The sequence below is a fragment of the Alnus glutinosa genome, chromosome 10 (genome assembly GCF_958979055.1).
Source record: "Alnus glutinosa chromosome 10, dhAlnGlut1.1, whole genome shotgun sequence".
NCBI classification, from domain to species: Eukaryota; Viridiplantae; Streptophyta; class Magnoliopsida; order Fagales; family Betulaceae; genus Alnus; species Alnus glutinosa.
In genome coordinates, this window is record NC_084895.1 from 314,164 (window position 1) to 385,857 (window position 71,694).

The 71,694-nt window shown below is 37.1% G+C and overlaps 5 protein-coding genes across 10 annotated transcripts; 2 read left to right on the forward strand and 3 right to left on the reverse strand.

Moving 5' to 3' along the window:
* The first annotated feature begins 5,749 nt into the window (after positions 1–5,749).
* Positions 5,750–26,794, forward strand: LOC133879342 (protein FAR-RED ELONGATED HYPOCOTYL 3-like). Of its 3 annotated transcripts, XM_062317865.1 has the most exons (5): positions 5,750–5,934; positions 20,200–20,247; positions 20,340–20,373; positions 21,013–21,494; positions 26,333–26,794. In XM_062317865.1, the coding sequence occupies exons 3-5, from the start codon at positions 20,370–20,372 to the stop codon at positions 26,534–26,536; spliced, it is 690 nt and encodes a 229-aa protein (XP_062173849.1). In that variant the 5' UTR covers positions 5,750–5,934; positions 20,200–20,247; positions 20,340–20,369; the 3' UTR covers positions 26,537–26,794. The 3 variants fall into 3 exon arrangements, with proteins under 3 accessions (XP_062173849.1, XP_062173851.1, XP_062173850.1); XM_062317867.1 differs by lacking the exons at positions 20,200–20,247; positions 20,340–20,373 and adding an exon at positions 6,316–6,458; XM_062317866.1 differs by lacking the exons at positions 20,200–20,247; positions 20,340–20,373.
* Positions 26,795–29,123: 2,329 nt separating this feature from the next.
* On the forward strand, positions 29,124–34,504 carry LOC133879441 (protein FAR1-RELATED SEQUENCE 5-like). Its single transcript, XM_062318012.1, has 3 exons — positions 29,124–29,370; positions 32,623–33,225; positions 34,108–34,504. Exons 2-3 carry the CDS (start codon positions 32,671–32,673, stop codon positions 34,321–34,323), a joined length of 771 nt encoding a protein of 256 aa, XP_062173996.1. The 5' UTR covers positions 29,124–29,370; positions 32,623–32,670; the 3' UTR covers positions 34,324–34,504.
* A 2,244-nt stretch (positions 34,505–36,748) lies between these two features.
* LOC133880677 (uncharacterized CRM domain-containing protein At3g25440, chloroplastic) lies at positions 36,749–42,291 on the reverse strand. 4 transcript variants are annotated; one of them, XM_062319663.1, is made up of 6 exons: positions 42,081–42,204; positions 41,706–41,886; positions 40,734–41,033; positions 39,453–39,860; positions 37,831–38,381; positions 36,749–37,689 (listed from the first exon to the last, which is right to left on the reverse strand). In XM_062319663.1, exons 2-6 carry the CDS (start codon positions 41,814–41,816, stop codon positions 37,686–37,688), a joined length of 1,374 nt encoding a protein of 457 aa, XP_062175647.1. In that variant the 5' UTR covers positions 41,817–41,886; positions 42,081–42,204; the 3' UTR covers positions 36,749–37,685. The 4 variants fall into 4 exon arrangements, with proteins under 4 accessions (XP_062175647.1, XP_062175645.1, XP_062175648.1 ...); XM_062319661.1 differs by lacking the exon at positions 41,706–41,886 and having other exon boundaries at positions 40,734–41,055; positions 42,081–42,289; XM_062319664.1 differs by lacking the exon at positions 41,706–41,886 and having other exon boundaries at positions 40,734–41,093; positions 42,081–42,205.
* A 2,669-nt stretch (positions 42,292–44,960) lies between these two features.
* Positions 44,961–47,457, reverse strand: LOC133879792 (subtilisin-like protease 3). The gene is made up of 2 exons (XM_062318568.1): positions 47,094–47,457; positions 44,961–45,613 (listed from the first exon to the last, which is right to left on the reverse strand). Exons 1-2 carry the CDS (start codon positions 47,455–47,457, stop codon positions 44,961–44,963), a joined length of 1,017 nt encoding a protein of 338 aa, XP_062174552.1.
* A 10,995-nt stretch (positions 47,458–58,452) lies between these two features.
* On the reverse strand, positions 58,453–60,930 carry LOC133880669 (subtilisin-like protease 4). Its single transcript, XM_062319653.1, has 2 exons — positions 59,871–60,930; positions 58,453–59,594 (listed from the first exon to the last, which is right to left on the reverse strand). Exons 1-2 carry the CDS (start codon positions 60,886–60,888, stop codon positions 58,453–58,455), a joined length of 2,160 nt encoding a protein of 719 aa, XP_062175637.1. The 5' UTR covers positions 60,889–60,930.
* Between the last annotated feature and the right edge of the window lie 10,764 nt (positions 60,931–71,694).

Below are 71,694 nucleotides of genomic sequence, written 5' to 3' on the forward strand. Positions count from 1 at the left end.
TTGGGGGAGGGGCAATCATGAAGTCTGCAAAATTTTAGGGCTCCGATTTTCACAATAAGGGTGGAGGGAAAATCGGTTGGACATAAACCAGTTGAAAAATTAAAAATTTAAATTCCCCCGTAAATTCATTTGGGTGATGTGGCATCAAAAGTCTGACATGGCACTGATATGTAGTATGATGTGGGCTTAGGGACAGGTGTCGCGTTCTTAAGGGTGTTAAGTGGCGCTGATGTGGCAAACCGTTAGTTTTTTGACGAAAAATTGGACGAACTTTAACACACTAGCGAGAAAGAGAGGAAACATACAAAGTTATGATAACAAAGTAAATTGGTTTAACTTTAAGCTCGACTTCAAGAGAGCTCAATCCTCCTATTAATGAGTTTTGAACTAACTAAATGATGATGTTGTATTCATAATGGATTGAATTATACATAATTCAAAAGGCAAGGAAAAAATACATTTTACCCTCTCAAAATTTCACCACTTTTCACTTTTGCCTCTAATATTTAAAAATTGGCAATGTACCTCAATCAAGTTTTTGAAATTGTCAATGTTGTCCATCCATTACTTAAGTTCGTCTTCTTTGATGAAAATCAACCCCCATGCGAGTATGTAGATTTTTAGGGACAAATGTTCCAAATTACCCTTAAAAATAGTTAAAATAAAATTTAAAAAACATTAAAACAGGAAAGAAAAAAAAAAAAACATTAGGGATGCCCTACCCACCCTCATTCATCCACCCCCGTGGGCTAAATGGGGGTGGCCGAAACCACCCCTAACTTTCTTTCTTTCTTTTTTTGGATTTTTTTTTTTTTAAGAAAAAAGGGTAGCCGAATTGTGGAGGATTTTTCTTAGAAAAATTGGATGGGTATTAAGAAATATTTTAGGTTTGTTTTGAGAATAAATTATGGGTATTGTTGTTTTAGTTTATGACGTGGCAATATTGATTGAGCTCATCTTGAGTAAATGTATCATTGCTATGTCTGTTGGGTTGAAATCCTTTCATAAGCTTGTACATATTTGTTTAAATAATAGTTTTAGATACATTGTGCGTCTGAGTAGGATTTCTTTTTGTTAAAACGTGTCATTTGAGTTATCCTCAGTATGAAGTGTTTTATAGAGATGCCACTGATGATTGACTTAAGCATGTAGTTAAATTTATCACTTACATGAAATGGATCATGCTTTATAGAATTATAATCTTTCTACTACCTTCTCTAATCCTCTAGTAAAGGTAAATTTCCTTTAAACAATACTTATTTATGAAGACCCTCTAAACACATTCTTAATGATCCAATCTAGGTAGAAGGTAGCTAAATCTACTCATAAACATCCAGGTAAGAGAACACAATGTTAAGAACCGTACCCCATCAAATTTTTTATTAAGCTTTTCTAAAGAAAAGTAGGGAATTTTCTAAACTCCTCTATTTTTTTAATGTTCTTAAAATTACTCACCCTTTTATATTTCGATCATGATAATTCTCTAATTATAATGATTGGAATCTTATGTAATCATACGTAGTTTATATTTATTATATGTGCACCATGAAATCTCATGTGATCATACATAGTTATATGTGCACCATATGAATAAAGTTTTACCCTACGACACCATAATGTTACAATCTGGATCATATAGTTATATGGGTAGCATGGCTACCACACCGAAGGACGAATACGTGAAGGTGTGGGCTTTCAGCCGGGAGGCCTTCACCTAGGGAAGTTTTCAACCCAGTAGCTTTCCCCTGTGACGATAGGATGAGCATATAGGTCCTTTTGGACGAGCCAAGCAAGCGTCGCTCATGGTTAAAAGCGGAATTGGGTTAAGGGTGATAAAATGTATACGCTATGTGAATAATAATTGCATTCTTCCATATTTGATCTCATAATTTATTTATTTGTAAGGTTTGAGTTCTAATCAATTTTTATATTGCCATATGTTATGTTGTGTTACTTACTGAGTTGTCGAACTCACCCATTTCTCCTATAAACTTTTCAAATGGCTAAATTCTTTTAGTGGGTGGCGGAGACCTCCTTATAGCGATAGATTATAGACTGAGGGCATGACATGTGTATTCTTTGAATTGGGCTTGAGAAACCCAATATAAGTATTACCTATTTTATGACAGCGATAAATGAACCATACTATTGCATCATATGACATGGTACACTGTCTTTTGCTAGATAACGGCTATGAGCTTACTATTATATGGTTGTTTTTATGATTAAAAGTTTATAATGTGTTATGATGGGCTTTGGATCCAATAATTGTTTTGTGACCGGCACACCATACTTGAATAGGGGTCACGATTACGGCTTTGCTAGTAGTGTGGGCCATCCAAGGTCGGACTCAGTCAGGTTGCTAGTGTATGATAGTATGCGTACATATCAGGGGTATCAATGTTGTCTTACAGGTCCCTCGAGACAATACCAACCTTGCAAGGAAGGGGTTAATAACCTGGGTAGACTATGAAGGATTGAATTATGACATATGTATAATTATAACATGATTTTTCCTGCATTAAAATGCAAGTATTGTCTCCAGAATCATTCCATAGTGACTATTCAAAACTAAATTATTTTTAAGTGTAATAACGAGGGCAACACACATGATCTTTGTGGAAATCCACTTTTACGATTCCGTCAATAAAATTAGTGCTTAAGGCTTGTTACATATCCAGTTTTGTAATGATTTATTTACTAAGGGTGCATTTGAGATTGCGATATTGTAGACAAAAAATGCGATTTTAACCCAAATCGTAGAAAATGATTCGTTTGAGAATTGCATTTTTAAAAAATTGCTATTTGAAAATGCAGAAAATTCGTCTTTTCAAATTGCAGGTAAGGGGGTGTTTTTTTAAAAATAGAGAATTTTACAGGCTAACTCGTGATTTTAAAAGCCAAACTGCGTTTTTAAAAATCATTTTTTCAAATTGTTATGTTTAAATCGCACTTTTTGAAACCACAAATCCAGACGGAACCCAAGTCTTAGACTTACATAGCATTTTTCTATCCCTCGTCAAATACCTCGGTGCTTGCACTTTAGCAAGTTGCCTGTATTTAAAACAAAAAATTCGCTAGAATGAAGACCCCAAGCGAATGACTCGTAATTGCATGTTTGCTTTAGTTAGATTAATATTAGACAACTCTTGGTCTACGATTGATGATACTAATGTTTAAGTTAGATCACAATTAGTTTCTCAAACTCATATTTTTCGCTTTCCACTTTATTTTACTTCGATAAGATGTTAAGGGTAGTTTCACTATACAATTACCAGTTAATTGTTCTAGAGGGACCGCCGGTAACTCTTAAAGTTAAGTAAAACCATTACCTAATTTTGGGGGCGTTAAATATTCCATTGTTGCATTCCTCGATTTTTTGGTATTCTTCAAAAACCATTCCAAGAGAGACAGATAAAATGTTGTGGCCCCCAAGTCATAATCATAGGTTTGAAGTGAGGAACTGCTATAACATACTACATCCTGGTGAGTCTTCCCTGTTTCCTTGGAAGAGTTTGAAAGGTGAAGGCTCCTGCTCGTATTGCTTTCTTTACTTAGACAACATCTTTCTTTAAAATACTTGTGATTGATAACCTCAGGAGGCGAGTTCTTACACTTGTTAATTAGTGTTGTCTTTGTAAGAAGAGCAAAGAGACCGTAAACCACATCCTCATCCATTGTGAGTTTACTAGCGAGATATTCATTTGGTCCGTACCTTATTTGGAGTCTTGTGGGTAATGCCTATCAATGTTGCGGAGCTACTTCATTGTTGGAAGACGCAAGGGAGGGTACAACCCAAATATGCCATATAGAAAGTCACCCCTACTTTACTACTGTGGAGCATTTGGAGAGAAATAAATTAACGTCTTTTTTAGGATCGTAAGTCTAATGTGCTTCAACTAGAATACTCTTTCTTGAGTGCCCTTTTAGATTGGGTTGTAACTTTGTTCCTAATTTCACTTTCTCTTTCTCTATTCTTGTAGATCTTGTTAACTTTTTATATTTTTGACCCGGGTGGTTGTTTTTCTTGTATACTTTTCATGTACGTGAGATTTAATAATTTCTAATAAATCATCATTCATCAAAATCTAAAATGGAATGAGTAAGACTACTGCTATATATATCATTTTTATCCCACAACTATCTCACAATGCTGATGTAGTAGTTTAAACCAATCCTTGAAATTATTTTTTGAACATTAAATGATTTAAGGGTTGGTTCGGATTGCCATGTTAGCATTGTAGGATAGTTGTGACAAAAATGTGGGTTATATCATTACTTAATGAATAATGCTAGAAAACACTTTATTTCTTTTTCTCATTACTATTTTACCCTACTGATGTGGCAGTGCCAATTATCTATCATTTTTTATTTTTATTTTTTTAACAATGGTTGCTTGGCACTACCATATTTGCAAGGTGAGATAGTGATGGGATAAAATGTTGTCGACCTATTGCATTACCCTAAATGAGAGGTTGTATGCGTCCATTTGTTCGAATAGATATTTGGGTAGTTTGAGTCCAAACAACTAAGGCTATTTGGCGTATTTGTCCGAGCAGGTAGAACCAGCCCTGTATACAAATATTGATTTAAAAGTTAATTTTTACTGACACGTCATGGACTCTTTTATAAAGAGCCCTTGTACAAAAACTCTACTTAAAAAAAAAAAAAAAAAACAAACGACAGCTTCTAATCAAAGAAGCATTAAAATACATAGAGTCACCCAAGAAACTTTTCTTAGTTTCTAGAGAGAGAAAGTTCTTTTTTTGGTTTGATGTTCGCCGGGGAGGGAGGTTCCACGCCTCCCTCCCCCGGTGGTGGTGCCTCCTAGCCCTTTTAGGGCTATGGAGTGTTTTTTGTTCCTCCATGGTGTGTACTAGTGAAGGTAGATTTCTCAATGCCATTAGGGCTGTGGAATTTTGTTCCCTCGGTAGATCCGGGGGTGGCTGTCCTTCTCAGAGTCTTTACAAGGCTCTAGAGTTTTGTGTTGGTTTTTTTGTTGGTTTTTTTTTTTCTTCTCGTTTCGTTGACAGGAGGTTCATCTTGAGACGTCTGGTGGGCAGATGTTGTTATCATTCGTGTCGCCAGTGGAGCGTTTTGGTTGGACTTCATCTGTTTCTCTATTTTTTTGACGTTAGATCTACGCTTTTCCATCGGCTTCTGAGAGACACGTGCCACTTAGATGGGTCCACCGGTGTCTTCTGGTCTTGCTGTAGCTTGCATCGGCCGTGTGGGTTACCGGTGACCGGCGCGTGGCTGTCTTGCGCCAGGGAGCTATTCTCTTTGAGCAGCGCGTGATGGTCATGCTCCGCCTCTTTTTGCTGTGCAAAGGTGGCGCCCGGAGACAAGGTGGCTGATCTGCTGTTTGGTATATTCGGGAGAGGCGCGTGCCGTACACGTGCCGAACTCCGGCGATGACAGTGGCCCTTTTGCCGACTTGGGTTGATTTTTCTGTTAGATGTGTTTGTGTCTTCATTTGTTTCTATGTATAGTTTGTCTATATATGACTCAAGTTTTTATTGGAATTTTTTATTGTAAGGGGTCTTAATTGTAATTCTAGTAAGATTTGGGATTTTGCCTAGGTAGCTGTTTTTTAAGTCAGATCCTTCTGGCTTAAGAGTATGGGGAGTCTGTTCCTCGTTTCTCAAAGATGTAAGCATTTGGGCTTTTTAGAACCAACGATAGCATATGCTATTAGTTTTAAAAAAAAAAAAAAAAAAGAAAAAGAAAAAAGAAGCATTAACGGACCCGGCTCTTAGGGTCCGAGTGCTCGCACCAAACTGCTTGGCACATTTCCCTCAGAACCGAAACCCCGAAAATTCTCACTATTTCTTCATTTTGACCCTTGCATTGACAGCGCTCGCTCAGTCCATGAAAGCCAAAGTTCGTCTCTCAGACTCCGTGACATCGCACACAGATTTCCGTTCCACTTCAGTAAGTTTCTTCCTTCTTAATCTTTCACGCGTCGATCAATCCTTCATTTCCAAATTATGTTGCTTATTTTGATTCTCTGCAATTTGAAGCTCTTAATCTTGATTTTCGTGTTGCTGATAAAATGTATGGCTTGATTGGTTGGAATTTTTCAAATATTTGGAAAATTAATGTGTTATAAAGAATATGATTCGTTATTTTCTCGAATGTCCCGGTTGTCTTGTTTAATTCTAGTAATATGTGCTGAAAAGACTAAGGAAAGATTATTATGCTCTCTCTAGTTCAATTTTCTTTTTGTATTTCTTTGCACCTTGAATCAATTTGTTTCTCAGGAGTTTTTTCCCCCTCTTGATAAGTAATAACAAGACTTTTATTTTTTTGTAGAAATTACACAAGAGAATTTAATTGATTAGTAAAATCAAAAAGACGATCACAATTAACACTGCCGAAAGAACGCTGCCAGTCAAACAATGGCCTAAGTAAGATGTACTGAAGGAGAGCTTCCACTAAGCTATATGGAGTTAAGAGTATGATTATTTCTCACTTGCCAAATCGTCCACATAATACAAATAGGAAATAACCCTTAGACTCCACCACTCTGATGACCAGCACGCAAACTTCTCCGTCACTGTCATGAGCATCATGTGCAGCACCCAAATTGGACAACCTAATGTACTTCTTTCAATATCAAGTGGTTTTTTGTGTGCCTTTTGCCTAAGTAGGCACATTGTAGGTCCTATAAGTGAATGTATCCTAAGCTACACAATGAAGCTTTCTATTGCTCCTGGCGGCGCTTGTAGGCGCACCCGCTGGTTTGTGGTGTTAGAGTTTCGTGTTGCTTTAGGCGTTTGAGTTTAGTGAGTTGTGAAGAGTTAGTTCTCATGGTGGTTTTTGAGTTGGTTTTGTGCAGAGTCCAAAGTTTTTGAGCTCTTGGTTGCAGAAGGGGCTTCAGGCTTGCATTTTGTCGACGGAAGCCGTGGGATAGTTAGAGTGGTGTTTTTGGGTAAGTTGAATGTGGTTTGGTTGTTGTCGGTGGTGGAGAAGCTGGTTAAGGGTGAAGTGATGACAAAATTCTCTAAATCGCTGAGGAATGGGAAGATTCATCATTATCCTAGAGAGGTGTAAGGGACGAGGCTGGAGAAGTTGTGCTTCCAAGCTTAGGAAGCTGGTGGGCTTTTTGGACATGCCTTACGGCAAGGGCGGTGGTCCTCTTCCTTGTCGGCCCGTTGGAGGGTTGATGTCATACAATGTGGGTGGTGCTTCGTTGATGTCCATGGGAAGTCAACCGGTGCTTTGAGTGGGCCGAGTTTGGCCTAGGGCCTATTGGCTTAGGACCTAGGCAAGATCCAGAGAAGTCGGCCATGCCCTATTCTATACCCAGCCAATGTGTTTTTAGCCTTCCCAAGAACCCCTCACTCGAGCCAATTTCTAAACCAAGCCCACATGTTTTTAGGCTTTCCTTAAACCCCTCAGCCGAGCCCATATCGAGCCCATCTACCGCTTGTTGCTCTGGCCCGCATGTTTTGAGCCTGCCTCCAATCTCCAAGATTGACCCAACTTTGAAAGGTAAGTGAGTTTTAGGTCCTGTTCATTGGGCCAAATCTTCCTTTAAACTAGGAGTGTAGAAGCGGACGGTTATTAATTGCTAATAACTGTTAACCACCTAGGGTGGTGCGTTTATTGATTTTAGGTAGGCGGAGGTGGTTAATAACCACTAATCACCTATCCTTATATATATATATAAGAATAAAAAATACATGTTAGATATTATATACTGCGTGTGTATCCTTAATGCAAAGATTTTTTTTGTTTTGGTAAGTTTCATAGCAAATACTTGAAGCCTTCTATTTATTTAGAAAATGCTCAAAACCATCTAAAAAATAGGCCCTAAAAAAAGGCTCAAAGAAGGTCCAAAAAACCAAAAAACCCATACCTAAAACGTGGTTATGCGGTGCGGTTATGAGTTTCAATAACCGCTAACCAGCGGTTATTTTAAAACCACTAACTGCCTAGGTTGCGGTTACGAAAATATGAGAACCGCTTAAGGTAGTTGCAGATAGAGGCAATAACCTCTGACTGCAACTGCTTGTACCCTTACTTTAAACCCAAAACTAATTTATCAGGCTTGAGTTGCCCACAACCCGGTGGTCCATTGGGGGTTGCCCAGGCCGGGCTGTTATGGAGTTTTGCAAACGGTTGTCGCCGTGTGGGGAGGGAAGATTGGCAAGGCACAATGATCCTTCTGGCAAGAACAAAGTTGGTGGTCCTCACTGTGACCCAATCCTTATTGAGAATGTGGTGTTTGCATCGGTGGGGAGGCTAGACATTGTCGGTGGTCCTTCCTCGAACTCGTCGGCAGTTCTATTTCATCCTTGCGTTCCAAAACTAGCGGAGAAGGAGGTGGCAACATCTGGTTTTAGAGTTGTGGGTATGGTTTTGGAACCTCTGGTGCTACTTAATCATCTTGCCGATGGTCCTTCACAGAACTTGTAGGCAAACCTGTCTCTTCCCCGCATTCCAGACCTAGTCGAGAAAGAGGTGTCTACGTCTGGTTTTGGAGTTGTGGGTATGACATGTAGTTTGCTAGAAGCCCATTCCCCCATGGCTGAGCTTCCAGTGATACCCAAATAGATCCAATCCCTGTTGTTGGCGCTTTCCCCTTGTAGATCCAATCAATGATCTTGTTGTTCCTTGCTCTTCCTCGGGTCTTTTGTGGGAGGTAAGTCCTACTGGGATGGAGTTGGGCAGTGTTGGAAGGAAAAGTTAGTTTGTACTGGACTAGGATCCTTGTCAGGTTGTGGATCTTTTCAACAGGGTGGAAGCCTCGTTGTGTACTCCCCTAAGCTCCTATTCACTTGTTGTGGTGGGGAAATCTGGTTGTCTCAAGTTGGAGTATTCAGAATGGGTGTTGCAAAGAGAAAAGGAAATCTATAATGTTGTGGGGGTTTCGTGTCTGGCCTTTGAGGAGCAATTTGTGGCGATTTTGACATTTATTGAAGCGGGTCGTCTTCAAAAGGTATCGGGTTCCATTTCTAAACTTGGAAGCAAAGGCAATAGGGAGTTAAAAGGGTTGGAATGCTCTATTAATTATGATTCTAAATTTGAGACTTGTAGCTATGCAATTGGAAAGGAGAGGGGTTCTTTAGTTTTTTAATGAAGCCTAAAATCTTATCTTGGAATGTGAGAGGGTTGAATGAGGGGGATAAATGCCTAGGGGGTGAGAAACTTACTTAGAGAATGGAAAGTTGACATTGTTTGTTTTCAAGAAACTAAGCTGGAGGTAGGTGTGGGCAAAAAACCGCAAGCCCAACTCTGACCCGACCCGCACAGGCCGGTTTTTGCCTTCAGATTTGCGGTTATGGGTAGAATTTCGGACTTCCCGTGCGGGGCAGGGCGCGGGTTTAGTATTTTGAAAAAATTGGATACCTGCCCCGCCCCTCATGTATAAAACAAAACCTAAAAAAACCCTAATATCATTTTCATTTCGTCGGCTCCCTCCTACGCCGCTTCACACGAATCAGTGGAATCACACCTCTCAGTCTCTCCTCTCTCACACACCTCTCGGCTCTCATCTCACAGTCTCACGGTCTCTTCTCACCTTTCTCATTTCTGTGCTTTCACCTAACCCCGCATCAAGCCGCCACCGCCATGGTTCTCTCATCAGCCATGAGCAGCCCACCATAGCTGCAGATCCAAAAATACCAGATCCTATCTTCCAAACGGGCTGATTCAGAACCCGTCGCACAACACCTGATTGGCTGGCACCATCCCACGCCGCTATAGTTCCTCTAGCACCGATGCATCAGTTAGCTCCCGCCTCCCAGTTGGCGCAGACGTTCGAGTCAGTCGTTGAGGTTTCTTCTTTGGTTCAGTAACACTAAACTTCTTTGTTTGATTTAGCAACCCTAAATACTCGCCTTGCCTCTTCCAACCCTCAATAACGCGCCTGCAGAACCCGTCCCGCCCCGCCCCGCCCCCTGCGACCCCTGTGGCTACAATGATTAGTAGCCGGGGCACGAGTAGGATTTTTGGCCCCTGTAGGGTGCGGGTTCGGGGGCCAAAAAGGCGGAAATTCACCCCGCCTCGTGCCCAGCCCTAGTTGGAGGTAATGTCTCATAGTGTAGTGCATAGTTTGTGGGGTTTTCATCATGTGGATTTTGTTGTTTAGATTCCAGAGAGGCTTTAGGTGGCGTTTTGAATATGTGGAATAGAAGGGTGGTGTAAAAGATCGACGAGTGTGTGGGAGAGTTCACCCTGGTTGTTACCTTCAGAAACGTTGAAGATCATTTCACCTAGGCCTTTGCGAGTGTCTATAGCCCTAATTTTGATAGGGATAGAAGGCTTCTTTTGGATGAGTTGCCTGACATGCTCAGTTGGCGGAGCTCGCCTTGATGCATCAGGGTGATTTTAACGTCACCCGGTTCCCCAATGAGAGATTGGGAGCAATATGCTTATGCCTAGCTATGATGGAGTTTTTTTACTTCATTTTTTATCAAGGCTTGATGGACCTCCCTTTTGTTGGTGGTACTTATACTTGGTCGAATAATCAGGAGTCTCTCTTGGTCCAGGATTGACAGATTTCTTGTATCTCCGTCTTGGGAAGCTCAGTTTCTGGGTTTGTCCCAGAGAAGGCTTCCTAGACTATGCTCGGATCATTTCTTGATTCTCCTTGACTGTGGTGACTTTCACAGAGGAATTAGGTGCTTCAAATTCGAGAACATGTGCTGAAGTCTAAGCGTTTTGTGGAAAGGGTGAAACATTGGTGGGACTTCTATCGCTTCCAAGGCTCTTCGAGCTTTAATGTGGCCAGCAAGCTCAAGGCTTTGAAAGTTGATTTAAGGCAATGGAATGAGGAGGTGTTTGGCGATGTAGGGAGAAAGAAAAAGATCTTTTGGGAAGAGGTATTTGATATCATTGAAGAAGAGAGGGCATTAGGCGACGAGGAGAGAATGAAGAAAGCAGAAGTATTAAGCGAGTTAGAGAGATCCCCTCTCATGGAGGAGGTGAGTTGATGACATAAATCTTGGGCTTTGTGGTTAAGGGTAATAGATTTTGAACTTCAATGATTTGTATTGATGTGTAGCAACGAATATATAGAGAAAATAGTTACATGATCTTTTGATCAGTTAAGTAGTCCTATCTAACGTTTGAATTACAAGCATAAACCTTATCTAGCTTATCTAGAAACCTTATCTAGCTTATCTAGAGTTTGAATAGAATTCAAACTCTCTATTTTAAATATACAGAATCCTATCTAAAGAACCTATCTATTAGTTAGGAGTCTGTTGAAGGAGTTGAACCGTGATTAGTATTCTGCACTAGGGAGGAGTCTTCACATGAACCTGGACGGGATTCTGCGGATGCTGAGGTGGCAGCAATGATACTGTTTACAGCCCCCCTCAAGCTAATAGGGACAGAACAAACCATAAGCTTGTCACGTAGGAAAGAAAACCGAATAGAATTGAGACCCTTAGTGAAGATGTCGGCAAGCTGATCATGAGTGCTAATATACTTGATGGATATATCACCATTGAGTACCTTTTCACGAATAAAATGGTAGTCGACTTCAATATGCTTAGTCCTAGCATGATAAATAGGGTTAGAAGCAAGAGCAAGAGCCCCAATATTATCACACCAAACACGGTGGAGTATGCCATGAGTAACCAGAAATTTTTTAAATTGGTTAGATATGTATTCACCACCACCATCACATTGAAATTGTTTGATGGAAGAAGAGAATTGATTTTCCACAAGAGACTTAAATTGGACAAAAACTTGAAACACATCTGATTTATTATGGATGGGATACAACCAGGTAAACTTGGAAAAATCATCAATAAAAAGAACATAGTATGAACAACCACCTAAGGACTTCGTAGAGCATGACCAAACATTCGAATGGATGAGATCTAAAGGACATAAAGAGACACGGGGAGAAGGTTGAAATGGAAGCTGCTTGCTTTTGCCAAGTTTACAAGGTTCGCAGACACCATCCAGATGCTTAACCCCACTAACCGGAAGGGAAAATTGCTGCAACAAATAAGAAACAACTGGCTGAGAGGCATGACCGAGGCAAGAATGCCACACAGCTGTAGAAGTCTTGACACCTAAGAAAGCAGTCAACGCATGCTGCTTATTGACCGAAAAAGACTTCAAATGAAGAGGATAGAGACCACCTTCACTCCGGCCTTCCAGTAGAGTGAGACTCGTGTGGCTGTCCTTAACAAAGTAATGAGAACCATTGAAAAAAAAGAACAATCATTATCTCGACAAAATTGATTAATGGAGAGAAGATTAGCATAAGCTTTAGGACAATGTAAAACTTGAGAAAGATGAAAGGAAGATTTAGGAGTATGAAAACTCATAGAACCAGTGTTTTGAATGCTCAAACCTGTGCCATTCCCCACAGCTACATCATCAGAACCCGAGTATGGTTGTTGTAATGAAAGATTCTCAAGGTTGGCAGCGATGTGTTGATTCGCAGCATTGTCAGCATACCAGGGACTATTATCAGCAATTTGGTTGGAGGTAGCCACCATTGCAGACAGTTGAGTAGGAGGATGACGACCTTGGAAGGCATGATCCATCCTATGAAAGCAATCCAACGCTTGGTGACTCAACTTCCCACATATTTGACATGGGGGTCTGGCAGGGGAAGAAGATGGAGGCTGAAACTTTGGTGAAGAAGATGTACTCTTAGGACCATTCCAGCGCTTTCTAGAGGCTTTAGCCTTACGGTTGTAATTGTTGGCAGTAGGCTTGGAGGAGAACATGGCAAACTGGTGAGTGTTTTCAGTATTGGAAGCGGTTTGGCTATCCAATAGAAGCTCATAAGAGAGCAATTCATCTTGAAACTCACTAAAAGTGAGAGATTTGTAGCGGGAAGCCACAGACAGTGATGTAACCACAAGATTGAAGGACGGGTGAAGACCACCAACCACGTAACCAATAAGAGCATCTTCAGTAACCGGTTGACCCACAGCTGCAAGTTGAGCAGAAACTGCTTAGCAACTTCAATATATTAAGAACAACCTTTAGAGCCTTGATGAAGACTCTGAAGCTAGCGTTGAAGATGAGAAATCCGGGTCTTGGAATGAGAAGCAAACCGGCTGGAGAGGGAGTCCCAGACTTGTTGAGCGTTGGTGACATCAAAGGTGGTTGACATCACTTTCTCCATGAGAGTGGCATTAAACCAAGAAAGAACAAACTGATCTTTCTTAGTCCAAAGCAGAAAAGTTGGACACAGGGTAGTAGTAGCTTTCCCTTGGTCATCCAAGACGTACTTGGGAGGGCATGGTTTAGAACCATCCACGAAACCCATTAAGTCGTTTGTCTTCAAAATTGGAATCACTTGGTTAGACCACGTGATGTAGTTGGGTCCTTCCAATTTGAAGGTCATAAGCTGGCTAATATGAGGCGGAATAAATTGGACAGCAGAGCTGGAAGCCATTGATAGAGAGAAAAGAAGGAAGAAAAAGTAGCGGAAATGTAGAAGAGATCGAAAAATTCTGCGTGAGCAATTTAGAGTTCTGATACCATAATAGATTTTGAACTTCAATGATTTGTATTGATGTGTAGTAACGTATATATAGAGAAAATAGTTACATGATCTTTTGATTAGTTAAGTAAACCTATCTAACGTTTGAATTACAAACATAAACCTTATCTAGCTTATCTAGAGTTTGAACAGAATTCAAACTCTCTATTTTAAAAATATGCTATGTGGAGTGCTATTTTTTCTCGTTTTGGTCTGTCTTGGGTTATGCCTCTGAGAGTCCTTGGACGGCTGGTAGGCCGAGGAGTGCTGTTATTTGAAAGATGGTGCCGACATGCATTCTCTGGTGTGTTTGGAAGGAAAGAAATGATAGGTGTTTTAAGGACTTGGAGAGATCCTTGGAAGAAATTTTAGCTTCTTTTTTTCGTACGTTGTATCTTTGGACGGTGGCTTTTGTGTCACCGTTGTCGTTTACCTTTGATGAATTTCTTGTTCATTTTTCACTTTTTAGCTAGGTGCATTCTCTTGTATACTGCCGGTGTATTGAGGGGCGCCTTACGCTTTTAATAAGACCAACTTATTACTTATCAAAAAAAAAAATACAGAATCCTATCTAAAGAACCTGGGAGGAGTCTTCACATGAACCTGGGCGGGATTCTGCGGATGCTGAGGTGGCAGCAGTGATACTGTTTACAAAGGGAGGGTGACAAGTGCATGGAGTTTTTTTAGAAAGTGGCCAACTCCAATAGGAGGAAGAACTCCATTGACTCCTTGTTGATTGATGGCACACTTTCTACCAATTGGGTGGAGATCAGCAAGCACATTGTCCAATTTTATAAAGAGTTGTATACCGAGCAATTCATCTGCCGACCTTTGTTGGTGGCTCTTCTTTTGATTCTATTGGTGAGGCTGGCTGAATCTGAGGCTATTTGGTTGGAGAGAGAATTTGAGGAAAAGGAGGTGTTGGAGGTAATGAAAGCAATGAATTGTGACAAGGCGTAGGCCCTTGACGGTTCCTCTATGGCGTTCTTCCAAGCTGACTAGAATATGTTAAAAGATGACATTATGAAGGTCTTTCGTGACTTCCATGCTAGAGGCAAGTTTGAAAGGATGCTTAATGCTACTTTCATTGCCCTCATTCTGAAGATTCTAGGGGCTGTTGACCCCAAAGACTTTCGTTCAATTAGTTTTGTGAGTGACATTTACAAAATTATTGCTAACATTTTAGCAAACAGGCTAAATATGGTGTTGGAGAAGATTATTTCTAAGTCGCAAAACACTTTCATTCGGGGAAGGCAGATTCTAGATCCTGTTCTTATTGCTAATGAATGTCTTGATAGTAGAATAAGATTTGGGGAACCGGGTGTAATCTGAAATATGGACTTAGAAAAAGCATACGATCATGTTAATTGGGATTTTCTGTTATACATGCCGAGGAGGTATGGTTTTGGGGGGGAAGTGGTGCTCTTGGATAGCTCATTGTATTTCCACGATGTAGTTCTTGGTTTTGGTGAGCAGCACTCCCACCGGTTTTTTTTAGTAGCTCCCGTGGTTTGAGACAATGGGACCCTTTATCCCCTATTCTGTTTGTCATTGTGATGGAGGCTTTGGGTAGGTGAGTTCTGTTGCAGTGAGTGGGGAACTGTTATCTGGCTTCTCTATAGGGATATGGATTAATATCTCTCACCTTCTGTTTGTGGATGATACTTTTATTTTTAATGGGGTTGACCCAGATCTTCTACATCATCTGCGGTGCTTGTTTTTATGTTTTGTAGCTGTCTCGGGTTTGGAGGTTAATTTGGCTAAGTAAGAATTGATTCCTGGGGGTGATGTTGCTGATGTGGATGGGTCGGTAGGTATTATGGGTTGTGGGGTTTCCCCTTTGCCTTTGAAGTATCTTGGTCTTCCGTAGGGGCCTCCTATAAGACTAAGTCTATTTGGAATTGCGTTATTGAGAGATAGAGCATCGGTTGGCTAGTTGGAAAATGATGTATTGGTCTAAGGGTAATAGGGTTACCCTTATTGAGAGTACACTTTCCAATCTACCTACGTACTTCATGTCCCTCTTTCCTCTCCTAGTGGGTATTGCAAACCATATTGAGAAGCTTCAATGTGATTTCTTATGAGGTGGGTTAGGCGAAGAGTTCAAATATTACTTAGTGAGTTGGTCCAAGGTTTTTTCAATTGTTCTCCAACCTCTGAGGGAGGGTTGGGGGTCTGGAATTCTCTGATGTTCAATCGTGCTCTCTTAGGAAAATGGCTATGGTGCTATGCGCATTAAAGAGAGGCTTGGTGGAGAGGTTTGGTGGACTCTAAATTTGACAGTTCGTGGGGTGAGTGGTGTTCTAATGGCCTTCTTGTGATGTATGGGGTGAGTTTATGGAAGAATATTAGGAGGGGTTAAGAGAAGTTCTCTAGCCATACCAGATTTGAGGTGAGAGATGGCTTCAAGGTTAGTTTTTGGCATGATCTGTGCTATGGGGATATGGCCCTTAAGGAGCCTTTCCAGATTTATTTGGCATTGCATGTGCGAAGAATGCTTCTATTGCAGCTCACTTGGAGCTTTCGGTTGGCTCCAATAAGTGGAATGTAAGCTTTGTAGAGCGGCTCATGACTAGGAGGAGGATGTCTTTGCATTGTTCTTCAAGGTGTTGTATTCAGCTAGAGTAAGATGGGAAGGTGAAGACAAGTTTTGGTGGGTCCCCTCCAAAAGAGGTTTTTTCTTTGTTAGATCATTCTACAGTGTTTTGGTTCGTAATGATGGCTATCGTTTTCTTGGAATAGTGTTTGATGGATTAAGGTTCATTTGAAGGAGGCCTTTTTTGCTTGGTCGACAGCTTTAGAAAAGATCTTTACCATAGACAATTTGAGGAAACGGCATGTCATTGTGGTTGATAGGTGTTATATGTATAAAAGGAATGGGGAGTCCGTGGACCATCTTCTTCTCCATTGAGAGGTTGTAGTGCCTTATGGAATGTTTTATTCAGTTGATTTGAGCTGTATTGGGTTTTGTCTAGACGAGTAGTCGACTTATATGCGAGTTGGTGGACGGTCAGTAACTCGTGGAGTGCTGCTGTGTGGAAGTTGGTGCCTTTGTGCCTTTTATGGTGTCTATGGAGGGAAAGGAATGACAAAAGTTTTGATGATCGTGAGATAACTTTGGAGGGGATTAAGTGTTTATTTTTCTATACTCTATATTTTTGGACAGCTGCTTTTGTTTCTCCTTTGGTGATTAGTTATCATGATTTTCTTGTTTTTTTTTACCTCTTCTAACTAGGTGTTTTCTCATGTATACTTCTTCTGTACTTGGGGGCGTTTTACACTTTTAATGTATCTCGATTACTTATAATAAAAAAGATGTATCTTAATTATACTTAATCTGTTACTTAATGTGCGTTATAATAAAACTGAATTTACTTATAAAAAAAAACTTAAACCTGTTCACCTCGTTTTTATGAATGTTTTGAAAGTTAAAATTTTCTTGTAGGACATGTTATGTTGAAATAATACTACGTTTTGACTTTGGTTTTAGGAGTGGTAGTTGAACAAATGCAATAATATTGAAAGTCTTAAACTAAGCAGACCAGTAAGCATCATTGCATGCATACTGTCATAGATTTCGTTAGCAGCAAGCCAACCTGTGCTGCCTTGCTGACCCAACAAGGGGAGCAAGTAAACCAATGGTATCTCACAGATAAATGCACTCACGTGGCTTAAGTAAAGCATGGGCACTATACAATGTAAATAAATGGAGAACACAATTGGTAGAAATATGGCTACTTTATGAATTAATAATACAAACAGGTTATAATACAATGAGACAGGGAAAAAACTAATTCAAGCACTGGCCTGCACTAGTAAGCTAGTTCACCATTCCGCTAATTAGTCACCATCCCCTAAATAGTAATCTGAGTAGAATCATAACTGACAGGATGATATATTTATATGCTTGGGTGACAGTAAGCCTATAAATCACAAAATTTTTGAAGTCCTAGAACTAATTATAGGAATGTTATACTGGCCAAGAAGTAATGCAAGACAAATGGCCATAGGCAAAGTCATATGCCATGGACAAGCTTGGTCGTGACGTCCTTCCACATTGTATTACGTGACTCTCTTGCCACATCTTCCTCGCTTCTTTCAACATAGTGATATTGATTCTTCCATAAGGAAGGACACCCAAGCACAGACTGGACCAAAGAGAGCTAAGACCCACCCACTTCTGATGAAGGGCTGCGCCGCTTGGGAGAAGAAAGCCGCGCCGAAGAAGAGGCTAACAGACCTCATCTCAACCAGGCGTAGACACTATCCCATCCCTTGCTAGTGTTGACAAGGGCTTGGTAGCAACCCCAAAACACGGCAAAGAAGGAGCCTTGGGAGCACTGAAAGCCTCTAAAACCTCCGCAAGCATATGCTCATTCAATTTGCCAATCTTATGATTCCGGGAGTATCTAAGCACCGAGTTGGATTTTGACGGATAAATAGGTGCGGCAGACTCCGACATCACAGGGAGAGAATAACGCAGCCTTTCACCTAACGCATCCGCAGCTGAAGAGCAGTCGCCGGGAACATCCAGGAACGCTGGACCAAGCCCATCTAGGGCCAGAGACGGAGCTAGCTCCGGCAAGGCAAACTGGTCATGCTGACTAGCACTGGCGGACTTCCAGGCAGCACCCAGCCCTAGCGCTGCCGCCCCTGAAAGGACACCAGAAGAAGCCGATGTAGAAGCCCCCACCGACAACGAACCAGTCTTGATCGCTGGACCTGTAAAGCCCCCAGAAGCAAACGAGAAAAGAGTAGTGGCTACCCCTTCTAAACTGGATGGAGTAGAAGACTTCTCCAAGAAACTCTCCGGGGCAGAAACTTACAAAGGAATGGAAGAGGAAAGCTCTAAAAACACCGGAATAGTAAACGCCCCTAGCGTCGGATACCCAAACCCGTTGGGAAAGCGTTGGATCCAAAAACCGGAGCAAACCCCACCTGTTTGGCCTTCTTGATGTTGGACATAAAGCCTATCCTCCTGGATCCAGCCCATAGACGGATCCCTCTAAGCACACCCGACCCAAACTCAAACAACGCAGTTTCCGTTTCAGCCCAAAAGAAGAGGTTCTGCTCAAGTTCGTTGGGTGCCCGCATACCCAATCCAGACAAAAGTCTCAAGAATCTTCCTGAAGATCCCATCCTCTTGCCCCGAAGCGTCACAATCACACTCGACTTCACCCTCTGAAATCTTACACTTCGAGCACGCCTTCCTGCATCCTCTGCAACTTCGAACCCTGGAGGGAAGCTTCCTGAACACCCCAAACTCCTCTGATGCATCACCTTCAAGCTCAATGTCACCCATTGCAACCCTCTTCTTGGAGCACGCCAGACTGCAACATCTGGAATCTCGAATCTTGGAGCCATCAGCATGAAGGTCTTTACCCATAGGACCAGAAGAGGACCTCTCCATTGCTGACGTAGCGGAAGACTAAGGTAACTAATCAAAGAGCAGCGTCTTTGATTCTGCAAGGAGAAACGTCTTTGTCTTCTGCCCAAAAAGATAAAAACAAGCCCGCAAGCTAAAAGAAAGATAAAACTCCGCACAGTATTTGAGAGAGAATTCTCTAATTTGATAATAATTCAATTGATTGAGTTTTACATAATAAGCAAACCTATTTATAGAAGAGAAATACTGGTAGAGAAAGTAATCCTAATCCTAATAGTAATAGTAAACCTTATTCTAGTAGTAAAAGGAAATCTGATCCTAATAAGGAAAAGAAATAAATAAAGTAAATCTAATCCTAGTAAGTAAAGAAAATAAAGTCTTAATCCTAAAAAGGAAAAATAAATAAAGCAACTAACAAATCTAGTCCTAGTAAGGAAAGAAAATAAAGTCTTAATCCTAAAAGGAAAAATAAATAAAATCCTGGTTTGACGATCAAGTCTTTCCTTTTGTACTTCCATTGTCTGAGAACATGTAAATTTCTAATCAAACAACTCTGCTTCAATATTATTTTGGACATCTTTTCTATTTTCGTTTTCATCGAAAATTTTGGTAAATTCCGTTCTACATCAATTGCGAAGCAGTCCACTGCCTACTGGATTGCCTCCTGCTCTCGAACCAGCGGAATTAGCTTCTCCATCTCACACTAGACCACCACCGCCGTCTGAACCAGAGGTCCGCCATCTAAGACAAGAGCCGGTGAGCGCACCACCTCTGCGAACGACAAAAAGCCCGCGACCTTACCCAAACTCTTCCCTGCTGGAGCGCCACTAGAAGAAGACAACACCACCGTGGTTTCAAAAAAAGCCAACGCTTTATTCAGCTCTCCAGAAACATGACCCCAACCCTGCCCGTCACGGCCTTCAGGGAACACAATCATCTTAGGTCATTCCTTAAGGGCCTGTGCAGCTTATAATTGTCCTTGTCACCATGCCACTTGGAGTTCACATTCTTTGTCTTCCTCTCGTTATCTCTTGGCTTTGCTTTAGGTGATTTAGGAGACCTTGGCTTCTTTTGGTAGGCCTTGCGACTGTTCTTACGATCTCCACTATCTAAGAAGAAGACCATTATGAGCTGATGTGATTTTTTGGTGATGGGGTCAAATGACAACGTTGGACCAATTTCTGATTAACTTATAGAATGCTAAAAGATAGAATTTGGAAAAGAATAAAGATGTAGTCAATGCTGCTTCATATATAAATCTTGACACACTAATGAAATAATTGTAATGACTAGGTTTTTATATCAGTGCTTGACTTTGGGTCTCCTCTTATGATGACTATTACAGTACGACCTAGTGCTCTAAGCCCTTTGGACTCATCCTGAATGTGATTTGGTATGTAAATCTGAAATGTTGTTCTGGGTTTTTTTTTTTTTTTTGGGGGTTCTCTATTTACTATAGTCCTGCTGGCTGGTGAGCTTTTGCAGGCATATTTCGCAATTACACATGCTGGTTTCATGGGTGAGTGATAACTGTTTTAAATGTGTAGTTAAGCAGACATTATGAGATTCAGAGATGGTTTTGATCATCAGCTTCTTGTTAGTTGTATCTTTTTTTAGGTCTCTTTTGGATTGGGCTGTAGTCTATGTTCCTAACTTCTTGTTGAATCTTGTAGATTTGGTTAATTTTTTAGATTGTAGACGCCTATAGGGTGATTGTCTCTCTCGTATACTTTTCGGGTACGAGGGCTTTGTCCTTTTCTTTTAAGAAAATTTCTTTGCAACTTGTGTGGAAGTTTGAAAGTTCTGCCTCAGATACACTCCCCCTAACCTTAGAGCCTTTTGCCTTTATTGATATGATATAAAACCACATACACTCCCCTACCCCTAGAGCTTTGCATCATAATTGCCATCTTTTCCACTAATGTCATTCCAATAATATTTGTAATAACTCTGAATTTTAAATCTCTCTGAAGGTAAAAGATTTACACGGTACTTTACTTGGACATTAAAGATAACATCATTACTCTTCCCCCACACCCCCCAAAAAAATGCTGGGTGGATAATGCCATTTCTTGAAAATATGAAATGAGTAGTATTATCTTTACAAGATGTACTTGCTAACATAAATGTGGATATCTTTTATATATTTTTGTGACAGTGGATTTGGAGAAGGAAGTTGAGGCAGTAAACAGCTCTCTTGTAGTGCACACTGATTCATTAGATTTGGAAAAGGAAGTTGAGGCAGTAAACAGCTCTCTTGTAGTGCACACTGGTTCATTAGAAGGAGGGGCAGTTCTAGAACCATATGTGGGTTTGGAGTTTGATTCTGAAGATGCTGCTCGGAAATTCTATGTTGAGTATGCTAGACGGGTAGGATTTGTCGTGCGAATAATGCAACGGCGCCGTTCCGGCATTGATGGGAGAACTCTTGCCCGTCGACTTGGATGTAACAAACAGGGTTTTTCACCTAATCAGAGGGGCACAGTTGGACCGGAGAAAAAGCCACGGCCTAGTGCACGAGAAGGATGCAGGGCAACTATTTTGGTGAGGATGGAGAAGTCCGGGAAATGGGTTGTTTCAAGATTTGAAAGTGAACATAATCATCCTCTGGTTGCTACTGCTAATGGGTTCAGCACAGCGGTAAGTTCCCTTGACTTAAGTAATCGTTGTGTTTTATTAACTTCACAATTTGTTCGTTCTATAGTTTTTTAGATCATTGAGTTTCTTGCTTGAGATTTTACACTTTTTGCAAGGTTATTAAAAGTCGATGAGAAGTTTGTTTCATTCTATTTCATTAGTTTTGTGCGACATTTCCTGACTTATTTTTGAACCTGATAATTTATGTTGAATTTTGTTGTCAATTTAATTTCTTTTCCTTTTTAATATTTTACATGCAAATGCAATACCTACAGTATCTGTGACCAATTCTAAGTTCTAATTTAATAATGTTCACTTTCAAAAGCTACCCTTTTTTCCCAATCAAATTGTTTTTCTGTTAGAAAAAGTTGTGTTGTTGGCTTGATGGTGAATGGTCATCTTTTCATTCTTTGAGGCACAAGTTCAAGCCCTGGGAACCGCAATCATGTATTAAACTTTTATTCATCAAAAAGAAAAAGTGATAATAGGCTACTAAATAGGGGTAGCCTTACTTCTCCCAAATCCCTTGCTTCCCACAGGAGAAGGGCTAGCGATGGGGGCTCATGGGATTAACGTGAGGAAGAAGGTTTTGCTATATCCTGACCAAGGCAAGTCGCTGGGTTTCGATTCAAGGCTCTTTTTGATCCACTCTCGTGTAGACCCTTGTCAAGAGGTACATGCAAGACAGCTTAATACCTGTTGAAAATTTCACATAGAGAAACATACTCCAATTCAATACCTGTTGAAAGTTGTGACTCCTCTATTGCTTTGACAATTGAGGTCGTCATTTCCATATATATCAACATTGCTTCTTCTTGAACAGCTAATAATATCTTGCATCATTCCCCCCTCTCCCTTCCTCTCCCCCTTTCCGAGGTTGAATCATCATTCTCCCCTGGTTGAAGAAAATTTAAGCTTTAGATTTGAGATGTTGCAAGTACTAGGATCCTTGGGTTCTTTGATGAAATCCTGTGTAACGTAAACTGCATCTTGTCAATGGCATGTTGTCTTCTTTAAGAGGAAGGAACAACTATAGTTGAATATCCATCTTGCTTATCTCAATTTTGATATTATATGGACCAATGCCCTCAATTGTCAAAGCAATAGAGAATTCACAACTTTGGACTGATATGGGTAATGAGTTTTCCTTTCTTCACTAATCTGGCACTATTCTGCTTTCTTGGCTGCCACCTAAATGAAGGATTTTCAATCCAATTCTTCATACAAAAAAGAATTCCCTATTGCTACATCTTTTATTACACTTTTAAGCATAGCAATGCAGAGCAAGCTGCAAGATTTCTGACCTGTGTTGAACCTAAATAGGTCTATTAAGTATTAACTGCGGCGATGCAAGCGTGTCTTCTTGGTGAGTGAAAGGCAAGGCTCATGCGTCGTAGCGTGTATGCTCCATGTGGGTTCGGGGTCTTAGGGTTTAGGGTTTATTTGGGTTCCTTCTTGTGGACAGTTTTGTTTGTTCCTGAGTACGTAGGGGCGCCTTACACTTTTTTTTATAAAATTTTTTACTTATTAAAAAAAAAGGATTTCTGACCTGTGAATTGACTGTCTCACAATAAAATTGTTGACTATCTTTAAGCACAAATTTAATTCTGTGATTTTGTCTTCCTTCGGTTATATTTCCATCTTCATAAAATATGCTTTAGATGAGCCAATCTTCTTGGCTTGTCAACCTGCTATGCTGTACCTTCATTGGATAGACTGCACCGGGTGCTAAATCAATGGAGTCCTGATAAACATGCATGGGCTGCAAGGTTTTTGGCAAGTTACTGCAAGCCTCAAGTAGCTTTTCTATTAATTTAGACACTTCTGTAACTGATCAACTATTTTTTATCAGTATGTTTAAACTCCAATTTCCATTGTTCATAAAAATAAAAATAAAAGGTTTAAACTCCAATTCTTTGACTTCATCATGAAACTTATATTTGTCAAGCAATTTGAGAATTTTCTTCTCAACAACAGCCTCTACTTTTTCAGCAAGCTACTTTTCTGCTTCTTGTTGCTGCTCTAGTTTGCCAGCTTGCTGTTTGGCAATTTAGCTCTCTTTTGGAGTTGTGAATGCAGCTTCCTAAAACTTGATTACTAGATCTCCCTAGACCCCATAATTTTCTCTCACATGAAGCCATTTTTATAGTATTTGGAGATCATATACGTGCTTGGTAGAAATTGCTTGTTGAATGTTAGATTTCAGAACATTCTTGAGTCTAGCAATTATTTTTCAGTCACTCCACCAATAATGGATAGCTCGTGAATTTTCCATTTCAATCAGTCACCATGTCTTCGTTGAGGAATTTCTTATCTAAGAAGCACATGTAACTCCTCCTGAGATGTCATTCTAGGAGTGTGGGTTATCCGACATTGTGGAAACATGGTTCCCATAACCTGCTCTGATACCAAAAACTGAGGTAGGAGCTGCAAGTGGTGGGATTTTATGCTTTTTTTTTTTTTTTTTTTTTGAATGGTTTAGCCAAAGTTTAGAAAAGATAAAGGGGGATTATGTTTAAAAGGTTGAAAAAATTATGTAAGCTGGAAAAGCTTGCATCTTCTTCTTCTTCGTTCTTTCTTTCATTTTTTTTTTTTTTTTTTTTTTTTTTTTTTTTAATAGATGGAAAAGTTTGCATCTTGATAGCTTATTTTGCTGGAAACAGAATTTTGTGATTGCAGCAAACAAAAGAAAGATCATCAGGGCTATTTGATGGGTTCAATGATGGCTGAAGTTATGGAAAAAACATGAGTAGTTAAGGTGTCGGAATGGTATAAGGAATGGATTGTGGTGAATTGAACAAAAGAGAAACTCACAAGTTTTTGGGTTTTTTATTTTATTTTCTGGGGCTAACATTAAGTGGAGACTACTAAAGATTTAGGTTGTTAGGTTTAAGATACGGCAGAGGGAAGGATTTGAGTTTGTTCAATAGGATTTTCTAAGGTAGATGGGATGGATTTTAAGATCTGTGGAGATGAATTTTCAATTTTTTTGAATGAGATGAAGATGTACCCAATTTTCGTACTGATTTGAAAAACAAAAGAAAGAGGAAACTTCACTTTAACCCCCGAACTTCCACGACATTTTCAATTACCCCCCCCAAAGCTCAAAAACTCTCAATTTTGTATATCAAACTTCTGATTTTTTGCAATGTCACCTATTTTTTAGGGTTTTCTTTTAAATTCTAATAGAGGGGTGTGAAATTCCTAAAATACCCTCAATTTATAAATTATTATTAATTTTTTTTTTTTTAAAAAAAAATGTTTGGTGGGTGTTACCTGTGGATCACAAGGTGACCCACGACGGGGTCACCACTGGACCCCGCTGTGGGTTTGGTTGTGATCCAACTTGGATCACTAGACCCACAACGGGGTCACCACTAGAGCCCGCCATGGGTCTGGTCAAAAGGTGACCCAACATGGGTCTTTTTAGTTGTGGGTAAATTTAGAATTTTATTAAAAATTTAGGAGTATAAAGGTCATTTCACCATTTTTGCCATCTAATATAACCCCCCCTAGCGGAAGGGTGACATTGCAAAAAATTAAAAGTTTGATACATTAAATTGAGATTTTTTTTGGGGGGGGGGGAGGGTTATGCCTCGTTGAGTGGTAGATCTTTTTGCTTGTTGGATAGGGTTTTTTGGTAGAAATCGGAATAGTATCACATGGAAGATGATTCCTTCTTCTTGCCTTATGTGGTGTATTTGAAGGGAGAGAAATGATCGGAGCTTTGAAGGCAGTGAATGGACAATAGAGGAACTTAATGATTTTTCTTTAAAACTATCTATCTGTCATTGGACAGTTGCCGTTGACTTAAAAATTTCTAGCTTTCATGTTTTTCTTGATGTCTTTTCTTCTACTAGTTAGGGGTTCTCTTGTATTCTTGTGTACTTGGGTTGCACCTTTTGTGCTTTATATTGCATTGCATTTACTTATATATATATATATATATATATATATATATATATATATATATATTTACCTTTGCAGGATCCCCTTGGGGCTCAGTTTGAAATTAAATTTATTTTTAAGATTGTTTTTGTCTTTTAAGTTTGCTCTGTTTTCAACTAGTTGTATCCTGTGTCACTTAAAAACATGAATGGGTCAACCTTAGGAGCAACAAGGAATGTCAGAGATAGCATAATGGCCTGAATTACAATAAGAGAAATCGATTGAGATGAATCAATTTCTTTTATGACTATTTTTCATAAGTTTGACACCAAGTAGTTGATATGCTGACATGCTGACAAACCTTTCTAGCCGCGCCGGTGAGAAAGATGGATAACAAGGACCTAAATGATGAACCTGGACAGTTAGAACAGTTGGCTGACGGACTCGATGTCTCAAGCTTTGACTTTCCAAGTTCAGCTGGTGCTTGTACATAGGGATTTATCTCAACTCAAATGTTTTTAAAAAAATTACCATAACTATAATAATAACAATAGGGTGGGCAATATGGTCGCGGGTTCAAGACCTGCAGAGTATGTGTATAACATATGTGTGTATATATATAAAGAAGAGACGTGAGAAAATAATAGAAAAAATGAGGAAAAAGAAAAGAACAATGACAGCTAACCCAAGTTTTTTCTGACTGGAAGCAAAGATTACTTAGAATCTAGGTATATTAGTGCGATGTGCAGTATGCATAAGCATCATATTAGGTTGTATCATGAAAAAGAAGCATTAGATACACTAAGAGGACTTTTAAACACAGTCCAATAGATAAACAGATTATTAATATAAGATCTATTTGTATGGTATGTGGTGAATCATTTTGTTTTAATTACTTTCCCATCTGGTGTTTGAATCAGCTGAGAAATGAGTATTTATTCATATACTTGCAGGGTGATAAGGATAAGAAAATCGAAGAACTTATGAGGGAGTTGGAACATCAGGAGCAGTTATGTGCTGCTTACAGAGAAAAATTACTGAGTTTTATGAATAATGTTGAAGAGCAAACGGAAGAACTGTCCTCAAAAATCCAAGTTATTGTTGACAATGTCAGGAAAGTTGAATCCGAAGTGCAAAAACTTTCCCACCGTAGATAGCCTTGCATTCTAACCTGAGTATATATATTTGGTAGATATGGGTGAGATTGTGTATAATCCATGTTGAGTTTTCAGTGTTGTATAGGGCTTGCTAGGATCATTTTCTTGAAGTCCAGATCATTGTTCTCTCTCTCTCTCTCTCTCTCTCTCTAAGGTAAGGTAAGTTTACTGCAAACTGTAGGAGTAAAAATTCCAGAAAGAATAGCTCTAATTAGCTGTGCCAGAATTCTTTAATGTTTTGAAAATTATTTTTATTAATTTCAGATTCAAAATTAGAGAGAAAAAAAAAAATATTCCAGTAACACGTTCCAAATGATATGCATAAAAATACAGAAAACTAGTCTTGATAACAATCTATCTTCAGAGAATATAGGAATGATGTTTTCTATTTCAAAGTTTTATTTTTAGTTTAGAAAACCCGACTGTTGAAAATATATTTCGTTCTAATTTTTATTTTTATTTTCCTTTTTGGTTCTTAGAAAAAGTGAGACGTTTTTTCAAATTGCATTTTGAAACGACCAAAAAGCCTAAAAATGTTTGATATTTGATAGTACAATGAATCATTTGTCATGAATAGGACTTTTACAAAGCCTTAAAGGTAAAGACGAAGCCAAGTCCTCGTTCTTTTAGAGATGAAGCCATTTCTTTTCTGAAAAATGCTAGACCAATAACTCTTTTATCATTTATTGACATGTTTCAGCATGCAATTGAAGGACGTAAATTTTTTAGTGGTTGATATGGCTCCAATCACATGTGGACACAAGTCAAAACAAGTTGTAAAAGAGTTGTAAGATGATTGTAGGTGCATCATTACTTTTGTTTCTTTTGCTTATATATTTTTGAAAGTGCTAGACTTCTAACTATTTTATAATTCTTTTACAACTTTTGACACACATTAGCATGTGATTTAAGATGAGTTTTTAGTGGCTGATGTGTCTCCAACCACATGTTAACATGTACCAAAAATTGTAAAATAGTTGTATGTGTAGCATTACTCAACGGAATTTGGGTTTTATGAGTGAGTAATGCCAGATAGAAGTCACATTTTTTTATCTCAAAGTACTGACATGACAATTTTAACTAATTCTTGGATGGACAGAAATATTTTTTACAAACTGATTTGTAGGAAATTTTCTACAATCCACATATAAGAGTGATATGTGTCCTTTAAGTGTATGAGAAGAATCACATGTTTTATTGTAAATGCACCTATAAAAAAAAATGTTTTATTGTTAATGCTATTAAAAAAATATGTGAGAAGCACATGCTATTAAAACATGTTTTTCTCACATGCCAAGGGACATATGTCAAACTTAGATATGGTTTGTATGAAATTTTTGTCATTCTTGAATTATAATTGCGTAGGATAATGGCACTGTAATAGTAATCCTTGCTATGAACAATACTCGTACTGTGGCAATTCCTCTTAGCCCCCAAAACTATAGACACCGATGGAAGTGGCAAATGCAATGCCCACGGTTAACTGCCAGTTTGTGAAATGTGGTGATTGAAGCTCTATCCTGTTCACATGATGAACAAGCATGACAATAAATGTCTCGATGCTTTACTAACTGGTTACTATATTAGCATTCTTGTATTACTTTCTATACTCAAGAGAATATGAGCCACTTGTTTCAACACTCTTCAACAGCAAAAGGGATGGCGAGAGAGAGAGAGAGAGAAATGGTTCGAAATTTTGGGGGAAAATGTTACATTTTTATCTTCTACAAGTCTTCTACGCTGTTTTGGTAGCAAGAGGGACGAAGAGAGAGAGAGAGAGGGTTCGAAATTTTGGAGGAAAATGTTAAATTTTTTTCGCACCCAAATTTTCTACGCTATTTTGGCATTTTTTTTTTCAAATATAAATAAAAGGATTCCACGTCAACTGTGTACAAAACTTGTACGAAATGTGTGCAAGAAGCATTTCTTCATCTCATATGCAAGGATTTTACATTAAATGTGAATGTGTGTACAAATAACATATCTCTATTTTAATATAGACATTATTTCAAAGCAAGTAAAGTCAGCTCACTTGTATTTTTTTCTTTTTTCAAATCACTTGTATTGCCCAAAGTTTATAAATTAGATGTGTTTAAATTTATAAATACTTGTGTTACTTTACTTATCAAAAAAAATTTATAAATACTTGTGTTTTCCAATGTTTATAATTCAATTTGTATTTTTTTTTATTGCAATTACAAGTTTATTTAGTTTAAAAATTGGATTAAGCCTATCTAAAAAAGCTCATAAAGCTTTAAAAAAAGAGATCGAGGCCCATATAAATTAAGTCTATAATTAAAAAAAAAAAAAGAAACCAAAAAGCCTAACAAAAGGTTAAAAATAATAAAAAAAAAAAAATCACTAGTCTATGGGCGTTATGGGCGGATTTCAAATAAAATAGGTTGTATTTATTTTATAGTCAAAATTTAAAATTAGTGCATTTATTAATTTACATAATTTTATACTATTTAATTTATTTTTAAAATATATTAATATTGTCTTTATAGACTATTCTATTTAGGCGAACATTTAGATCCAAAGTCAGCTTTTTGTTCCCTTTCTCTATATCTAAACCCTACGGTTGGTTGGTTGCACAGGGCAAAAAAAAAAAATAAAAAAAAAAAAGGGAAAAAAAGAAAAAACTCCGTTTGGTTGCTTGGAAAACGTGGGAATACCAAAAAGACTGAATTTTTGTGTCTTGCGGTAGAAATTTTTAGAATTAAAAGAACTGCAATCTAACTAGTGTTCTTGATTGGTTCAGATTTCTCGTTATTGAACTGCATTTTTCTCATCTCCAATGATTCGAGCACCATGGTCTGAGAAACCCAAGTCAGGTACGGACCCAATTCTTCTATTCATCATACATTGCTCTTGGATTTTGGGAATTATGATGTAAATTGGGGTTTTATAGCGTTTTCAGAAAGCAGGCTGAAAGTCGTTCTTGAATCCCTCAAATTATCAAATTTGAAATATAAATGTGTTCCAGCCTGCAGTTTTGGTGTAATAGTTTTCAATGTTATAAGGATTTTTAGTATAAATTTTTGTTTCTAGTTGCTAATGCCTTGTTTGATTTCTCTTCTCTTATAACTGAAGAAGTGCTGCACAATGTTGGTTTGAAAGATTTCAAAACTACCTTCTCAAGGATTTCTTTAAGAATATGATATTTAATGCGCTTGAAAGATTTACTTTGATTTTGTTTGGGTGATTTCTCCTATGTCTGAAATGCTGGCAATGTTGGTACCTAACCCCCAGAATCAGGCCTGTTTATAGGATCTTGTCTCAATTCATACCATCCATTTCCCTGTTTGAGGAAATGTGGTTAAGTTATGGGGAGAACTTGTACCATTCCAGTGTTTCTGTCCACATTCTTCACTATTGCCTGCAACATCTTTAAGTAAAAAGTTATCATCATTCCCCATTGACTTTTTGATTACATAAAGAAGAAAGAAAATCTTTAGTTGAAAATGTCTGATTGAGACTATCATGGACAATGAACTAGATTTGCTCTAATATTACTGCGATCAAACCCTTTTTCAGAAATAGTTGAACAATTAAGCAACTAGGGACTTACGGTTGGTTTTTAATTGGGCATAGAAGTCTGGTCCGAACATGGGCATTTTGTGTAATTTTTCCCATATGAAGTTATGTGGTTTCTATACTTGAGAAGTGAAAAATTATTCCACTGCTTGTGGACTAGGTTAAGCATAGTGCATTATCTGCATGTTTGTGACCATATCCTCTCTCTCTCTCTCTCTCTCTCCTCCTCCTCCTCCTCCACCACACCACCACCTCCACCCCAAACCCAAAAAACACAGCCATCACTACTAAATTCAAACCACCAACACCACAACCTACTGCAAATGCAGTGGCCCCACCACCTTCACAGCAACGCCAACCTCATGATTTGAAATCAATCATGTCAATTAATGTGTTGGCTCCCACAATATTGGAACCATACCCTATTTTCACTACAAATTCATGAATTCCTCTCCCATTTTAAACTCCTCCATCGAAACTAAAGAAACTAAAACCAACACCCTAGGAACCCTACATCTCTTAGTGTCCAACCCCTTCTTCATTGACTCTCCTAAAAACCTCTTAACGCTTCATCAAACCTGCCAATTTGCAATATTATATATATAGATACACACGCGCGCGCGCACACACACACACGCGCGCGCGCACACACACGAAGCACAACGTTCCTCATTGGCTATCGCTCAAACATCTATTGTGCCTCACCCAAACTAATAAAGACATCCAACTCCGACCCAAATTTAAACAACAGCCCATGAAAAAACTCCAAATCTCCATAACATTAGAACAAGCTTTTATCACGTATCGAAAACTAAGCATGTTTGGCATAACTCCTTCCCACCTAATATGCTTCTAGAACTTGGACCCATCTTTTGCAAGCCCATTTGAAATAAATCCACCTACGATTGTGTTATAGGCAACCGTATTGCATTTATAGGTGATGCTACCATGCCATTGGAGGCTAAAGGCCTTGGTTGCGAGGGTGAGAGGAGATTGCGCCACGTTTGCCAAAGTCAAAGTTGTGAAAGAAGATCTAGGAGAACAGGTTGTAGTTGAAGGTCTGGAACCTGTGGTCTGTGCCTGCCTCAAAGCACCCACAGCCTGGGTTGAATGAAACATGGAGTGGCGTTGGTGGTTGATCTCAAACCATGAGGATGGTGTTGGTGCAAAGGTGGTGGGGTTGCCACAATTGTAGCAGATTGCAGTGGTGGTGGTGGTGGTTTGAAAGTCAATTTAGTCATGTACAAGAAAGGATAAAAGGGGCAGTCACTTTTTGAAATTTAATATACTAAATTCTGAGAGAGTAAGTAGAACTGTTTTCTTGCTCAATTTTTCATTTAGATGGAAGAGCTATCTTAAATTAATCTTCTCACATGATGTAACCATTCTCTTTATATGAATAACGATAACATCGTACAATGTGTCAATATTTTCATAAACACATAAGCACCCGGGCATAAGTATGTTTTGGTCTGCACACTTTTGTTTTTTGGTCAGATCTTTCTGCACATTCAAGCACACAAGTATTCTCCATTATCAACCTTGCCTGCACAAAAAAGGCATTCAAGTTTTTTTTAATCTTTACTTCTGTAACTACTACAAGGTTGAACACAGGAACAGAAGCAGTTTCTAGAAGTGGGTGAAAGTTTATAGTCTTACTTGAAACATCAGATCCTGGGTTTGACTAGAACTATAGGATCAGTAGAATTTAGGATTTGTAATAGATTTACTTTTACCTAGAAAAAACAGTGTCCTCAGATGAAAAGATTTCATATCTCAAGTTTAAATCATTTTGGTTGTGAAATTGATTTGATTGAAATTTAAGATTGTAAGAGTTTGTGGATTAGTTTTACATATATCTACAAGTTATATAATTTTTTACAAGCATGATGCATTGGTTAATGTCTCATTTAGTCTCAATATAGTAGTGACTCTATGAATAATGGAACATGGGTTTTTATATGCAGCGCAACTAGGAAAGACATCAGGTTTTGTAATTTTAAACCATTGGTGACTAATAATGTTTGGTAAAGAAAGGTACATACATAAGAATTATCTTTGTTAAAAATTCAAGCTTTCTATTCTACTTTTAGTTTATATGAGTAAATGAAGCAGCCTGAGACTTTTGCATTTACTAAAAAGATGTGCTCTCTGCTATTGTATTGTTCACTAAGCTAAGCATTCATATCTGGGTATGTAAAGTGAACCTAAGATTGATCTTTGACAGAATACTCTCGTCTTTTATCGCTTATAAGCATTTAGGCAGGGGGATACTGAATGGAGTAAAATTTTGGGATGAACCTTTTATTTAGCACTTAGCATGGAAACAATGGTCCATAGGCTTTTGTTTTTCCTTTCACTTTTTTTCTTTTAATGTATTCTTATCTGCCTTATGGGAGATGTTTTTATTACTGGTTCACTATAGTTTGTCAATTTTCAAATACAGGTGCTTCTTCTTATACTTTCCTGTTCTCCTTTATTATGTGCTTGTACCATATCCACTTTTAAGTTTGAGGCTAATTTGCATGATCTTTACCTCCTACTTGCAGCTTCATATGATGGATTAGCAACCCGTCTAAATCTGCTCTAGTAGGATAATGGAAAACCCAAGTAATCAAGCATTTGATTCAGATGAGAGTGAAAAGTGTTTGCAAATCGAAAGCTATGTTGAGCATGATTTTGCTGATGATGACCTTTCCAAAGATATTGATTTATGCATGGGGGAAGTTGCTAAGACACTAGAACAACCGAACGAAAGTTTACCTTCAATAGGCAATGTCTTAGAACCATATATTGGCCTGGAGTTCAAGTCCAGAGATGATGCTCGAGAATTTTATATTGCATATGGTAGGCGTACTGGGTTTGCTGTACGCATTCATCATAATCGACGCTCACGAATAAATAACATGATTATTGGTCAAGATTTTGTTTGTTCAAAAGAAGGTTTTCGTGAAAGGAAGTACACATACAGGAAAGATAGAGTTCTTCCTCCGCCGCCTATCACCAGAGAAGGCTGCCCTGCGATGCTGAGGCTAGCTCTAAGGGATGGAGAAAAGTGGGTTGTCACAAAATTTATAAAAGAGCACAATCACTCATTATTATCTCCAAGTAAAGTTCCATGGCGAGGATCTGGAAAAAGTATGATAAGTGAGGTATGCTTCTTTTGAAATTCTCTATGATATAATGGGGAGTTAATTGGTTCTGACAAGCATTTTGTTTCTGGGTAGAGACCTGCTTGGCTCAAGCCAGCTTGCTTTAGCCTGTAAAGAGCGGTGCACTTCAGTGTTAAACTTGCCACCAGACTTGTGCACTGGTAGGATGTTGGTTTTGAAATTAAAGCCGAAGCTCTGTGGAGCTGTTCAACATACTTTAGACTGGGTTTAGGTTTTGTTAGCCCTTTTTGGCATTAAGGTACACTCGAAGGATATATGTCAATTTTATGTCATCTTGATTTTATCCATTGGTCCTAAGTGCTAGTTCTGAACGCAACGGGACTGCAACGTCAACATTGTGAGATAGTTATGAGATAAAAAATGTGGTTTCTAGCATTACTCTTAGCTATAGAATAATGCCAAAAAACCACATTTTTATCCCAAAACTATCTTATAATCCTGCATGGTAGTCCCAACTAACCCTTTGATTTTTTTCTTCAACAAGGACTGATCCAAGGTTTGGTTGGGACCACAACGTCAACATTTTGAAATAGTTGTGAGATAAAATGTGGTTTATAGTATTCCTCTTAGCAATAACACTTGACAACGTAATATAGTTTTTTTTTTTATATATATATATTCTGCATAAACTATGTTAACCATCTAAAATTCCACCCCCCCCCCCCCCCCCCCCCCCCCCTCTTTTTTTTTTTAATGTTTTTTTATTGGTATGAACTCACATCACCCATTATTATCAATGACAAATTAAGATGATCAAACTGCACAAAGCTTATATTATGTTGTTATCATCAATGGCATTATCAACATGATCAAATTACAAGGACTTTAACCATGACCTCACCTTGTAGTTGTTACATGCAGGATGAGAAGGATCAAAGAATTCGAGAGCTGACCCTTGAACTTAACAATGAGAGACAACGATGTAAACGCCGTTGTGCGGCTTACGAGGAGCAGTTACATCTGGTGTTGAAGTATATTGAAGAGCACACTGGCCACATGGCAAGAACAGTTCAAGATATAGTTCAGAACATTAGGGAACTTGAGAATGAGCAGCAGGAGGACACTGGTATTTTATAGAATTCAGAATTTGTACATTTTCCTCTTGTTTTGACGTCATTTGAATCCCATATCATGATTTTAGCAACAATTACTTTAGGCCATTCTATGTAGAGTTTGATGCACACTCACGGATGAACAATATTGGCCATTTCTCTAATTTATGGGAATTAAATTGACAGGGCCGTCTACTTACCTTTGTTATTGATTGTATTTATGAAAAATAATGTCTCAAGTTCAAATTCCATTTCATTAACTGAATTATTCTGTTTTTTTTTTTTTCTTTTTTTGGTGTTGGGTGGCTACTTTCGTGCATATCACCTCTTTCATTACTTGTGATTAGACTCACTAATTCAACACAAAATTAATTGGTTAGGTTTGAGGGTTTAAGCCGTTTAATTAAATGGGTCGAATTAGGATTAATCTATATGGTTTTATATGTTTCGACACGACGCGAACCTATCATGCGAACACGGTTGTATGTGAGAATTGGTCCTCATATGATGGTTTTAAATTCTAATTCGTTTTATAACCTTTGATGATCTGATTGTGATAGTATAAACGACTTGATTTTAATCAAATTGATGAAGTCCAACATTGATGATATGGAAGAAAATTTCCCTTGTTATTGTTGTTATTACTATTTTTTTCAACTTCGTTTAATATTTTATTGTTATTATTAATTTATTACCACCAAATGATGAAACTGGGGAAAGTTAAACTTTCAGTTCGTCCAACGAGAAGGCCTAAGATAAGCAGCGCAGAACATTCACATTAGGCTAATCAAAAGGTTATTTTGACTAACAGATTGGTCGCATTGAGAATTTTGGAAACTTTATTGAAGCATATTGCAACTTTTTAAACATTTGAGGCAAAATGTGAAAGTGGTCAAACTTTAGAGGGGTTAATTGTATTTTTTCCATATAAATATAAAATTGATTGCTCACTATCCCTCCTAAACTACTAAAAATTGTCAATATCTCATCAAGGCCAATAAAAAGAATAAAAAGACAAAAATAGCCCTATTTTTTTCAATAAGACAAAAACACCCTTATACATTTGGGGAAAAAAAAACTAAATATTAATAAAAGAAAAAGAAAAAAAAAGAACAAAAGATAGAAATAAACCCCTAGGCCCAAGTGTTTTGGGGTAGTTCGTACACCTTTTTTTTTTTTTAATCCAAATATATATATATTTTAAAAATTATTAATGGTATTTTTGTTATTACGGTGGACATTGACAATTTTTGATAGTTTGAGAGTAACAATGACTCAATCAATAGTTTAAGGAAAATATTGACAATTGGGATGATAATTTGATGCAGTATGTAAGCTTTCTCTTTTATTATTTATTTTTGTTGTGAACTTCATGAATTACTATAGTGGTGTGTTTGGTTCGTATAAAAAGTTGAATAATATTCAACTTTTTTTAAAAATAAATCATATTTTATTTAATTTTTTCAAATTTTATCTCATAAAGTCAAACCTCGTAATTCGCGCAGTGTATTCGAATAATATTCGTATTCAACACCCAAACGGACTTAAAACTGAGCCGAATGTAGGTGTTTTGAAAAAGTGAGTAGCTAAAATAATAATAATAATAATAAAAAAAAAACTAAATTTTAGCTAAACATTTGCTAAGCCAAATGTGAATGGTCTAATAGATTTATGTGGATCCATATCAGAAAATCATTTACACATATTTACAAGCTTAATAAAGAAAGAGAAATACTACACGTACTCTTACTCCCACACTCCAAAATGTACATTCCCTAACGTGACATTATAAATCACCATTGGATCCAAAATTCCATAATGAGACATCCCAAATTTATAGGTAATTTTTAGTACCACATCATGAAGTGTGCATTTGAGAGTGAAAGTGTTTATCATTTCTCATAAAGATCACTCCCAGCACCCTTCTTACATTCTCAAACCCTCTTGGCCCGTGTTGAGAAAAATAATTTGCCAGCATCATGGATTGTTATTTTTCCCATTTTTCTATTTGGACATAGATTTAAATGAAAACAACATAATCAGCAGATTCAGCACATTTTTGTAACATCAGAAGTCCTCCATTTTTCGAGGAAGAATATCCCACCAAGTTCAGAAGAATCTTTGCTAGGAAACTGGGACTGGACCAAGTTTAGAAGTATCCTGGGTTGCCATATTTTGTGTGGAATTCAAACAGGTCTCTTGTCTCCATTTCGGGATGGAGTTGAAAAAAAAAAAAAATAGCCTCTTCCAAGCTGAAGAGAGCTTAAGGTGAATCCTAGTTTATGCTAAAAAGGTGCTCTATTTATAGAGATTCAATCAAGAGAAAACAACATTGCCTTTTTTTTTTTTTTTTTTTTTTTTTTTTTTTTTTTTTTTTTTTTTTTTTTTTTATAATACAAAGTGCAATCAAATACATAAGGAGCATACAAGAAAGACATCTAAAAAGAAGAAGAAAACAAAACAAGAAAATCATTAAAGTTAAGTACTAAAGGTGCTAGAAACACAGCCGTCCAAGAGTACAAAAAATGAAAGAAAAATGAAATGAGCTCCTCAATGATTCTTTCTTTATCCTCGAACTGTCTGTCATTGCGTTCCTTCCATACATACCACAGAAGACAAGGAACCATCTTCCACACGACCGCACTCCAAGAACTACCACCCGTCCACCGGCAAGCGAATAAATCTACCACCCAAAAAGGCATAACCCAAGACAGACTGAAGCGACTAAAGATGGCGTTCCATAGCGTGCGTGTGACCTCGCAGTGGAGAAGAAGGTGATCCAGAGACTCCCCATTCATTTTGTACATGCAACATTGCCTACTTTAAATTCCATTCCTTTGTGCCGATCCAAATCAGGCTTTAAGGGCCAGAAAGAGCAGAACAATTTGGTAGATATCTTTTGCAAAGTGACTCCTTTCATTCTGGAGTGTATACAGAACCAAAAACCATGATTCTACTTACAGAGTGACTGGGACGTCTTCGGTGGAAACTCAAAAGGGTGGAAGACACTTCCTGTCAGAGTTCAACATGAAGAGAAATGAATCTCGGGATTGAGTCCGGAAGAGGAATGCTTGAGAAAAGTTACAGTGTAAGCGCACGGAGTATGCTGCTCTTCGGATACCCGTTTGGAAAGAAAACCAATCCACACCATCAATGTAAGTTGAAGGTATTGCGTTGCAGGGAACCTTACTCTTGAGGGGAGGAATGAACCTTCAAGATGCTGCCAAGAGAGAAGCAGATGTCCAAGACATAAGGACCTTGCTTGACAAATTCAAGGATAAGCTACGGTTTGTTCTTTGCAGATGTTCTATTGACTTTCTAAAAATCAATTCCAAGCCACCATGAAATCTAGCAAGTGTGCATGAACGTCTGAGAGATCCAGGCACATTATCTGCGTTCCAAAATATAGGATTGGTTTAGATGTCCATCAAAGTACAAAAGAAATTTTTCCTTGCAACCAAACATTACTTCTAAGAGTAAATAAAATCAACCACATCAATATCAATGTGTACATAATTTATAAACCTCCTACCGTCTCTTTTTCTTCAAAAGCAAAGCAGCACGCAAAAATATCTGATCAACCTCATCAAAATTTGGTAAGTCCGAATTTTTCTCCAGTGCTTTTGCTTTTCTTGAGTCTATAGATATTTGGCGAAGGTGCTCCTCAAAATCTTCAGGTTCTTTATCACTTTCAACTGGGAATTTTTCAAACTCATCCAAATAAAGAGGTTGTTCCACCTTATTCTCAGTCTCTGTGTCAGATTCAGTTTCGAAAATATCTGATAGATCTTCAGAATCTGATGCCATACCTGTATCCATAATAGAATCATCCTCAGAGCATTCCTTGTCTCCATCCAAGATTTCTTTCAGCTTATCAGAATTCTTTAATTGAAAGTTTGAACAGCTCCCAGGGCCAGAGTAAATATTTCCAATTTCAGTTCCTTCATTCTCTTTACCAGCATCAGTTTTATTTTCAGCCATATTTTTGGCCTGCTCTTGAAGCAATTCAAGGTCCTGTTCAAGTTTTGGAATATATTTTCTAACAGCTCGGAGGCCATCCCTATATTTGGATTTATCCAAAGCCTGTATGGAAGAGAAGAGGGAAGAACATGGCGTAAGACAACATATAATGACGGACAAAAGACCATTTGTAGCAAAAAAAATGTTGAAAGGCTTTAAACTTCAGATGTGGGAAACCTATCTACGCAAGACAGTAGACGTACCAATTCCATTGTAGCAGAGTAAGGTGCAGGTATTGGGTTTGACCCACTATGCATATGGGTTAAAGGAACTTACAAAGAAAAAAAAAACCCAAAAACCCAAAAAAAAAAAAAAAAAAAAAAAAAAAAAAATAATGAAAGGAAAAAGAAAAGGCACAGTAGCTTTGTATCACTGAGGGGCATATTTGAACACCAAGGATTTCGTCATACATCCAAGGGCTTTAAACCACATTTCTAATTTGAGACATCTAACAAAGACACTTCACATTATGACTCATTCGAGCATGTAGTTACTTGGAAGATACCTTAGGACCGATCAAATGGAAGCCTAATGCGACTATACAATAAGTTCCTAAATATTCTTGAACTTTGAGGGAGAAAGTAAAGAGGTCTTGATCATTAAATTCTTATCTTCTTATATGAGCTGACGCAAATTATTTTACAGGAGCATTTCCCAGAAAGAAATTGATCCAACTGCTTGACTGAGAAAATGTAAGAATATGTTGGGGTTATGAAGTTGCCAAGGATGCGGGTGGTTAGATGTTAGAATTAAGTTATTACGGGTATTGCCCATTTCCTCTTCTTCTAATATAGCCATGAAATTTAAACACCTAGCTTTTCTTTTCCTTTTCTAGGTAAGAAACATGTTATGCATTACTAACTAAAAGAAATTATAATTCAACAGAGGGAATTGAGACACCACAGCGAGTAAAATGACTACATTTTATTCTCCATAAGAAACTTTCCATATCAATTTACTTCCAGTTGCAGTTGGAGGGCATAAAACTTATCAATGAAAAAAAAGGAGAATTGTTAAGGGCACAGAGGAAAAGTAGTGTCTAAACGACCCTAAGATATAAACCATGCTACAAAAGTGGACACAGTTAATCCAATCCTCATATAATATATTAGGAGAAAAGAAAGAGATAAGAACCTTCTTCCTGGAGAGAGTGACCCGAGGTGACATTATCTCTGTTGGTGGCTGAGAATAGTTCTTCCCTCTGTACATAATAATTGTGTTCTCTTCATGAATGTCAAGCACGATTCCTCCGGTCAATCTTGCCAGCTCAGCAGCAATCTCCTTGACCTCCTCTGGTGAAAATGTCTTGACGATCACCTGCAGAGTCTGATGTTTTTTCCAATGCAGATGCATGTTCAGAATTACACCCTGGTAGATTCCCCGTCTTCCAACAGGCACATAATTCTTGCACTTGAGACCCATCTTCAGAAAGAAGAAGTGCTCTTCGGGTGTCAATATCTCTGGATCATGGGTTGTCTCTGATGTCTCTTTAGGCTCAGTCTTCTTCAGAGCTTCAACAAGTCTTTCCTCTTTCTTTTGAGCCTGGAAAATGAGAAAGCAAGCAGTATAAACAGATTTATTAGAACTAGATAGAGGACATATATTAATTAGTTCAAAACAAAAATCAACTAAGAGGTTAAATAATTTTTGGCTCCCCCTACCCCTACACCCACCCCCCAAAGCCATCTCCCAAACATAAAAAAGATCAGCTTCATAATAAGCACTGATGGAATATAATAAATTAATTCAGCCTGTGCTTTCTTTCAGGTCTAAATTCATTTATAATTGAAGCAGCCTCAACAGGCGAAGAGAAATCATGATTACACTACTTGCAGGATTAGACAGAGTATCCTACAATTGTGCAAATATACCGAGATTGATTACACTACTTGCTGGATTAGACAGAGTATCCTACAAATTGTGCAAATACCATCTCAGTATAAATATAAGTGTGTGTGTGTGTGTTACACAGCATGACAGCATCAAGAGTATATGACTGATAGACAATTGACATATTACCCAAGCCAAAGGCATGGGTCTCTTTTCCGTTAAGCAAACCAAAGCATGCTCTAGGGTTCCTAAGAATTGCTACAATAGGTCGTATGACATCAACAACCAAATACACTATCTGATTCCAAAGAAAAGTAATCTTAAAATGAAATTGCATCCAAACTGCTTATATGACAAGAAATTCAACAGAAATCAGATATATTTTTTTTTTATTTAATAAAAAAAATAACCCTGATTAAGAGCTTTCATCACTATCTCAACCGATTTAGGGATTTTGATGGGTTGCCTCTATTATCTATCCTTTTAGATACCTTACACAACCCACAATATTTACATATCAATAGACAGCATTGGAGAGCTGATCTCCTGGACTGTTTAAAAAAAGAGAGTAAAAATAGGCCTTACTTTCCTTAATTTGTAGAGAACTTTTTCTTCTGCAGTCATTCTTTCATACTGTTTCTTCTTCTTCCACCTGAAGAACTTCAGCCACTTTACAACTGCTCTTTTGCCCTTGAGCTTTTTCCTCTTCACTTTAGCATCACCACCACTGCCAGCAGTTGTGCTTTTTTCTGACTGCTTCAGTGGTTCAACAACTTTGTCAGCCAATTTTAAAAATGGGTCTGAATGAATCCATCGATGCCCCACAAATGGAAAGACGTTTATACCAAAGAGTTGCTCAGAAGCAGATTGTTCCCGGCCAAAGACCTTGCATGTAATATTATTCATGCTATTGCACTGTGAGGTAATGTTCAAGCACATTGTTTTCTAATAACGCCAAACAAATATGAATTACTAAATTTGCTAAAAATGAGAAAAAAATGTAATTTAATAGATACACATGGGCGTGTCAGTTTAAAGGTTTAACTTAACCAAACAAACCTAGATATGAAATGCTTCATCTAAATTGTTTAAATTGAGAAGTTGCTCTTTTTTCCCGCGGGGGGTAGGGTGATCAGATAAGTAGAATGTTGTTTACAAATTATAATTCACACTTCAATTCTAAACACTTTTTGTCCTCTAAAAACCAACTCCAAATTGACGGTGTAACTTAAATGTTCCAAGTGCTCTAAAAACCATCATTTCACACATGGACAAAATTTTTCTCCAAATTCTGTTAGAGGAATTTCCTCCAACCCAATATTAATGCATTTGATTCTGACACGCATTTTTAATAGAGCATGTGATTCTGACGTACATTTTAAAAAAAAAAGTACGAATCAAGTACTTTATTGGACACATGCCCGCAATATAGAAATTCCTTCAACTCAATTTGGAAGAAAACTTTGTACATCACGTATTAAGCAGTGTTCCTAACAATTTACTGACAGTGCAGTATTCTAAAAAACTCCCTATCTTTCAAACAATAAGAACAACAACCTCTTCATCGACAGAGAGACAGGAAGAAGAAGACCCATCACAAGATTTATACATCCATTGAAAAAAATCCCCAGTCCAACTATTGAAAAATTCTATAAATGTTAGACTCATTCCATCAGAGCTAGCCCAAAAACCACAAGGATTAGGGCATTTTTATCAATCTTGCAGCCTATCGAAAACCCTGCAGTGAATTTTGTCCATGAATTAATCTAAAAGTTGAATAAACACATATCTTATAAAAGGGATTCGAAAATGTAATAAAGTTTAAAAATTTCCTTGCTTGAATTTTTTCTTGTTTTACTTCTCTACGTTCTTAATATTCTTATCAACCAAACAGAGATTAATGTCATAGCACACACAAACAGAGAGAGATACCTGGTCTTGTGAAGTGGGGATTTGGAGAAGAAGGCCGCGAAGAAGAAAGCATTGGAGAAAAGACTCTTGTAGGGGTGAGATTTAGAGAGACCCACTGAAGCTAAAACCCTAACCACCATTTTTCTTGCTCTTGCTTTGGCTCCGACGGAAGCTGGTCAGCTGGACTCTCTCTTCAACTCGGAATCCGTCCTCTCCGGTTCACGGCTAGGATATCTTGAAAAGATGGGTTAAATACCTCATAGTGATTAGCCTAAATCAAATTGTCGTTTCGGTTTAAAAAAACGTGGTAATTCTTGTCGTTAGTGAAAAAATTAGTTTTATCGTTTAGGTTCGTTTGGATTTGCGATTTTAAAAAGTACGATTTAGAAATAACGATTTTAAAATATGTGATTTAAAAAAGTGATTTTTAAAAACGCAATTGAGCGTTTGGAAAAATGACAGTTTAGCTTTTAAAATCACAGGTTAACTTTTTAAAATACTGCGTTTTTTAAAAAATATCTCATTGTCTGCGATTTGAATAAGCACTTTTCTACGTTTTTAAATCGCAATTTTTTAAAAACGCAGTTTTTAAACAGTTTATTTTCTACGATTTAATTTAAAATCGCACTTTTTCTCTACGAAATTACAATCTTAAACGCACTCTTATTAACGTCAATTCTCCGTTCATTTTTTTTAACCATCCTTCACGTTATTCACGTTACTTACTTTAGAATATTACAGGAGTACAATTACAAAAAATTAAAAGTTTGATTTACTAAATTAAAAATTTTTAAACTTTAAAAAGGAATTGCAAAAATAAGGAAACTTGATATGGGTTAGTTTTCTATTTTCTCTAAAAATCGTTTCTCTAGCTGCTCTACAGGTAATAATTTTTTAGATTTGTCCTCTTTTTATTTTATTTTATTTTATTTTTTTTTAAGCAAATAAAGAAATGGCACAGGAATTAAAAAACCCAAAAATGGAGATGATGCTGGTTAAACACTTAAACTCAATTGATGGTACTAGTTATGGTAGGGATAAATTGGAAAAATGATCATCTCCATTTCAAATAAAATGAAAAAGAACGGGTTGGTGTTAAAGGAGGGACAAAATTGTCTCAATATTAAATTTGAGACAATTTTGCCCCTCATTTTTGCCTAACCGGCTCATCTCTATTTACAATAAAATGAAGAGGATCCCTTTCCGATAAAATTGTGCATACTAAGCACTCTTATGATCCCAATTGGTTTGTCAATTGGGAAATTACAAACGGCTGGTTATGAGATATTAGATATATAAGTGCAGTTATGTGTGTATTATATATTATTAAGAAGATAACAATAAAAAAACAGAAAAAAGAACGGGAATATGAGAAGTAAAAATAAAGAAAAATAGAAATATAATTACAAAATAAAAAATTAAGGGAAAGGGGAAATATATAAGAATAAATAAACAAGAAAGAATATAAACATATTTCTAAAATATACTTTTAAAAGAGCATCCTTAGTGAGCTCTTCATTTCAAAATTTTCACTAAAATTTGATGAAAAATTCAAAAAAATCCACTTCAACAAGCTCTGTATAATTTTTCTAATTTGTTTCTTGTCAGACTTTCACTCCAAATTTGGTTCACAAATTTCATAAGCTATTAAATATTTTATCATTTCTCTCACCTTTCACTTTTCCTCTCTCCTCATTTGTTAAGAGTGGTTGCTTAAAATCAATAAACAATTAATATTTAGTTGATATGGAGAAATATTTGGAGAGTTTGGTGTATGAAGTTTGTTAAAAGTAATAGATAAAATAACAAAAGTAGATTGTTTAATTAGCTAAAATTTAGAGAAATTTGGAGAGCTTACTAGGGATGCTCGTGAGCTCTCCATTTCAATTTTATCACCAAAATTTGGTGAAAAATTTAAATAAGCCTACTTCAACAAATTCTCTATAATTTCTGTATTTTGGCTCTTGTCAAAATTTCACCTCAAATTTAACTCACAAATTTCATGAACCATTAAATATTTTATCATTTTTCACTTTTTCCACTCCACTTTCCCTCTCCCCCTTCTTCAGTTTTCTCTCCCGTTCACTTAATTCCTTCTCCTTCTTCACTTGAGGCCATAGCTCTTGGCCATCTTGATGATCAGCTCAATGTAGCCGTCTCAGTTGTACGTGCCCGGCGCCTCCCTCTCCACCAACTCCCACCACACATCAATCATCACCCCCTCCACCCCTGAGCTCTTCAGCTGATCCTGCAAGCTCTTGTTCATCTCATTCCGGTTCATCGTGTTGTTCATCGTCACGCTGTCCAGAGGCATCATCATGTAAACCGGCACTCCCTCCCTGTATTTCCTTTCAAATACATTTTTTTAAAAAAAAAAAAAAAAAAAATTTATAGTTTAATTAAAATTTCGCCAATTTGGTTTTTTTTTTTTTTTTTTTTTTTTTTTTTTTTTAATATTTTTAATTGAAGGAAATATCGACGGTTCATGCATGCTTGAGTTGCTAGATTTATTTTGTGAATACCCTTTTTTTTTTTTTTTTTTTTTTTTTTTTTTTTTTTTCTTTTGGATGAAGTTTATTTTACTCATTTAGAGTAACATTTCATAATAGTTAAAGTTGTTAAAGTGGTTGTTCTCAAAATCAATAAAAAATAATTTTGGTCTAAAATAGAGAAATATTAATTTTGAGAGTTTGATGGAGAAGGCCGTTTAAAAGCGATAGATAAAATAACAAAAAATAAATTATTCAACTAAAATTTGAATACAATTAATTTGGAGAGCTAGCTCACTAGTCTTATCTGCATATGCATGACACCCCTCAATATAAGTTTTCTTTGCTGTTTATTAATTCCTAGCTTCCCCCGGCCGTCACCCTAGCTAGGATATTATTGGTGCCTATTTTATCATACGTAAGTGACAGATATTGGGGTTTTAACGGAGTAGTGATCAGGAACCCATATGAGATATCCCTGAGCAAAACCCTGCGGCTTGACAGCGTCGCTTGTTGGGATGAATGTCACTGTGTAAGTCGCCGTCTGGTTCACCTCTGTGAATGTCATCTCTGCAGGTGTTACGTTTATGCCGCCTATCCCTCGAGGCGCAAAAACATCCACACTGTAAGTCGAGTTAGCTCGCCCCACATTTGTCACCATCCTTGTGTAAGTCTGAGTGTCACTACTAGACACCAGTGTAATTGCAAACGTAGGATAATTCAGTTGTGCTTCAGGTATGCTTTTCACTTCTGAGCACTTGATATCCCCCGCGCGTGTCGTATGCAGAATAGCCCCTACCATTTCATCATCGTAATTCAAACCACATAAATAAGGAATGTAATCATCAGGGTGGATGTCGTAAATAAGCCCCGGATCGTTTGCTTTTGATGGGTTAACATGGCCAGAGCCGGTGGCAAGGATATCGGCGGGAAGAAGATTTTCGTCGGTAATGGGATTTTCTCCCCCGGTTAGTGTGTCGTCGGCGGTGGTCATGATTGCAGACTTGATGGCAGCGGGCGACCAATCAGGGTGTGAATTCTTGAGTAAAGCTGCAATGCCACTAACACTACAAAAAAAATTGTTTTTCGCCACTTGCAGTTCGCCACGTGTACGGTTACTGTACACGTGGCGAACTGTTGGCCGCATGCAAGTGGCCACGTAAATACACGCGGTGGATTCGGTTGACACTAACTGCACAATTGGCAGCGCGTATTTTAATACACACGGCCAACAGTTGGCCGTGTGTATTATTATACACGTGGCAATATGTTTTTTTTTTTTTAAAAAATAAAAAATAATTTTTTATTTAATTTAAATCTGTATTTAATTATTTTTAAAATATAATAAATTGTTTTTTTAATTTAATTCTTTACTTTTAGAGGAAAAAAATATAATAACTGAAAAAAAAAAAAATTGAAGAGGAAAACACGTACGAGCAAGTTCAGTAGGGAGAGAGAGAGATACAGAGAGCGAGAGACAGAGAGAGAGAGAGAGAGCGAGAGAGAGAGAGAGAGAGATACAGAGAGAGAGAGAGCGATACAGAGAGAGAGAGAGAACACACTGTGAGAGAGAGAGAGCGAGAGACAGAGAGAGAGAGAGAGAGCGAGAGACAGAGAGAGAGAGGGAGAGCGAGAGACAGAGAGAGAGAGAGAGCGCTACAGAGAGAGAGAGAACACACCGTGAGAGAGAGAGAGAGAGAGCGAGAGAGAGGGAGAGACAGAGAGAGAGGGAGAGACAGAGAGAGAGAGAGAGCGATACAGAGGAGAGAGAGAGAGCGGTACAGAGAGAACACACCGTGAGAGAGAGAGAGAGAGAGAGAGAGAGAGAGAGCGAGAGAGAGATAGAGAGAGAGAACGATACAGAGGAGACAGAGAGAGCGAGAGACAGAGAGATACAGAGGAGAGAGAGAGAGCGGTACAGTGAGAGAGAACATGGCGAACTGCATGTATTTAACGATTTTTTTTTTTTTTTTTTTTTTTCATTTGAAATTACTGTGCAGTGGCGCGCGGGACAATTCCCGCGCGCCACTGCTATCTTCACAAATTCTGGCCGTGTGGCTTTAGGCCACGCGGCCAGTTATCTTATATGTATATATACATAATAAAATTTACTTTTATTAATATATATTTAATAAAAACAATTAGCCACGTGTATTTAATACACGTGGCCATACACAAAACTTAATAATTTTTTTTTTATTAATATATATTTAATAAAAACAATTGGCCACGTGTATTAAATACACGCGGCCAACTGGACGCGTGTAAAAAATACACGCGGCCAATTGGCCGGGTGTAATTAATTACACGCGGCCAACTGTGATGCGCATACTTCTAGCCACGTGTACCGTATACACGTGGCTAATTGGCCGGGTGTAATTAATTACACTCGGCCAATTGGCCGCGTGTAATTAATTACACGCGGCCAACTGTGATGCGCATACTTCTAGCCACGTGTACTGTATACACGTGGCTAATTGGACGCGTGTCTACAGTAACATGTACTGTAGACACGCGGCCAATTGTAGAGTTTTTTGTAGTGTAAGGTGAGGGCATGCCATTGAGGTGCCGGACATCAAATTAAATTTTGGTTGCGAATTAATGTTGCTCTCCACAGGAACTGGCCATGCCGCTATAATGTTAACGCCGGGTCTGATAATGTCTGGTTTCATAATCCCCGGGCTCAGTGTGTTTGGGCCTCTGGAAGAAAAGGAGGCGACTGATGGAGCCGATGGCTTATCCCCACCAATCACAGTTCCTTTAAACAAGATTGTGGCTGTTGGTGCCTTAGTTGACTTGACGTAGTCTTTGATTTTCAACCCTGCAGCATGGCTAACCAGTGTAGCGGGAAGTATGTAACGTTCAGGCATAACAGTGTAGCCGTCAACCTGTGTGTTCATGATAATCATGGCAATCTTCGCTCCATACACTTTACATCCTTACGATCGAGGAGGACACTTAACCATTTTTCTCTCCCCTTTTGAATAAAAGAAAAAAAAAACACTTTTATTTAAAAAGGAAAAACAAAACAATAACAAAGTGCACTTTTTGAATTTGTATTTTATATATATATATATATTTAAAATGGGGGAGGGGGAACGGTTAAGGGTCCCCTCTCAATCATTTCTCATGAGTACGAAAAGTACAACAATCTCGTACTTAGACCAATACGGTTACCGCTTGGGAGAATGTTGTATTGTTGATGAATGCTATTTTGTCGATTCAGTAGTTCCATCTATTATGGTTTGAAATATGATAATGTGATGCTGAATTGGCACGATCCATTCATCTTTGATGAAAAAGAAATTTTTTAAAATAAAACACCAATGATAAATGGAATATGCCAACTCAGTGAAAATGTATACAAGAAAATTTGTCATCCATGAAGCACATCAAGAAGACTATTAGTCATTCACGAAACAATTATTTGTATCTACGTGCACGTACTAGAATGATTGTGAGTATCGATTTGGATTTTTATTTATTTATTTATTTTTTTGTAATTTCTTGGATTATTTGCTCAATGTAACCATGTGTAATATCTTTGATTTTCAGTGTGTTGTTAAAAATGACACATGCAAATCTAAAGATCTTTTAAATAGTCTTTATGTAACATTAGAAATTTATTTACTAATCTACTTTCATTTGGGAAGAGCTCTTGATTTACTTAAGAAGCTAAAGCCCACTGAATTGTGGATATGGCAAAAGCCCAGCATAAGGTACATCCACATTTGGGGTTGGCCAACACATGGGCTGAAAGAAAATAGGTTAAGCCCTACCATCCATGATGATTAGAGTTGACTTGACCAACTTGGAATACTGGAGCTTGGACCACTCGGCTTCTTTTTTTGAACGGAAACTGTATTCTATCATTGATATGGCGAAAAGCCCAATGCTTACAACTTGAAAATAAGGGACAAGACCCCCCATTCTCTAAACCAGAAAGATCTGGCTTGATAAAACAGTTGCCTAAGCAGAAATACAAATTTTACAAGAATGATATTTGACAATATAAAAAAATTTGGGGGGTGTTTGGCAACAAACAATCCATTCCCCTATTTTATTTTTACTTTTTTAAAAAATAATAAACTTCAAAACATTCTAATATATATATTTCACTTTTTATATCACATCAATGATTTTTTATTACTATTCAAATAAAAAAATTTACTACAATACAATTGTTTTTTTTTTTTTTTTTTTCATTTTCCATACAAATTCGTTTTACTTTATATATCAAATCAATCACTTCTTACTATTACTCAAAATAAAATAAAATAAAATCAACTCAACAATCTTTACCAAACACCACCTTAGTCTTGAGGGGTGACATTTTGTTATTCCTCAAAAAGCTTAAAATTCATCGCTCATTACTTATTCTGTAGGCAAAAGGGCACAGAAATGTGCAAGAACCTCGAAAGGTTTTTCAACCCTTTTAGAAACACTACAATAAAATTGTAACCATCGTGAAGAAGTTGTTGAGGGGGAGGCATTAGCGAACATCGAACTTGATCCGTCGACGAGGAGTAACACTATGGCTACCAAAGATGTCTCATCTACAAGATAAAATCACATAAGATCATGGAGACAATAATCCATAAAAAGCATCAAATACAGAAATACACAGAAAAATAACATAAATGTAACAACAACATAAATACAACAAAAAGCCCAACAAAAAGCCCAACAACAGTTACAAACGGTAATTTTGATTTTTCAATGCTAAAAATAGAGGCATTTTTTAGAATGCTTTGATTGGTTAACTTTGATTTTTCATTGAACAAAACGGTCAAAATTGACAGATACCTAAATAATAACAAATTGACAATTTAAATGGCCAAATTATGATACTTGTCAGTTCGTAGTACTTCATAAAAAATGGCCAATAGTTGAAAGGGTCAAATAATATTATATTTAACCCAAAAATGTTGCTATACGTTTTGCAGTATTTTTGTAAGCTGAAATGGCTTATATACTTAAGTGATTGTCGAAAATGTTTGCATCAGTTTCTTTTTATATTTTGGGTTAAATACTTTATTGGTACCTGTGATTTGAAAACTTTATTTTTTGCCCCATGTGCTTTCATTTATATCACAGATGGTTCCTGTGGTTTGGGAAAAAACGAAATTGGTACCTCCGTTAGTTTTTCCATAAAAAAACTAATGGCTTACCACGTGTCAACTCCTGAGAGTAGACATGTGCCATAATCTAAAAAAATTTAAAAATAGAAAATAAAAAGCTTTAAAAATTAATAAAAAAATTGAAAAATTGAAAATAATAACCAAGGGGTCGCTGAAGTTTTTGTTTTGGTTTTTTTTTTTTTAGTGAAATAGTGTTATAACGTTATGGGTATATGGTTTTTGTCAAAAGCTAGCCTTGGCTTCTTGGAATTATTATTATTAGTATTATTATTGGACCCCAGGAGAGACACACGGCCGATGAGAGGGGAGAACAGCCGGCCACAGGTTCAACTGGAGATGGAAGGATATCTTTGTCTCTATGTACTAAAATTTATTTATGTTAGAATATTTTATATTCTCAATATTATGTTTACCATATCTTTCCTATTAGGGTTTATTCCCTACCTTAATTACTCTAGGGTTTCTTGGTCACTACTCATAGCCTATCTATATATAGAGGTCTCTTGTAATATGTTAGTATCAAGACTCAATACAATGTAGTCCTTAATATATTTCCGCTCTTTCTCTTCCGCTCTCTCTCTTTCACATATATTCTCTATTTCATATATTTATTTAACATGGTATCAGAGCCATTGTCTTGTGGCCTCCAATAAACCTCTTTGAAGTTTCCTGGCCCTCCTTTCGGCGACCTCCGTTTTTCAGTCGTCTGCGTGCCGCCAAGCGCTCTGCCGCTCAAAATCTCTTCCACGCCTTCATCGTAGCCTCATATGGGAAAATTTTATCCCAGTTCAATGCTTGCGAGGTATAGATCTACAGATCTATGGAAGATCCGCCGCCATTGGCCTTTTTCGGACTTTTCCGACGGCTTTGTTGTTGACTTTTGGCCTCTTTCCGGACTCCTTTTGGTCTCTTTTGGGCGACTTTTCGGCCTTCTCCGACGACTTTTGCCTTTCTTTTTCCCAAACACAAGGTTACACCTTGAGTTTGAGGGGGGATGTTAGAATATTTTATATTCTCAATATTATGTTTACCATATCTTTCCTATTATGGTTTATGTTGGAAATAATTTTGGATGGTGCACAAAGTTCTTATTGAAATAAAATAATATCAATATGAAAATTAACAATTAAATAAATAATTGTTAAACAAATAATTGATTGAAAAATTATTGTTGATACTAGACCAAATTGATCCGAAATAATAATAATAATAAAATAAATACTGTACAAGAGATTAAAATTAAATTAAGGAAAGATCTCACAATGCTATAGAATCACGCAAGAGCGTTGTCCTTAAAGGTTGATTCGTGCCTCCCGGAGTGTATAACTCGGTGTGATCGGATCTCTTGACACGCAACCTCCCAGGATTAGACTATAGCGTCTATCTTCGTTAAAGACACACTTCCAATAACAAAGATCAAATAGAACAACCCTTTGATCAAAGTGGATGGGAGACTTTAGAATATTTTTCTTGTAGAAAAGCTAATAATATAACAATAGCTTTATGGCTTAAAACCAAATTCACGTTGAAATATATGAATGCACACTAGAAAAATATGTTAGAGGTTTTAGCCAAAGAAGAAGATTGTTCTCAAATGCATTGGGAACTCAATTTATATAAACGATCAAAAAATGTTAGCACTATAGATTTTCTTTTAAGGCTCATGAATGACAAACGGTCATAAGACTCATAACTATTAACCGTTACAAATCAAAAGTAATAAACTTTAATAATGACAAAATGTTTGAAGATTAAAAAGCCATAAAAACAATTTTTAATAACCAACGGTTACAAAATAAAAACTCATAAATATATATTTTAATAAATCAAAATTTTTTTTTCTTTGTCATAAAACTCATGAATATATTTTAATACCAAATGGTAAAACATTTAAAGATGGCTAAAAATGAAATAATGTTTGTAACACACATATTACAACAATCCCCCACATGTTACAAACACTAGAATATAAGGAGATTGAAAGCATGCATCAATGTGGTACCCGAAGGTTTTAACCACACTTAGGATAAATAAGTAGGAACTTAATGAATCGTGGTAGAGTTAAACTCTTTTAACCAAATTCACAAGTTGACCAAACTTATCACCCACATAACTTTCTCCAAAACAAAATTGGGTTGTTCTATAGCGGGTTGGCGCCTTATACAGGCCATGCGCCCCTGGGTTTCATGAGCGCTCTAGAGACCTACCCTAGTCTCATAGGAGGCGGCACCACCTCCACACTCACATAGGTGGCATCCATCAAGAGTGTGTGCAGGGAACACCCCATCCCAACACGTAGGGACTATGGATCCATTAAGAGTTTTTAAACTCATCCTTAATCACTCTGCATCTTGTACTGTCTTACACCATAGGGATGGACTCATCACTATCTTCTCAACAAGATAATGGATAAACATAGAATGACAGTACCTCAACATGATCACTTGTGACTTCGTTTCCCATTAAACCTCATTCATGGGATCTCCAATCACAGAGGTTGGGTATCAATCATAGTGTCATAATTTGGGTATCAGTCTTATCCCCCTCGATGTTTTACTCACCAGCCTTCTCGCTAGTGGCTTGGTCAAAGAATTTATAAAATTTCTTTTTGACCTCACACATTCCATGGAATTTATACCGGTCTCAATAAGCTGCCTCACAATATTGTGCACTTTTCTCATTATAGATCTTGCTCATTGCTCGAGCTATGACAGCCTGTCAATCACAATCAAAACACAAATGGAACTGAATTAGTATATAAAGGCAAATCAATTGATTAATAAGCTCCTTAGCCATTCATCTTCAGTTCCTGCCTTCTCCAAGACAACTAACTCTGACTCCATAGTAAACCTTGCTATGCAATTCTGTTTTAAGGACCTCCAAGAGATAGTCCATCCAGTCAGAGTAAACACATAAAACCACATATAGGCTTTAGCTCATCTGAATCAAAAATTCAGTTAGCATTACAATATCCTTTCAATAAAGGAGAATAATCACAATATGACAAACCAAAATTAATTGTGCCCTTTAAATATCTCAACAATTTAGAGATAGCATCTCAATGCCCAATAGTAGGATTATAAGTATACCTACTCAACATGTCAACAACATATGCAATATCAGGGCGTGTACAACTTGTCAAAATATCAAGCTATCAATGAATTGTGCATATTTTTCTTGCATAATATCATCACCGTAGTTCTTTACCAAATGTATTTTGAATCATATGGTGTAAACATGGACAAATAATCAAAGTGCTCAAATCTTTTAAGCATCGTTTCAACATGATATGTCTGAGATAAAATAATGCAATCATTATCTCTAAGAACTTTAATGTCCAATATGACATTAGTTCTACCCATTTATTGTATATCAAAATTATACGCAAGAGATCTTTTAGTTTCATGCACAATATCAATGCTAGTTTATAAAATAAACAAGCTAGTCACCAATATATATTCATTATTGTAAAAACATGCTATGCATTTACTTGCACTATTAATCAAATATGCATTAGACAACATCACCTTGTCAAACTTTTATGCCATTGTTTAGGAGCTTGCTTTAATCCTACAAGGATTTCACCAATTTGAACACTTGTGTGTTATTGAACAAGGATTATAAGCCCCTTGGGCTGCTCCATATAATTCTCTTCACCATTTAGAAAAACAACTTTGACATCCATTTGATGTACAACAAATTTATAAATAGAAGCAATGGCAAATAACATTTTATATATGCAATTATAGTAAACAGATAATAAGTACTAAATAATCATCATTTGGCATTTGCTTATAACTTTTAGCTATCAAGCTTGCCTTGTACTTATCTATCATATCATCCAGTTTAAGCTTCTTCTTAAACATCTAGTTACAACCAAGTGATTTGGTTGAAGGAGATAACTCAATGAGTTTCAAATATGGTTAGACACAAATTTATTCCAATTCATTATTTATAGCCTCTAACCAAAACTAATGCATCAAATAGATTTAATTACTTCACAATAACATGTTGGATTATCATCAACAATATAAGCAATAAAATTATTACCAAAATTCATTTCTTTTCTAGCTCGCTTGCTTCTTCTCAATTCTTGCAAATCATCAACAAATTTATTAGAAGCAACAGAAGATTCATGCAATAACTTTTCCTTATTTTTCAAAGGAAATACATGCTCAAGAAAAACATCATTTTTTAGATTAAATAATAGTATTGTAATCTAAAGCATCACTTTTTATAAGAAGTAATCTATAGCATGAACTACTGCAAGCATAACCAATAAAATCACAATCACAAATTCTAGAACCAAGTTTCCTTATTTTAGGCTCAGGCAACATAATCTTTGCCAAACACCCCCACACTTTGAGGTATCCCGAGATAGACTTAATAATATCTTTCTAAAAAGTTCATAAGAAGTTTTACTAATTTTCTTATGAAGCACTTTATTATAAATGTAACAAGCCAAAAATTGGCTTCCCCCACACATTGGTGGATAGTCCAAAACTAACAATTGTAGCATTCATAATTTATTTCATTCATTTGATGTAGCCAAGATTTACATGCATAAATCTATCATATCAAATATTAATGAATAACCCAAGTAAGAACAAGAAATCAAATATTCATTAACAGCACACAAGTGCTCTAAGAAATGTGACTTACATGAGCCCATCTTTCTCTAAGTATGATCTGTTATCTTTTTTTTTTTTTTCTTATTTCTTTTCTCTCAATTGAGAATTTTCTGAAGCATTGATTTTTTTTTTTCTCTTTTATATGAATCACCACTTGTGATTTTCTAAGGAACTTCACTAAATAATTATTACTGCTTGTAACAATTTTTTCAAGTTCTACCAAGATAAAAAAAAATCTTTTCAACTTAAGCTACAATAAATATGCAAAGTATTAGGCTCAATCATGTAATAATCAACTATTATTGGCTCATTGTTATAAATACGCCATTGTTATCAATCTTACGATATGATAAATTTTTTCCGATTATAAATGAGCTCTAATAGGAACATCAATCATCACAAATATTTTATTCCTAATCAGCATGTTAGGAAAATTGAAAGCTAAATGATATAGATGAAAAAATTAATTAGCAAATACTTTTAAAGTATTCATGCTAATCTAGCATTCCATAGCTAACATAAGTGCTAGATGCTATTTCTTTTTTCCAAATAGATCAATCAACATATGCCGCTTATTAGATACAATATTCACATAATTATAATTTTTTCATCAGCTTTAATTCAATCAAGGAGCACCTTCATTACTTGATTTTTTTTTTTTCATTTTAATAAATGAAATTGTATATCATGTCTTAAAAAAAAATCAAGACATAGGAAATATAATTTAAGAACTCACAGCGGAGCCAACGGTTTTACTCCAAAATCCTCCAAAATAGGCTAAGTCACCACATACTAATTGAGTGTCATGAAAACCGATCAATTGAACATGCACACCACATCTCTTCCTCTTACATGTGCTTACCTACAAGAATATTCAGCAAAATAGTATTCTTTGCACACAATTAGCAATGTTTATTTTCTTTTTTACAACATAAGTAATCATTCACATTTGTTATTATTAATAGATGTGAATGTTCTCCAACAAACTCAGCAAAACAAAATAGAAATTACTAAGTTCTAAAATTATATAAAAGTCTCAACTTTTATTGCAAGATTCGTGACCTAACACGAAAAGATTATTTGACAAGCAAATTAAATAATACAAATTTGAGTTCAAATAATTGAAAAATTCTTTTTTCCAAAAATATTTTCACTTCCAATATTGACAAATGAAATCAAGCTTTTCTTCTGACAAACAAATCAGATAATTTTTTTTTTTTTTTTCACAACAGAGTCTTCATCTTTTCAACCACTAATTGATTTCATCTTTCTTGTATGCGAATTGCATACCGCAAACTCCAATTGTATTTAACTTCTCATAAGTTCAAATACCATTGTTATCACCTTAATCAAAATATTTGTGCAACCATCAACGTAAATCAACCTTTAAGATTGTTGGAAATAATTTTGGATGGTGCACAAAGTTCTTATTGAAATAAAATAATATCAATATGAAAATTAACAATTAAATAAATAATTGTTAAACAAATAATTGATTGAAAAATTATTGTTGATACTAGACCAAATTGATCCGAAATAATAATAATAATAAAATAAATACTGTACAAGAGATTAAAATTAAATTAAGGAAAGATCTCACAATGCTATAGAATCACGCAAGAGCGTTGTCCTTAAAGGTTGATTCGTGCCTCCCGGAGTGTATAACTCGGTGTGATCGGATCTCTTGACACGCAACCTCCCAGGATTAGACTATAGCGTCTATCTTCGTTAAGGACACACTTCCAATAACAAAGATCAAATAGAACAACCCTTTGATCAAAGTGGATGGGAGACTTTAGAATATTTTTCTTGTAGAAAAGCTAATAATATAACAATAGCTTTATGGCTTAAAACCAAATTCACGTTGAAATATATGAATGCACACTAGAAAAATATGTTAGAGGTTTTAGCCAAAGAAGAAGATTGTTCTCAAATGCATTGGGAACTCAATTTATATAAACGATCAAAAAATGTTAGCACTATAGATTTTCTTTTAAGGCTCATGAATGACAAACGGTCATAAGACTCATAACTATTAACCGTTACAAATCAAAAGTAATAAACTTTAATAATGACAAAATGTTTGAAGATTAAAAAGCCATAAAAACAATTTTTAATAACCAACGGTTACAAAATAAAAACTCATAAATATATATTTTAATAAATCAAATTTTTTTTTCTTTGTCATAAAACTCATGAATATATTTTAATACCAAATGGTAAAACATTTAAAGATGGCTAAAAATGAAATAATGTTTGTAACACACATATTACAACAGTTTATTCCCTACCTTAATTACTCTAGGGTTTCTTGGTCACTACTCATAGCCTATCTATATATAGAGGTCTCTTGTAATATGTTAGTATCAAGACTCAATACAATGTAGTCCTTAATATATTTCCGCTCTTTCTCTTCCGCTCTTTCTCTTTCACATATATTCTCTATTTCATATATTTATTTAACAAACTTATTTTAATTTGAAGCTGACGTGAGTTTGTAAGCTTTCCGTTATAAAATTTTAGGTACTCTTATCATTTTTTTTTAAAAAAAAAAACCATAATAGTATTTGTCGTTAATGAAAAAATTCAATTGGCACTTTGTTAGTCTTTCTTCCATTTTTTTTACCATACCTCACTTATATTAGAATGCTGACACATGTTCCAAATAAATAAAATTATAAAAAATTAAAAGCTCGATATACTAAATTAAGGGTTTTTAAACTTTGAAAAGAGATTATAAAAGTAACGAGAGATGATATGGGTTAAGTAAGTGTTCCTTGAAAGTAATAAGTTTTCTATTTTCTCTAAAAATCTTTTCTCTAGCTGCTCTACAGGTATTATATTTTTAGATTTGTATTATTTTTTTTCTTTGAACTGTTCTTCTTGTATTAATCTTTTGTATCTAGTTTCTTGATGTTCTTTTCCATAGAGAGAAATTCAAAATCAGTACTTGGTGTGTTTTTTTTTTTTTTCCTAAGCAAATAAAGAAATGGCACAAGGATTAAAAAACTCAAAAAAAAAAAAGAGACGGACAGAGACGGACTTCCCAACAACAAATCTAAAAACGAAGAATACAGTGCAGAGAATATAACTAAATGGTAGGAAATTGGTAAAAAATACCCTGTAAGCCACAAATTTGAGCTACTAGCGAAAGGAAAAATCTAAATCCTATCGTCGGGGACTGCCCAGACTTTCTTCAATTGAAACACCAACATACATCAAACATCAAACACAAAAGCAAAGTTTAATATCACACAATTTGCGAGGGCTTGGAGACTATTAATTGTAGCAGTTTTTGCTTAATTAGTCTTTCTAATTGTAGTAGCTCCAAAAGTTTTAAGATTTAATTTTATTGGTCATATATGTTGGATCTTTTTGTTATATTTATGTTGGACATGGCTTGGAGGCCAATGATGTTTTGGTTTTAATTTGTTTTATAACGAGATATTGTATTGGGTTGGTCAACAATATATATGGATATGATGCTGGTTAAACTCATTTGATGGCACTAGTGATGGTAGGGATAAATTGCTCTTGAAAATCAATCGTCTTCTTAATTCTTTTACAAACTTTTTCCTTGTGGATTTTTCTTTCTAAAGCAGCTCCTTTTTTTTTTTTTTTTTTTTTTTTTTTTTTAAAAAAAAAAGAATGAAAATAAAACTTTACAGTTTAATTAAAATTCGCCAATTTGGTTTTTTTTTTTTTCTTTTTAATTGAAGGAAATATTGACGGATCATGCATGCTTGAGTTGTTAGATTTATTTTGTGAATACCCTTTTTCTGGATAAAGTTTATTTTACTTATTTGGAGCAACTTTTCATAATAGTTAAAATTGTTAAAGTGGTTGCTCTCAAAATCAATAAAAAATAATATTTGTTTAAAATAAAAAAAATGTATATAAAAAATTTGATGTAAGGAACTTTTTAAAAGTGATAGATAAAATAATAAAAGTAAATTATTTAACTAAAATTTAAAGAACATTTGGAGAGTTCGATCAGCTCACTAGTCTTATCTGCATATGCGTGACACCCCTCAGTACCCCTTAATATAAGTTTCCTTTGCTGTTTATTAATTCCTAGCTTCCCCTGGTCGGCCGTTGACACTCTGGCTAGGATATTATTGGTGCCTATTTCTCATACGTAAGTGACAGATATTGGACTTTTAACGGAGTAGTGATCAGAAACCCATATGAGATATCCCTCAGCAAAACCCTGCGGCTTGACAGCGTCGCTTGTTGGGATGAACGTCACTGTGTAAGTCGCCGTCTGGTTCATCTCTGTGAATGTCATCTCTGCAGGTGTTACGTTTATGCCGCCTATCCCTCGAGGCGGAAAAACAACTGGACTGTAAGTCGAGTTAGCTCGCCCCACATTTGTCACCGTCCGTGTGTAAGTTTGAGTGTCACTACTAGACCCCAGTGTAATTGCAAACGCAGGATAATTCAGTTGTGCTTCAGGTATGCTTTTCACTTCTGAGCACTTGATATCCCCCGCCACAATAGCCGCCATCATTTGATCATCGTAATTCAAACCACATAAATAAGGAATGTAATCATCAGGGTGGATGTCGTAAACAAGCCCCGGATCGTTTGCTTTTGATGGGTTAACATGGCCAGAGCCGGTGGCAAGGATATCGGCGGGAAGAAGATTTTCGTCGGTAATGGGATTTTCTCCCCCGGTTAGTGTGTCGTCAGCGGTGGTCATGATTGCAGACTTGATGGCAGCGGGCGACCAATCAGGGTGTGAATTCTTGAGTAAAGCTGCAATGCCACTAAGGTGAGGGCATGACATTGAGGTGCCGGACATCAAATTAAATGTTGGTTGCGAATTAATGTTGCTCTCCACAGGAACTGGCCATGCCGCTATAATGTTAACGCCGGGTCCGATAATGTCTGGTTTCATAATCCCTGGGCTCAGCGTGTTTGGGCCTCTAGAAGAAAAGGAGGCGACTGATGGAGCCGATGGCTTATCCCCACCAATCACAGTTCCTTTAAACAAGATTGTGGCTGTTGGTGCCTTGGTTGACTTGATGTAGTCTTTGATTTTCAACCCTGCAGCATGGCTAACCTGTGTAGCGGGAAGTACGTAATGGTCAGGCATAACAGTGTAGCCGTCAACCTGTGAGTTGATGATAATCATGGCAGCTCCACCAGCAGCTGAAACTGCTTTACTTTTGTTATTTCCTCCGATCCAACCAGATTCACATAACACTATCTTTCCTTTCACGTCAATCTTTGCCAATGTAGGCGGGTCGCATACAGCCGAAGGCGGGTCATCTGTTACAATATAAATTAAATAAATAAATTAAACAATTTTTTTATAATTAAGTTTAAATCTTTTTGGGATAAACTGTGATTAAATTAACATGGAATCTATTAGAGTAAACTTCTGAAATGCATTCACCTTCCATTTCAATTAAATATTTTACATGTATAATTAATGGAGAGTTTGATCGAACTCACACGTGAGGAAGTGTGTTGGAATATAAATTAAGCATTTTTCTATATATAAAGTTAAACTTTTGTAATAAGTAGCGATTGATTTAACATTACCAAAATCACCCGCATAAACAAGAGGCAACAATGTGGTTGGATTGAAATCTTGAGGCTGGACTTGGGATTCACCATCATATTCTTCCCCATTTCCAAGCTTTGCTGTCGCCCTTATGTTTCTGTCTATGGTGCTTGCTCCAACTGTGAGAATCCATGGGGCCAAGTTCATTGAAGTACTATGGTTGGGACCACTATTCCCGGCAGAACAGCTCACAAAAATTCCCTTTTGGATTGCACGGAATGCACCCAGTGCAAGGCCGTCTTGGTAGAAAGGAGCGGGGCCTCCGGCAATAGAAATGGAAATCACATCCACACCATCATCAATGGCAGAGTCAAGCGCGGCTAAAATGTCGCTTTCACCGCAACCGTTATTGTAGCATATTTTGTAGATTGCTAAGTGCGCGTAAGGTGCAATCCCAGCTGCAGTACCCTTAGCATTCCATAATGCAGCGGCATCGTTTACAAAATTCCCAGCTGCAGTACTGGCTGTGTGGGTGCCGTGGCCTGAATCATCAAATTGTGTAGGTCCCGTTATCTTTGTTCCTGCTCGGAAAACTCTCGCGCCAATTATTTTGTTGTTACAATTTGTGCCATTGAATTCACACTTGCCTTTCCATTTCGCCGGCGGGGGAGGCACTCCGTCGTCGCTAAACGAAGGATGACTCGGCAATATCCCGCTGTCCAAAACTCCGATAATAACACCCTTTCCAAAATTGGAGCCTTGCCAAAATCCCGGCTCCTGCATGCTCAACCCCAAGAACTCAGGACTGTGAGTTGTTTGCAACGGCAGAATCCTTTCCGGCAACGCCGAAATGAATCCGTCCTTCTTCTCCATGGCTTTCACTTCCTCAGCTGTTAATCTTGCTGCAAAACCACTCGCCACATGTCGGTACGAATAAACCATGCGTGGCTGCTGCTGATCATCCTCCGAGCTTTCTATATTGTTTAAAGCATCATCCGGTAAAAATGACGCATACCACTTCTCCATATCATCATTTGAATATTCCATATTATTCATTCTTGCCTCCGGCGGGTTTTTCACGTAAACAATGTATATTTGTGAGCTCCTTTGCTTCATGATTTCTTCATCTGCAGCCATTGTTGGTGAGAGATTAAGCATGAAAATGAGACTGATCAGAAGAGATGTAGCCACCATTAATGCTTGCAAGAGTCCACGCTTGTTCTCCATGTTTGTACAACCACTGGTGCAACTGCTCAGTGTCATCTCATCCACCTCCAATCAAGACGGAACTAAGATTTCTCTTCTAGAAGGGTCAAAGTATAATATTTTTTGAATGAAACAGAGATGAACTATTTTCGATACTTCAGATCTTATTGATAATATATTCTTTTTGGATGAATATATTGATAATATATTCACCCAAACTCTTTCTACAAAAATATAGAGAGATAAAGAAAGGGAGGACACTGGCCTTTATATTTTGCTGTTGTGCATGTCCTTCGAAGCCAGCCATGCATATATGCCATCTTTATCGGGTGGTCGGTCGTCCACCAATATTCACGGTTTTTTTTTTCTTCTTAATATTGATTCGATTCCAATAAAAGTACGTGTTCTTTGACCCTATATTTAGAGCGTAAAATAAGGATTCTAACTGATATTCTTGACTCCATAATTAGAGCTTTTTTTTACAAAAAAAAAAAAAAATAGTCGCACCCAAATACCTGCACCCTGACGTGGCATTACCACATCAGAAACCTTTTTTTTTTTTCTTTCCCTCGAATCTATAGCCCCAAACATGAAACATCTACAGCCTCTCTCTCTCTCTCTCTCTCTCCCCCTCTCTCTCCCCTCTTGCCGCCTGTCCATCTCCCCCGAGCTCCAGTTGGCCATCTCTCTCTCTCCAATATCATGGATTTCAATCCAATGGCAGAGATTGCCACTTGAGAATCTGAGCCTTCTTTGTTCGCTTCTCGGGTTTGGACCCAGTGTGGAAGCCCTTACCTAACTCGACAACTCTCCTCTACCTCCCTCACATCAACGAGCAAGCGCTCGATGTGGATGGGTTGAGCAATCAGCCCTACTCGCCCGCGTTCTTGACCCTGCATCGGGTCATGAAGTCTCGGACGAGGCGGTGTTCGGGAGCAGGGAGTCTGTTCGAGCTGGTGAGGGGGTCTGGTTCAAGGTGTACTCGAGGGAGGAGAGGGTCATAAAGGGGATTTTGTGATTCTTGTTTTCTTTTTCTTTCTTCTTCTTCTTCTTTCTCTCTCTCTCTCTCTCTCTCTCTCTCTCTCTCTCTCTTTTTCCCACTTTTTTCCTTCCGGTTAATGTGATGTGACTTTTGCCACGTCAGGGTGTAAAAAAATGGGAGTGAAGAATGGGTGTAAGTGTAGCATTTCTCATGAGAAAGAGATTGACTCCATAATTAGAATTAAATTGCTGTAATTTGCTCAAAAGTATTTTATTTAAAAAAAGAATAACTCTAAAAAAAAAAAGAAAAAAAAATGCTAGAGCTCCTTCTTGTATTCTTCTCGGGTCTTTCTATACTGACATGACATCATGTTTTTCTTAATAAAAACAGGAGAGAGAAATTAAGTTGTAATTTTTTTTATTAAAAAATGGGATGTCATGTCAGTATAGAAGGACCACAGAAAGACACTAGAAAAAGGTCAAACATTTCTAAAAAAAAAGCTAGCCATATTTTCCTCGCCCTATAGATATTATTTTATCGGTTACTTTTTCTACTGACTCCTACCTTTAAGCGCTGACATCCGTAATGATTATAGAGTTGACTTGGCCAACTTGGAATACTTGAGCTTGGACCACTCGGCTTTTGAGCCGACTTGATTGACAATATAAAAAATTTGGGGGGTATTTTGCAACAAATAGTTCATTCCCCTATCTTATTTTCATTTTTTTGAAAAAACAATCAACTTCAAAACATTCTAACATTTTTTCACTTTTTATATCATATCAATAATTTTTTTATTACTATTCAAATAAAAAAAAAAATTCACTACAATACAATTATTTATTTATTTTTCATTTTCCATACAAATTCTTCCTACTTTATACATCAAATCAATCACTTCTTACAACTACTAAAAAAAAAAATCAACTTAACAATCTTTACCAAACACCACTTTGGTTTTTAGGGGTGACATTTTGTTATTCCTCAAAAAGCTTAAAAGCCATCGCTCATTACTTATTCTATAGGCAAAAGGGCACAAAAATGTGCAAGAACCTCGAAAGGTTTCTCAACCCTTTTAGAAACCCTACAATAAAATTGTAATCATGGTGAAGAAGTTGTCGAGGGGGAGGCATTAGCGAACGTCGAACATGATCTGTCGACGAGGAGTAACAAACTATGGCTACCAAAGATGTCTCCTCTACAAGATAAAATCACATAAGATCAGGGAGACAATAATCCATAAAAAGTAACAAATATAGAAATACAAAAAAATAACATAAATGTAACAACAAAAAGCCCAACAACAGCTACCATGGTAAAAGGAAAATAGAAACAGAACCACAGAGGCGCTTGAGAGCCACATGTTGGCCCGTGAGATTCCACTGTGTCAGCGAGTGAGAGAGTGCTCATGTCTTGTAAGTGTTTTTATTCATTCTTTTTTTTTCTTTCTTTCCTTCTAAGTGTAGAGATTTTGAAACATGTTTCAAAATTTGGTTTATGCTATTTTACAGGCATATTGTAAAGAGATACAGTTGTTGATATAAAATTGATACTATTAAATATTATTTAGCCTCATCAACAAACATCCATTTTTTATGAAGTACAATGAATTGACAAGTGTCATAATTTGACTATTTAAACTGTCAATATGTTATTATTTAGACACATCCGTCAATTTTGACCGTTGGATATTTGGATGAAAAATTAAAGTTGACCAAATTAATTGTTCCGAAAATGCCTCTATTTTAACCATTGAAAAACAAAAATGACCCTTTTTATTTATTAATTAGAAGGAAAATATTTTTTTTAAAAAAAATTACCCTTTGTATTTATTAAAAAAATTAGATTTTTTTTTTTTAAAATTTTTAATTTGTCATTTTCTACTAATTAATAAATACAAAGGGTAATTTTAATTTTTCAATGCTAAAAATATAGGCATTTTTTAGAACGCTTTGATTGATTAACTTTGATTTTCCATTGAACATAACAGTCAAAATTGACGGATACCTAAATAATAACAAATAGACAATTTAAAGGGGCAAATCATGACACTTGTGATCAGTTTGTGGTACTTCGTAAGAAATTGCCGATAGTTGAAACTTGAAAGGGCTAAATAATATTTAATCCAAAAAAGTTGCTATGCGTTTTGCAGTATTTTTGTAAGCTGAAATGGCTTATATACTTATGTGATTATTGAAATATGTTTGCATCAGTTTCTTTTTATTTTTTGTGTTAAATACCGTATTGGTACTTACGGTTTGAAAACTTTATTTTTTTGCTTCATGTGCTTTCCTTTGTATTACATATGGTTCATGTGGTTTGGAAAAAGTCGTTATAAACTAACGACTTGCCACGTGTCAACTCCTAAGAGAAGACACGTGTCATAATCTAAAAAATTTAAAAACATAAATTAAAAAGCTTTAAAAATTAATAAAAATTTGAAAAATTGAAAATAATAAAACTTAAAAAAAATAAAAATATTAATACTAAAAAAAAATTATAAAAAAAAGACAAAAAAAAAGAGGGGTGGCTCAACCACCATGGGCGTGGCCGAGGTTTTTGTTTTTGTTTTCTTTTTAGTGAAATAGTGTTATAACGTTCTGGGTATATGTTTTTTGGTCAAAAGCTAGCCTTGGCTTCTTGGAATTATTATTATTAGTATTTTTATTTATTTAGTGAACTTCTTGGAATTTATTGTGCACATTAGATTTAGAAGATAAAATGGAAGAATGGGATGGAGACACATTGGCATAGCTTAGGCAGTTTTCTATGGGGAAGTAGTTAATTAGCATGTAATACCTGAAAAAATAAAGGCTAAATAAAATTAGGAAATGAAAAATAGTGAAATAAAATATTAGAATAAGTACATGAGTACGCCATGTAGAAACTGACATGAAATTAAATGTAAATGCAGAAGGTTACGAACTGCACGCCATAATGTGCTCTGTGAATTTAATTATATATATTCATATATGCCGATCGATGTATATTTTATTGAGCTTTACACGATTGAAAAGAAAATGAATTTGAAAAGAAAAAAGAATTTTAAGAGACAAGAGGTTTTGAAGGTAAAGTATAAATTTTATGAAATGAAAATAAAGATTCAGAGAAATTGTTTTGGCATTATCCAGAGCGATGAGTGGGGGTTAGGTTAAACACTCAACATCTCAGTGGTTATGTACAATTAATTAACAAACAAGCGGTTAATTAGGAGATCATATGCGCTTAATAACCCATTGCTAGGAGGGGGCAATATGAGTCGAACATACGACTAGTAAACCCAATGGTTAAGTAGAAGTAATTATACGCTTAACAAACCCAGTGATTAAGTAGAAACACACCTCATAGAGGATCGGTGAATAGTTTGAAACTTTGAATCTCCCTTCCCCACTCACTCCTCTTGGTCGTATAAAAAAAACAAGTTTAGTAATAATATCTAATACAATTATTAATGTTAGGGATAAAATCAACCCTAGAGACACGTGGATTCAGAAACATCTCGGAGCTATGTCTCGGACAATTATTACGGCCAACAAAGAAAAGACTGCCTAGGTGTAAATACATCTCGGAGGTATAACGATGTCTCGGTGCAAATACATCTCGGAGGTATAACAACGTCTCGGCCATAACACTCCAAGTTACGGTATGAAGAACATCCCGAGATCTCCTAATCTGAATGGAGTGAGCATATCTCAGGTATTTGAGTCTCGGAGTAACCTCGCCTCGGAGATGACAACAAGTCGGTACAATAACACCTCGGCCTTTTATAACTCCGTTATGGTGCGACGATATCCCGAGAAGTTATTACGTCTCGAACATCATCATCTCGGGGTCTGATTGAAAGTCTGCCGCGGATGTCTCAGAGTACAATAAGGATAGAATTCCATAATTGATGGCATAAGGTAATTATTTAACGATTGAGGTGGGGTTCAGTACTAAACAAATGCTAGTGGGGAAATTCTGCTGGACAGCAACATCAAGACAGCATGGGCAGCACCTTCCTCCACGCCTGGCAGCACTTCTTCCAAGCTTGGACAGCACACGCACTCAATAGAATAATCCCACTCAATCATAAAATAACCATCCATTCACTCCTTCCAAAAACCATGCACTTTTCGACCAACACAATCCCACTCATCACTATCTCCACTCAGCATTATATAATCTCCAGTCCCTCCTTCCACTCGAGGGGATAACCAAAACAAATGTTAAAGAACTAGAAGGTGGCAAACATGGAGAAATGGGTGTTCCAGCAGATTAAACTAAGCGAGGAATCAAACTCCTAAGGGAACGGGGCATGAAGAATTCGAAGAAGGCAGCAAGTATGGTAAGGCCAGGGGCCTGGCCTATAAATAAAGATCATTACACCAAGTACAAGACAGACAAAAAAAAGATAGGAAGAACGATACAGAAATACAGAGGCACAAAGAGAGAGATAAAGAGAGAAAGAAAGGAATTTATCCTTCTCGGTGTACGGTACAGAGGCAAAGAAAGAAGAGGTTTTCTTTTCTTGATTTGTCGTACAACAAGACATAAGTGAGGGAATCAGGGTGTATCGGGGCTTAGGGTTACGAGTAATTTCCCTCCTGTAACTGCTCAATAGTGAATTTTCTCTGCGTCTCCTACAGTGGATGTACCTCGGATTGAGGGAACCACTTAAATCTTTGTGTCATCCTCTCCCCTATCTTCTCAATTTTTTCATTTCTAACAGGTCTTGGAAAGTACGACTTATTTCTTAATAGAGCGAATCAACAGGCGACACGTCACCATACCGGAAACTGTACCAACAATTAATATTAGATAGACTTGGTCATAAAAGATCTATTTTGGTGACCCTAATTAAACTTCAAACCATGTCTCACATGAGATATATATGCCAGAGATGCTGGGTAAATAAGGATGACTTTCAACTACTAGCTAGATCGAACACAATAATTCCAAATGACAGTGCGCTTAATTGCAACTATTTTTATTTAAATGAAACTCATCAAATGCTAGGGCCTGCATTAAATGCTATCCATCTCTCTTGCTTGAACTCTAAGTAATCTTCGCTCCATACGCTTTCCATCCTTCCGATTGAGGTGAAATGATTGAGGGGACCCTTAACCGTCCCCCCTTTTGAAGAAAAAAACACTTTTATTCAAAAAAAAAAAAAAAAACAATAAAAAAGTATACTTTTTGAATAAAAGTGTTTTTTTATTCAAAAGGGGGATGGGAGACGGTTAAGGGTCCCTCCTCAATCATTTCTCATGAGTACGAAGAGTACAACAATCTCGTACTTGGACTAATACGGTTACTGCTTGGGAGAATGTTGTATTCTTGATGAATGTTATTTTGTCGATTCGGTAGTTCCATCTAGTATGGTTTGAAATATGATAATGTGACGCTGAATTGGCATGCTCCATTCATCTTTGATGAAAATAAAATGCTAATGATAAATGGAACATGCCAACTTAGTGAAAATGTATGCGAGAAAATTTGTCATCCACGAAAGACATCAATAGGACTATTTGTCATACACGAAACAATTATTTGTATCTATGTGCACGTGCTAGAATGATTCATTACAAAAAAAAAAAATTGTATTTCGCCACCAGCATATAGCCACGTGTACGGAGGTCATACACGTGGCAAACAGTTTATCAAGTGTAAATGGCCACGTGTGCGAGGCGTGGTAGATCTGGTTGTAGCGAATTGTACAATTTGCCACGTGTACAGTAAACACACGTAGCCACTGTGCCACGTAGACTATAAAACACGTGTCTGATAGTTAACACGTATATTGGGTACACGTGGCTGACAGTCAACCGTGTGTACTATGATACACGTGGCACAGTGGCCATGTGTATTCACAGTACACGCGGCTAACCAATTTGCCACGTGTACCCCATACACGTGGCATTTTTTTTTTTTGAAATTTTAATTATTTTTTTAAAATTTATTTTGTTGATTTATTTTATTTTGTTAATTTATTTTATTTTGTTAATTTAATTTCTTTTGCTTTTTTAATTTTTTATTTCTACCCAAAAATATCACAAAATCAAATTACATAAATCAATAATTAATAACGTGTTTGTTAATTACATAAAAATCAACACAACAATATCTACAAATTTGAATACCATATACTAATAACACAACAATATCTACAAATTTGAATACCATATAGTAATAAATGTGTTCATTACTAACAAAAAATAATTACACAAAATATCTACAAATCTGAAGGGCGTCCCTGCGGATCACGAGGTACTGTCTCAGGCGTGTACTCGCCAACTGGTGATTGCTGAGCAATGGATGGTGTACCGGGCGATGGTGTCCCAACAGGGGAGTGCTGGCTCAGCCGTCGTCCAATAGGCGACTACGGACCAATCGTTGTTGCATTACCTGCAAGTAATAAAAACAATTAAAGTATATAAAATTATATGCAAATTTAAACAAGTAATGAAAACAAATTAAAAATAATTTTGCCGTATACATAATATGAATCATACCTGCAGATGCACTACTAACAGACGACGTACTACTTACGTTTGCAGGTGAAGACTGCTGAGCATTAGGGCATACATGTGATGATCCCATATAGGTCATGAAGGCGTCGAATTGTCGCTTGCGCTGCTCCAAGGCGTCCAATTGTTGCACGTGCTGCTCCAAGGCGTCATTCCTCTCTCTCTCTCAGCCCGTAGCATCGTCTCCATTTTCGCTATCTTCTGGGCATGTATGGCCCAATCTCGAGATGTGCCCTCAGATGGTCCCCCTTGTGAGCGAGCCCTGTACGAGAAACATGTCCCATGAACAGGAGTAACGTTTGGCCCAACCTGCCGAACCCTCCCCGCACACTCAGGCCTCCCAACAGCTTGTTCGTATGAGTCGTTCGGTGCCCAACGCACCGTGTCATCTGAGACGCTCTGCGTGGCGGCAGGATCACTGGATAAACCCTGGGTCATCCTTTCCTGTACGTTCTCAACAAAAAATACACATCTATTGAATACATACTTTATCACATGAATAACTTAGAAATATTAGTAAAATATATCAGTAGCATACGCATAGGACCCGTGTACGGTCATTCAGGTAAGTAACATCCTTCCTTGTGTGCGTCTTCACAAATGACTCCGCCCGAGTGGGGGGCGTGCCAGTTGTAGATGCCTGTCGTCATCTAGTTTAAATATATAACAAACAGTAATATTTATTTAATGTAAATATAAACAATTAGGCATAAATATTAAAAAAAACATATACATATATTTATTCATACCTCATCGTAATTAAATCTGGCATAACTCTTGGATTCGAGACAATGGGGGAGGTCATTCTGCTCCCGCATCCGCTTCATCCGTTCACAGGTCGCCTACGCATTGAACATTTCATAAAGTATTGACACTTAAAGTAGTAATAAAATTAAATGAACTGTTATTAAAAATACACAACATTATAGTAATACAATCAAAGACCTACATACCATTTTTTGCTCAATGCACCAATCTCTCAGCAGGTACTCCACATCTGTTGTGTCATACTTTTCAAAAACTTTCTCTGGCACTCTCGCACGAATAATCTCGCGCGTGTCATCATCTCGAATATCTAGCTTGGTTCTAAACTTCGACTTTCACAAGCGATGCTTACGGCCAATATCAGCCCATGCTTTCGTGTTGTGCCTTGTGCTCCTCTACGAATACAGGTAGATAAAACTCCTCCTGCATATTCAATTTAATTATTAATTTTATATAGCACAAATTAAACTTAATCTTAAGTTTAATTTAAATAAATAAAATAATTAGTTTCATAAACATACCATCAGTGTGTCCCACATAGCCTTCTTAATCTGCTTATCTACCTTCACTCATTCGTCCCGCATATGGATGCAGGACTCGCTCCTGATAAGCATGCCCGTAGCACGCCTAAAATGATTGCAGGCTTGTCCTACGGGTTGTGTTGCAGCATTGTACTGCAACACAATCTTCTTCCCCCTCGGGAGCACCCAATTCCTCTCTGGGTCCCTAATTACCTCATAATAGATGCTTGATGCTCCCATCCGGGTTGTACCCTAATCAAAAAATATAAAAGATTTAATTGTTTAACACAAAAAAACTTAATTATATTAATAAATTTAAAATTCAATTTAAATTTTTTTTGAACTTAATATTAATTATTGGTAACATAATATGAGTTTTAATGATGTATAAATATGTATTTACCCATCAACCGAATCTGGTCAGTCTGTATGCCCTGGGTCATTGGGTTGCCTGCATGCTCCTTGGCAACCCCTTCCACCGGGGGAGGCTGCTGATCGTCATCTGAAAGCATATCCTGGGGGCTATTGGGGGCCAACTGATCGGACCCCAACATCGCAACGTCCCCCTCACGGGGCATTTGGCTCTCCCCCATATCTGACACCTGACTCTCCCCAAAAAGCGGCACCTGGCTCTCCCCAGGTGCCAGGCCCTGCGGCACTGTCGGTGTCGGCATCTGTCTCAACCCCGTAGCTGGCATCTGCATCTCACCTGTCTGTGGCAGCGAAAACCTATCATCCTGTGTCTCGCTATCAGATCCACATGGCGCAGGTCCAGTATAGGGGTATGGAAAGTACAACATGTTAGGCCACTGCGGGGTCATCCCATCATAACCTTTTGGCGTGCACCATTGAGTCACATGACCCGGTGAGGTGATCCCCATCTGTGATAACGTCAGTGGCACTGAATATGGAAAAGAAGAATATCCAGCTGTGTTGGTCTACCCGTGATCTGACGTGGTCATCCCGGCCGTACCTGGCAGTAATGGTCTATAAGCGGCATCTGGGTGGTGTGGCCACGCCGTAGTATATAGTGGCACCGGAGATGAGGACGTGGTTGTGAGGGGCACGGGTAGGCGTGGTGCCCGATGTGCACAAGAAGGGGGTCTCTGGTCCATCGATACCTGCGAACAAATGTAGACAAATTAATTAAAATTATTAGTTTTATATATTACTAATGAACATGCAAATTATACAATAATCGTATTTATTAACCCTTGTATGTTACAAATTAAAAAAGTATATTGAGTTTAAGCGAATTGTACCAACAATGAATATAGCAATCATTGTAAAACGGGAGCTTCAATCGGATCAATGTCGGGCCTGTCGTACTCGAATTCATCATTCATATCATGTAGGTTAGTAGTTGCTAGTACGAGTGGTACGCACTAGTGATAGGTTGTACCTGCATCATTACTCCCTTCCCCCTGTCCAACGTCGTACACGTTGCGCAGTTTAGTCCTCACGGCATAAACCCAATTTGTGTTCCTTCCATCTTCAACGTAAAATACTTGATTTATCTGAGATGTAAGCATGTAAGGCTTGTCAGTAATCAGTTCTCCCCTGTGGACGAGGTGATTGAAGTTGACAAACACTAGGCCATAATCGTCTATTCTGAATCCTCTATCCATCGTGGGGTCTGCCCAATTGCACTTGAATAGGACGTACGTATCCTGTCATAGTACTCGACCTCAACTATATCGGTTAATTGCCCGTAGTACGTTTCGCCTTCAACGGTTGGCACACATATACCGTTGTTCTGAGTCCTCCTTCCCACATCATGGGCAAGCATACGGAACAATTTTTCATTTACCACGTACCAATTGTACTTGACTGCTGTCTCCTTTAGCCCTCTACAACGCATAACCAATTTGTAGCCCAA

Bases quoted from the DNA above. Each gene is read 5' to 3' on its own strand.
- LOC133880677 (XM_062319661.1), bottom strand. From the start codon at position 42,199: ATGGTGGTTAGGGTTTTAGCTTCAGTGGGTCTCTCTAAATCTCACCCC. The intron at 41,056-42,080 runs GTATCTCTCTCT...ACAGTGCAATAG, and splicing joins TCCCCACTTCACAAGACCAG to CATGAATAATATTACATGCA. The intron at 39,861-40,733 runs GTAAGGCCTATT...CTCATTTTCCAG, and splicing joins TTCTCTACAAATTAAGGAAA to GCTCAAAAGAAAGAGGAAAG.
- LOC133880669 (XM_062319653.1), bottom strand. From the start codon at position 60,888: ATGAATAATATGGAATATTCAAATGATGATATGGAGAAGTGGTATGCG. The intron at 59,595-59,870 runs GTAATGTTAAAT...ATATTGTAACAG, and splicing joins TGTTTATGCGGGTGATTTTG to ATGACCCGCCTTCGGCTGTA.
- LOC133879342 (XM_062317865.1), top strand. The intron at 21,495-26,332 runs GTAAGTTCCCTT...ATATACTTGCAG, and splicing joins CTAATGGGTTCAGCACAGCG to GGTGATAAGGATAAGAAAAT.
- LOC133879441 (XM_062318012.1), top strand. From the start codon at position 32,671: ATGGAAAACCCAAGTAATCAAGCATTTGATTCAGATGAGAGTGAAAAG. The intron at 33,226-34,107 runs GTATGCTTCTTT...TGTTACATGCAG, and splicing joins GAAAAAGTATGATAAGTGAG to GATGAGAAGGATCAAAGAAT.
- LOC133879792 (XM_062318568.1), bottom strand. From the start codon at position 47,457: ATGATTATCATGAACACACAGGTTGACGGCTACACTGTTATGCCTGAA. The intron at 45,614-47,093 runs TTACACTACAAA...TTTTTTGTAGTG, and splicing joins CTCAATGGCATGCCCTCACC to TTAGTGGCATTGCAGCTTTA.